Below are 72089 nucleotides of genomic sequence, written 5' to 3' on the forward strand. Positions count from 1 at the left end.
GTGCTGGTCCCGAAAGGTAAGGGGCAGCCCACCCTTCGGGAGTTTCAGGCAATATCGTTGTTATGTGCGGACTATAAGGTTTTTGCAAAAATTATAGGTAATAGGGTTAAATGTGTAGTGGGGAGGGTCGTATCGAAATCGCAGTTTGGGCTGCCCGGAAGGTCGATGATTGAAGGACATGGGATTCTGAGAAGTTTTATGGAGTCAAAAGGGGAGGAGGGGGCGGCTTTACTGGCTTTAGACTGGCAGGCAGCCTATGATAGAGTAGAAAGGTGTGCACTGCAGGTTATACTTAGGAGACAAGGTTATGGGGAAGAAATAGTTGACTGGGTAAATACGCTGTATAAGGGAGCACAAATGAGGGTACAAATAAATGGGTGTATGGGGAGGGAATTTGTGATGGGTAGAGGTCTCAGGCAGGGGTGTCCCATGTCACAGATCTTATTTGGGTGTTTTTAGGACCCCTTTTATAGAATGGTTGAACGTACCATCAGTACCTGGGGTGAGGGTACTGACGGGGTTGAGGGAGGGACGCTTTGGCCGGGATTAATAGGTTACGTAGAATATATGACTGTTCTGGTTCGTGAAAGGATGTCTATGAAAGTATTGGACGATGTTGTGCAAGTGTTCGAACGTGCCACGGGTATGAAGGTAAACAGTGAGGAGTCAATGATCATGGGGTTGGGCACTTGGGAAGGGGGGGTAAGGTGAGTTGTAATGTTGTTAAAAAGTGTACGGTGTTGCTAAAGATTTGTGGTATTATATATAAGGATGACATGGATGTGGCGAGTGAGGAAAACTCGGATAGGTTGTTAGAAAGGATCGTGGGATGTCTGGGTGTTTTGAGGCCCCAACATCTCACTCTGGCCCAACGTGTGATTGTCGTAAATGTTTTATTGTATAGTAAGGTTTGGCATGTTGCGGCTGTGTTCCCGATTACAGGGACGGCGATTGCGGGAATTTTGAGAAGAGTGTTTAAATTTTTGTGGGGATCAAGTTGTGATTGGTTAAGAAGAGATGTTGTTATGTTACTGGTGTGCCAGGGCGGGTTGGGATTGATGGATCTAAGACGGAGGGCTAAATGTGTGTTTCTTAAATGGGAGGTATTGCGTGTGGGCATGATGGCGGGAAATATAGAACAGGTATATATGAGGTTGAAGAAGTGGTATAGAAGCGTTGAATTGAGAGAATGTGAAATTGTTCTACGTGCCTTGTTGTTGGTTAGGGAACGGAGAAACATTCGAATATGGGTTTTGTGTAGGTTACTTGTGGGTAAGTGCGTAGCCCCTGTTTAGGGTTTGTTCCCCATGTACTTGTGGAGAAACATTTGGTATAGATTTAGCAAGCTGAAATTATTGCCTAGGGTGCGTGACATTATGTTTCGTTTTTTGCACTGTATCTTGCCATCAGGGGCCATACTAAGAACTAGGAGGGTAGTAGAGGGATGGGGGTGTGGTTTTTGTGGAGGGGACGACACAGCATTCCATGTAGTTTATTTTTGTGAAGGGTTAGGAGATGTCAGGAGTTGGTTAGGTAGGTTGGTACTGAGGGTGGGAGGGAGGGGGGTGGTGGGTCTGCGTGCTTTAAGTCTTGACATGGGTGGTTTAGAAGAGGAAATCATTTGAGATTTAGATTACATCATGGTGGATTATATCTACATATCATGGGTGATGAGGGGGAAAGGGGTTAGTGAGGTGTGAAGACGCGTTCTTGCGATAACGTTTTATCGTACGATGTGTCGTAATCGGGAGTTGTATGGGAAGAGGTAGGATCAGGTATTTTCGGAAGGATATAGGAGGCTAACGTTAGAAATCCTCGTGAATCTGTGAATGAATATGAATGTACGACGGGTAAGGTTCTTTTTATTTATGGGATTTAAAATGACTGAATGTAAGTCAGTGAGCAATAGCGGGCTCGTCTCCGGAGGGGGGGGGATAATGTGTAGTGAATGTTGGTATGGATTGTGTTTCCTGGTTGTCATGGATGTGTGGCTGTGGAGCTTTGAGAGCTTGACACTTATTGTTACTTTTGTGCAATGAATGAAAGTGCAACCCCGAAGGTTTTGTCATGTATTTGGAGGTGTTCCTGTCTTATAATGACCCGATTCCTGAGTCATATGCATTTAATGGTATATGTAATTGGTTGCGTTTATTATCGGTTATAGGGTCATAATATGTGTTTGATTTTTGTAGATTAAAATATTTTGTATACTGTTTTATTTGTGTAGATGTATGCATATGCATGGGTTTTCTTTTTTGGTGAAAACAGGTTTTTCTTTTGTGTTACTCTTTATATATCATTTTGAGCCTTAGTTAAATGTTAGGCTCCAGTACATTCCTAATATGGGTATATTTATGTTGTTTTAAAGTTATATATGATAGGTTTGTACTCTGTTATTGGTAGTTGTTTTGAGACGTTTTGCTGTAATTTTTTTTTGCTTTATGTATTGCTATTTTTCAGAGAGGTTATAGAGCCATTGGTTCAAAGAATTTTATGTTGTTATCTTTTTATGTCTATTTATATTCTGGCATTATGTACTGCTGTACTGTTTTTTAAATAAAATATAAAAAAAAGAATAAAGGTTACATACTCTTTGCATGCCACAATCACTTAGCTAGCTATTCATTATTCCAGAATAGTAGTTACTGTGCTAGTGCCTCATGAGCCCAGAATAGTAATTACTTTGGTAGCAGGTTAGTAGACCTGTACGCTCACTGTGCTAGCACCTCAGTAGGTTATAGAGCCATTGGCTCAAAGAGAACATACATAGTAGCGAAGGCAATGGGCATCACGGCGATCGGATAAGGATGGAACATTCGCTTCTGCATAGAGGCTCTCGACAAGGGAAGAGAGAAAAGCACCAAGGCATAAACGTAATCCTTGGTGATGAATGGGGTTAAGGGTAGAGAGAATAGCAGGAGATGCCGCTGAATAGATCTGGTCACCATAATCAAGTTTCGATAAAATAAGGGTGGAATGTAGGCGAAGGAGGGTTCGACGATCAGCTCCCCATGAAAGATGAGCAAGGGTTTTAAGAAGGTTCAGCCGGCTGTGACAAGTTGCCTTCAGAGAGGTAATGTGAGGTTTCCAGCATAACCTACGATCAAAGAGAAGGCCCAGAAACTTGACTGTATCACGTTCAGGGATACGGGAGCCATAGAGGTACAAAGGATGATCAGAGATGACAGAGCATCTAGCAAAAGTATTTTGGTGGGTTTTAGTGCTGGAAAATTTAAACCCACGTGTGGTGGCCCAATTGGAAACATGGTCGACTGCATGCTGGAGAGAAACTGTAATAAGGTGACAGTCAGCACCTGCACAGGCAATAGCGAAGTCATCAACATAGAGTGATGACCAAATATTTGATGGAAGACTAGAGGCCAAATCATTAATAGCAAGGAGAAAAAGTGTTGTGCTCAAAACACATCCCTGGGGGACACCTTCAGCTTGGATAAAGTCCGGGGAGAGCACATTATTAACCCGAACATGGAAATGCCTGTCAGTTAAAAAGTTCTTAAGGAAGGATGGCAGATTGCCTCGAAGGCCTAAGGAGTGGGCTTGGGCTAAAATATTATACCTCCAAGTTGTGTCATATGCCTTCTCAAGGTCAAAAAATATGGCAATAACTGAGTGGTTATTCGCAAAGGCATTACAAACATATGTATCCAAGCATCCCTTACGAAAGCCATATTGATGAGTGGAGAGACTGTTGTGTGTCTCTAAATACCACACTAAACGTCTATTTACTAGGCATTCCATCACTTTGCAACTGCACTGGTAAGAGCAATGGGACGATAGTGGGAGGTTTCATGTCCCGTAGTGCCTGGTTTGTGGAAAGGGAGAACAATGGCGGATTTCCACAGCTGTGAAAGAACTCCTTGTGACCAAATAAGATTGTAAAGGCGTAATAGGACTGCAAGGGCTGACTGATGTAAATGTTGTATCATACGAATATGAATGTCGTCAGGCCCAGCTGCTGATGATCGGCAAGCTGAGAGTGTTGCCTCCAGTTCTTGAAGTGTATAAGGCACATTATACTGTTCTTCTCTGAGAGAAGAAAAGTCCAAGGGTGCTAACTCTCTGGCAGACTTTGAGGAAAGAAATGAAAGGTATAGATTGAGTCCCTGAGAAATACAGACCAGATGATTGCCAATTTCATTGGCAACATCTAGTGTGTTTGCTATATCAACACCGGCAACCCGCAGAACAGGAGCCGGGTCAGGAGAATATTTACCACTCAGTTTTCGTACTTTTTTCCAGACTGCACTCATAGAGGAAGCAGAGGTGATGTTTTCTAGTTTAATATGTTTATTATGCACCCCATACCCATCCTGTGGGCGGTAGTCAAAATATTACAGAGGTACATAATTGGTCCAGGGACTGGACTCCAAAGTTTTGATAGCTGAGCAAGTTACAGAGGTAATGAACTCACAATTTACAAAGGTAATGAACTCACAATTTACAAAGGTAATGAGCTCACAATTTACAAAGGTAATGAACTCACAATTTACAAAGGTAATTAACTCCAGGTAAGTCTGGTCACAATCATGACAAGTTACAAAGGTATTTACAGATTACAGAGGTACGTAATGGGTCCAGGGACTGGGCCCCCAAAGTTTTGATAGCTGAACTAGGTACAAAGGTAATGAGCTCACAAGTTACAAAGGCAGAGGTGATGGTGGAGACATAATCTCGCCAGCAAGTGCGTTTAGCGTCACGGATGACACGGCGAGCGATCGCATGCTTCTGCTTAAAATCAAGAAGTCTCTGTGGTTCTATTGTACTGGTACCTGCCCCATGCAGCGCGTTTCAAACGTACTGCACGAGCACAAGCAGGAGACCACCAAGGCACGCATTTCTGAGAATGCCTGCCCGAAGTTTGGGGTATAGAATGGGAAGCTGTGGTTAAAACGGAGGACGAGAAGAAGTGCAAAAGCTCATCGATAGAGGACGAAGAAGGAACCTCTCTAAAAACAGTTAGGTGTGAGTAAAGGTTCCAATTTGCCTGATCAAATTGCCAGCGTGGGATGCGAAGAGGTGGTGAATATGAAGGGGAAGTAAGAATGATTGGGAAATGATTGCTGTCATGTAGGTCCGGGAGAACAGACCAAGTGAAGTCTAATGCAGCAGAGAAAGAGCAGACTGAGAGACCGATGCAAGAGAGAGTGTGAGTCCGAGGATCAAAATGGGTGTGAGTATCTGTATTTAAAACATGGAGGGGGTGGGTGGTAAGAAAAGCCTCTAACTGAATGCCACAGGAATCACAGTGAGACCCCCCACCCCAGAGGAAATGGTGGGCATTAAAATCGCCAACAGAATCGGTCGTGGTAATGATGTAACAAGAAAGGCAATATCCAGAATAGATAATGCCCGAGAAGGAGAGAGATATAAAGAACAGAGCGTATACCACCTATGCAAGTGGATATGAACAAATAGCTGATGGTACGGAATATCAGTGCATAGAAGAAGGGCACTTTCATTAAAGGTCCCATCACGAAAAGGATCTGAAGAATACAATAAATTATAGCCTGAGATGGGAGAGATAACAACAGAGTGTAATTTTGGTTCCTGTAAGGAAACACCAACAGGGGAAAACTGGGAGAGTAACATTTGAAGCTCACCCCGATTACCTCTGAGGCTGCGTATATTCCACTGTAAATAGGCCATGATTGGCAATGATAAAGATACCTGAAATCCGCAGGTGAGGGTTCCTACGGACCAGAGGGGTTAGAAAAGTCCACATGCGGAGGCAGTGGAAAACGTTCAAGCAGTGAAGGAACGGTGCGCTGTGAAGAAAGGAGTTGTTTAGATGGAGCAGAGGAGAGAGAAGGAGCAGAGGGTGGATCAGTGTCCATTGATGGTTTGGTCCCTGCAATATATTCAGAGATTGCTTCAAGTGTTTCGGAATTCAGAGACGTCGTATGGGAGACAATATTGGAAATGGTAGGGGGAGGATGAGTAAAGATTGAAACTGTATTGGACTCTACCAAGGTAGGGGTGGGCGAAAGGGTTGAGGGAACTGGAGAAGCGTGGAAGGGTACAGAAGAGGCAGAAACCTGGGAGGTGGCAGAAGAGGAAGAAACTTGGGAGGCAACAGGGGAGGAAGGTACAGTACGATGAGGAGGGTGAACCTCTACACTTGTAACAGAGCCAGTGAGAGGGGAAGAACCAGGTACGGAGACAGGGAAGGTAAAATGAGTCGGTGAAAGATGGGTAGGAGGTGTTAACGGAGCTTTTTTTGACTTTTGAGAAGTAGAGGGACGATTGGGAGGAGGTGTCATACTAGATCTCGTCGCTATTGAGGCTTGTGAGAGAGAACACAAAGAAGCGAGATCAGACTGAGGCATTGAAGTAGGGACGTCTGAGCTGAGGACAGCAAAAGAATTAGATACAGGAGTGACTATGGGAGAGGTAACCACAGAGGTGGGTGCAGAAGATGGGATACCAGAAGTGGGGGGACGTTTTGAAACACTGGAATAAGAAACACGAGGTAGTCTCCCTTGGAGGCGGAGATGAGAAACTGCCATGGCATAAGGGAGACCTTCTGCCTCTTTGAGGTAACGGATTTCCCGCTCGTTTAAGTAGACTTGACAACGGCGAGAGTACGAAGGGTGAGCCTCATGACAATTAAGGCAAGAGGGAGGTCGATTGCAAGACGTATTAGAATGGTCATCGGCACCACAGACTGGGCATTCGGCGATAGATCTGCAATATTTCGCTGGATGGCCAAATCGCCAGCAATTTCTACACTGTTGCCGTGTAGGGATCACCTTTCGAACTTGTAACCGATGTCCTGCTACATAAACTGAGGATGGGAGTTCACGGCTGTCAAAAGTTAAACGAGCCACATTGCTAGGGTATTGTCTCCGCGCGCGGGCAGGAAGAACGTAAGTGTCTAATTTGAGGATTGGGAGATTTTGGAGTTCAAGCTGTTCAAGAATGTCAGTGCCACATGTCTGGAAATTTTGTTGAACTATGGTAGGGGGCAGAATGAGGGTACCACTACAAGAATTGAGGGAATGATGTTTTTCAAAAGTGACAGGAACAGTATCGATATGGGAAAGACGAGAAAGCTCATGAGCCTGGGTAGCATTCTGTACGGTGATGATGCGCGTACCACTCTTTAAGAGCATGAAAAGAAATATCTTTACCAACATGGCGTAGGAGTGCCTTGCCAATACTGTGGTCAGAAAGATAGGCAGTAGAGGAAGTCGGTCATAAAGTGAAGAATTTAGTCCATTGTGCAGTCTGAAACTGAGCGTGGAAAGGTAGTGAAGGACGTGTCGATCGTTTCTGAGAAGAACGAGAAGGTGGAGAAGTATCATCAGCAGGTAATTGTCATTGGCATTTAGGCGTGGGACCAGAGTTGGTCCGACGTGGAACGGGTCGGCAATTCGAAAATTGCTGCACCGTAGAGGGAGAGGTTGGAAGCATAGTCAGAGTAGAGCGAAGGTCAGATAAATCGAAGGAGTCAGTCGAGGCCTCAGTACCTGAAGCAGGTGAGGAAACAGCACCGGCAAGAGGTACAGAGGCATGAGGAGTGTCCGAAGAGTGGTCCAAAGATGAGGCGGGGTCAGAACAGGGTGCGGTATCAAGAAGGGGCCTGGGGGTAGCAGGTTCATGGACTAGGGCTGCCATGGTTAGGTTACTTCTTTCTTTTTGTTTTTAAGAAAAAAAAAAGAAGAAAATAAAATAAAAATAAAAAATAGAATGAAAAAAGGGAGGACCGGGGAGGAATAGTTCCTAGGAGAAATGAAAGGGCCAGAAATCTCCCTCCGCGCCCAAGAGGACCTCAGCACCGCAAGTAAACCAGCAATCCGGGATAGCAACCTCACATCTGCCGAGCTACCTCGGTGGACAAAAGAGAGGGCGGCCGGAAATCCGCCACAAAGCATACCTCCTTCGGCCACCACCCCCGGAATCTGAAAGGTGGCTTCCAGAGATACACCCGTTGCCCGAGAGACACCCAAAGCCACCCTCCGGGATACCGGAGAGGGATACCTGGAGTTACCTGGAGCGAGTTCCGGGGGTCAATGCCCCCGTGGCCCGGTCTGTGACCAGGCCTCCTGGTGGATCTGAGCCTGATCAACCAGGCTGTTGCTGCTGGCTGCACATAAACCAACGTACGAGCCACAGCCCAGCGGGTCAGGAACTGACTTTAGGTTCTTGTCCAGTGCCAGCTTGAAGACTGCCAGGGGTCTGTTGGTAATCCCCCTTATGTATGCTGGGAGGCAGTTGAACATTCTCGGGCCCCTGACATTTATTGTATGGTCTCTTAACGTGCTAGTGACACCCCTGCTTTTCATTGGGGGGATGTTGCATCGTCTGCCAAGTCTTTTGCTTTCGTAGTGAGTGATTTTCCTGTGCAGGTTCGGTACTAGTCCCTCTAGGATTTTCCAGGTGTATATAATCATGTATCTCTCCCGCCTGCATTCCAGGGAATACAGTTTTAGGAACCTCAAGCGCTCCCAGTAATTGAGGTGTTTTATCACCGTTATGTGCGCTATGAAGGTTCTCTGTACATTTTCTAGGTCAGCAATTTCACCTGCCTTGAAAGGTGCTGTTAGTGTGCAGCAATGTTCCAGCCTAGATAGAACAAGTGACCTGAAGAGTGTCATCATGGGCTTGGCCTCCCTAGTTTTGAAGGTTCTCATTATCCATCTTGTCATTTTTCTAGCAGGTGCGATTGATACAATGTTATGGTCCTTGAAGGTGAGATCCTCCGATATGATCACTCCCAGGTCTTTGACGTTGGTGTTTTGCTCTATTTTGTGGCCGGAATTTGTTTTGTACTCTGAAGAAGATTTAATTTCCTCATGTTTACCATATCTGAGTAATTGAAATTTCTCATCGTTGAACTTCATATTGTTTTCTGCAGCCCACTGAAAGATTCGGTTGATGTCCGCCTGGAGCCTTGCAGTGTCTGCAATGGAAGACACTGTCATGCAGATTCGGGTGTCATCTGCTAAGGAAGACACGGTGCTGTGGCTGACATCCCAAGGCAATCCAGATTCCATGGCAAACTACGCCACCGCCAAGAACCTCAACGGAATGGGATGGACCCCAGTACCCTTTTCCCTACCTAGGAACTAGCGTGCCTGTGGGAAAAGAAAAAAAAAGGTGTTCCAGCCAGAGCTGAGCATGATTGGAGAATGGATCAGTTAAATAGTGTGAGGGAGGCTGCACCTGCTAGGGTGCAATTAATTTCTGTGCAGGAAAATGTCGCTGTTGCTGAGGAAGAGATTTTACGGTTAAATAAGTGTTTTCATTTCTGGGAGGAAACTCTTACAAAGAATTCCCCTCTGTTTGCAGTATCGATGGAAGGAGAACAAGGGTTTTGTCCCCAGGTGGTGATGTCCAAGGTTTCCAGACATTTCTTCTGGTCTCAGCTGTGGGAGACTGTCAGAGAGCATATTGAGACCTATCATGTCTTTCAATTTATAGGGAAACCTAGTCGAAGTATTAAACCTGTTCCCCTTCAGTCTTTTTCAGCACCAGGTGAACCCTTCAGCAAGCTGGTAGTAGATGTACTTGGTCCATTCCCAAAGACCAAACTAGGAAATGATTATTTACTCACAAATATTTGCTCCACTACCAGGTACCTGGAAGCAGTCCCTCTGCATAAGATAACTGCTCATGTATTATTATAATCAAAAAGAAGCGCTAAGCCACAAGGGCTATACAGCACTGCAGGGTAGGGAAGGAAGCGAGGGTATTGGATGGCAGAAGAGGGATGATCAGAAGGTTACAGAAAACAGCGGGGCAGGGGATAGTACCTGGGTAGAGGGTAGCAAAAGATTGAAGTAGAAAGGGCTGAAGGTATCAGAATTTGTGAAGTCAGTTGTTGTCAAAAAGTCAATGAGAGAGTCCGGATGAAAGGTGGGTCCATCAGCGAGAAGGGAAGGTAAAGAGAGAGCAGCGGAGCGAAGACGACGACGGAGGTAAATTCTGCGTGCTCGTTGATAAAGCGGGCAGTCCAACAGAATGTGGCTGACTGATAATGGAACTTGGCAATTCTCACAGAGAGGAGCAGGGCGCCTCTCCATGAGATATCCATGAGTAAGACGAGTATGACCAATGCGAAGACGGGAGAGAGTAGTCTCCCAACCTCGACACTGGTGATAAGAAGATGACCAGTAACCTATACTTGGTTTAATAGATTGAAGTTTGTTGCTGAGCATAGTAGACCAACGTTGTTGCCAACGGGTATGAAGGTGGGAAGATATTGCAGCAAAATAGTCTGTAAATGGAATACCTCTATATTATTATTATTATTATTATTATAATCAAAAAGAAGCGCTAAGCCACAAGGGCTATACAGCGCTGCAGGGTAGGAAAGGAAGCGAGGGTATTGGATCGCAGAAGGGAGGAGGGATGATCAGTAGGTTACAGAAAACAGTGGGGCAGGGGATAGTACGGGGGTAGAGGGTAGCAAGAGATTGAAGTAGAAAGGGCTGAAGGTATCAGAATTTGAGAAGTAAGTCAGTTGTTGTCAAAAAGTCAATGAGAGAGTCTGGATGAAAGGTGGGTCCATCAGCGAGAAGGGAAGGTAAAGAGAGAGCAGCGGAGCGAAGACGACGACGGAGGTAAATTCTGCGTGCTCGTTGATAAAGTGGGCAGTCCAACAGAATGTGGCTGACTGATAATGGAACTTGGCAATTCTCACAGAGAGGAGCAGGGCGCCTCTCCATGAGATATCCATGAGTAAGACGAGTATGGCCAATGCAAAGACGGGAGAGAGTAGTCTCCCAACCTCGACACTGGTGATAAGAAGATGGCCAGTAACCTATACTAGGTTTAATAGATTGAAGTTTGTTGCCGAGCATAGTAGACCAACGTTGTTGCCAACGGGTGTGAAGTTGGGAAGATATTGCAGCAAAATAGTCCGTAAATGGAATACCTCTATATTAAACTGGTAGGTCATGTACTGCTGACCGTGCAGCAGTGTCTGCCTGTTCATTGCTCTGTACGTCAACATGACCAGGGACACAACAAAAAACAATATCTTTATGCTTGGTAAAGATGTGGCATAGCCAAAGTTGGATACGGAGAACTAAGGGGTGAGGTGTATCAAATTTCTGTATAGCCTGTAAAGCACTAAGGGAGTCTGAGACAACCACAAATGATGACACAGGAATAGATGCAATACGGATAAGTGCTGCAAGGATGGCATACAATTCAGCAGTAAAAATACTAGCCGAAGATAATAAATGCCCTCGTACGATGCTGTCCGGAAACACTGCTGCAAATCCTACACCGTCAGAAGACTTAGAGCCATCTGTGTACACAGCAATGGTATGAGAATGAGAGTGAAAGTGGTCAAGAAAAAGAGAGCGGGAAGTGACCGTAGACAGTTGGGCTTTCGAGCAAGGGAGAGAGAAAGAACAGACTCGAACAGCTGGAACTTCCCAGGGGGGTAGGGAAAAGTGAGATGCTACATGAACATAGAAAGGTGGTAATTGAAGAGAAGACAAGAGCGAATGAAGGTGAAGAGAGAAGGGACGGAGTAAACAGGGACGGCGAACAAATAAAGAATGTCTACTAATATCAGTGACCATTCTATAAATGGAAGAATTGCGAAGATCATGAGAGCGTACATAGTAGCGAAGGCAATGGGCATCACGGCGATCGGATAAGGATGGAACGTTCGCTTCTGCATAGAGGCTCTCGACAGGGGAAGAGCGAAAAGCACCAAGGCATAAACGTAATCCTTGGCGATGAATGGTGTTAAGGCTAGAGAGAGTAGCAGGAGATGCCGCTGAATAGATCTGGTCACTATAATCAAGTTTCGATAAAATGAGGGTGGAATGTAGGCGAAGGAGGGTTCGACAATCAGCTCCCCATGAAAGATGAGCAAGGGTTTTAAGAAGGTTCAGCCGGCTGTGACAAGTTGCCTTCAGAGAGGTAATGTGAGGTTTCCAGGATAACCTACGGTAAAAGAGGAGGCCCAGAAACTTGACTGTATCACGATCAGGGATACGGGAGCCATAGAGGCACAAAGGATGATCGGAGATGACAGAGCGTCTAGTGAAAGTAATTTGGTGGATTTTAGTGCGGGAAAATTTAAACCCATGTGTTTTGGCCCAATTGGAAACACGGTCGACTGCATGCTGGAGAGAAACCGTAATGAGGTGACAGTCAGTGCCTGCACAGGCAATAGCGAAGCCATCAACATAGAGTGATGACAAAATATTTGATGGAAGACTAGAGGCCAAATCATTAATAGCAAGGAGAAAAAATGTTGTGCTCAGAATACATCCCTGGGGGACACCTTCAGCTTGGATAAAGTCCGGGGAGAGCACATTATTAACCCGAACACGGAAATGCCTGTCAGTTAAAAAGTTCTTAAGGAAGGATGGTAGATTGCCTCGAAGGCCTAAGGAGTGGGCTTGGGCTAAAATATTATACCTCCAAGTTGTGTCATATGCCTTCTCAAGGTCAAAAAATATGGCAATAACTGAGTGGTTATTCGCAAAGGCATTACGAACATACTTATCCAAGCGTAGTAAGGGGTCTATGGTAGAACGTCCCTTACGAAAGCCATATTGATGAGTGGAGAGACTGTTGTGCGTCTCTAAATACCACACTAAATATCTATTTACTAGGCGTTCCATCACTTTGCAAACTGCACTGGTAAGAGCAATGGGACGATAGTGGGAGGCTTCATGTCCTGTAGTGCCTGGTTTGCGGAAAGGGAGAACAATGGCGGATTTCCACAGCTGTGGAAGAACTCCTTGTGACCAAATAAGAGTGTAAAGGCGTAATAGGACTGCAAGGGCTGACTGATGTAAATGTTGTAGCATACGAATATGAATGTCGTCAGGCCCAGCTGCCGATGATCGGCAAGCTGAGAGTGTTGCCTGGAGTTCTTGAAGTGTAAAAGGCACATTATACTGTTCTTCTCTGAGAGAAGAAAAGTCCAAGGGTGCTAACTCTCTGACAGACTATGAGGAAAGAAATGAGGGACATAGATTGAGTCCCTGAGAAATACGGACCAGATGATTGCCAATTTCATTGGCAACATCTAGTGGGTTTGCTACATCAACACCGGCAACACGCAGAACAGGAGCCGGGTCAGGAGAATATTTACCACTCAGTTTCCGAACTTTTTCCAGACTGCACTCATAGAGGAAGCAGAGGTGATGGTGGAGACATAATCTCGCCAGCAAGTGCGTTTAGCGTCACGGATGACACGGCGAGCGATCGCAAACTTCTGCTTAAAATCAAGAAGTCTCTCCATGGTTCTATTGTACTGGTACCTGCCCCATGCAGCGCGTTTCAAACGTACTGCACGAGCACAAGCAGGAGACCGCCAAGGCATGCATTTCTGAGAATGCCTGCCCGAAGTGTGGGGTATACAATTAGAAGCTGCGGTTGAAACGGAGGACGAGAAGAGGTGTAAAAGCATATCGATGGAGGATGAAGAAGGAACCTCTCTAAAAACAGTGAGGTGTGAGTAAAGGTTCCAATTTGCCTGATCAAATTGCCAGTGTGGGATGCAAAGAGGTGGTGAATATGAAGGGGAAGTAAGAATGATTGGGAAATGATCGCTGTCATGTAAGCCCGGGAGAAAAGACCAAGTGAAGTCTAATGCGGCGGAGGAAGAGCAGACTGAGAGATCGATGCAAGAGAGAGTGTGAGTCCGAGGATCGAAATGGGTGTGAGTACCTGTATTTAAAACATGGAGGGGGTGGGTGGCAAGAAAAGCCTATAACAACAGATGGGAACATAAAAAGTTTGGGCTGAATGGTACTGCCCTTGATACTGGCCATGTAGTCAGAAACTGTAAAGCTGGAGGTGATGTCCTGGTAGTCAGTAAATGTGGGGCTGATAGTGCTGTCCTGGGAGACAGTAATGGTGAAGCTGGAGTTGCTGTCCTGGGAGACAGTAATGGGGAAGCTGGAGGTTCTGTCCTGGGAGACAGTAATGGTGAAGCTGGAGGTGCTGTCCTGGGAGACAGTAATGGTGAAGTTGGAGGTGCTGTCCTGGGAGACAGTAATGGTGAAGCTGGAGATTTTGTCCAGGTAGTCGGGAATTATATGCAGGAAGGAATACATATAAATGACCTCATAGGGGACAGGCGCCGTAGTAGGGAAACAAGTGTAGTCAAAGATAAGATAAAACCAATATTGCAAACTAGAAATACCACAAGAAATAGCAAACAAGAGGACTCCACTAGCAATAGTGAGGATATATTACCAAAAACAACTGGTGGGAGCTCCATTGTTGGTGCTAGGGAGGGTAGGAATAAGACAGGGAAACATGCACCAACAGGGAATACAGTCACAGAAACCCAAGGCAAACGGAAACCAAGCCTGTGCACATACTATGCACTTGGTATCTGCAGGCATGGGATATCTAGAAAAACAGACTGGACGTGCAACTATGACCACCGTAGAAAATGCCATGCCCATTTGACAACAGGAAAATGCAAACTCCCTTCCTGTAAGCTTTTTCACCCTGAACTGTGTACCTCTTCAGTACAGGAAAGACTGTGCTATAATTAAATTGCCAGGCACACCATCTAAAGGGGACAAAAAGATACAAAACATCCAGGCCATGGGAAAACCTGGGTAGCCACAGCCACTCAAGAGGGAGAGGTTTTTTAGTGCCAGGAAGGAAAAAAAACTGGCAGGAAACTGGCAGAAATCGTACACGAAATCCAGTCATTCCTGGAGTGGAACCACAGTCGATGGCCTCCACTCCAAACCAACAGATACAGATGCTAATGCAGGAAAAAAATCCCCCCCCAGTACCAACAATACCACCAGTCCGATGACATTCTTCTTTGCAAATATACAGGGTCTAAAGCCAGCAACAAACAACAAAATACCTTTCATCCGTGGACTGCTTGCAGGGGCAAAGGCAATGTTCGCGGCATTCACTGAGACCCACATAAAGGATCGCTTGGTCAACTTCAATAACAAAAACATAAAGTGGGACCAAGTAAACCAAGTCCTAACCGATATAAGCTGGGAAGATATACTAAGCAAAACAGACCCCAACTTATGCCTAGAACAGATTAACTCGGTGGCACTCGATGTATGCACAAGGCTTATTCCTCTAAGAAAAAGGAGGAGTAGATGTAAAATAGAAAGAGACAGGCGCTCCCTTTACAGGCGACGGAAAAGAATAACAGAGCGGCTAACAGAGGTCAATATATCTGAAATGCGTAGGGAGACACTGGTCAGAGAAATAGCAAGCATCGAACTTAAGCTAAAAGAATCCTTTAGGAGTCAGGAATCGCGGGAAGAGCTAAAAACCATAAATGAAATCGAAAGAAACCCAAAGTATTTCTTCTCCTATGCCAAATCAAAATCGAGAACGTCCAGTATTGGGCCCCTACTTAAACAAGATGGGTCCTACACAGATGACAGCAAGGAAATGAGTGAGCTACTCAAGTCCCAATATGACTCAGTTTTTAGCAAGCCGCTAACCAGACTGAGAGTCGAAGATCAAAATGAATTTTTTATGAGAGAGCCACAAAATTTGATTAACACAAGCCTATCCCATGTTATCCTGATGCCAAATGACTTTGAACAGGCGATAAATGACATGGAGAGGGAGCATGGACACGGGGGTCGTCCCACAGTTACTAAAAACAACAGACATAGCCCCACTCCACAAAGGGGGCAGTAAAGCAACAGCAAAGAACTACAGACCAATAGCACTAACATCCCATATCATAAAAATCTTTGAAAGGGTCCTAAGAAGCAAGATCACCACCCATCTAGAAACCTATCAGTTACACAACCCAGGGCAACATGGGTTTAGAACAGGTCTCTCCTGTCTGTCTCAACTATTGGATCACTACGATAAGGTCCTAAATGCACTAGAAGACAAAAAGAATGCAGATGTAATATATACAGACTTTGCAAAAGCCTTCGACAAGTGTGACCATGGCGTAATAGCGCACAAAATGCGTGCTAAAGAAATAACAGGAAAAGTCGGTCGATGGATCCATAATTTCCTCACTAACAGAACACAGAGAGTAGTCGTCAACAGAGTAAAGTCCGAGGCAGCTACGGTGAGAAGCTCTGTTCCACAAGGCACAGTACTCGCTCCCATCTTGTTCCTCATCCTCATATCCGACATAGACAAGGATGTAAGCTACAGCACCGTGTCTTCCTTTGCAGATGACACCCGAATCTGCATGACAGTGTCTTCCATTGCAGACACTGCAAGGCTCCAGGTGGACATCAACCAAATCTTTCAGTGGGCTGCAGAAAACAATATGAAGTTCAACGATGAGAAATTTCAATTACTCAGATATGGTAAACATGAGGAAATTAAATCTTCATCAGAGTACAAAACAAATTCTGGCCACAAAATAGAGCGAAACACCAACGTCAAAGACCTGGGAGTGTTCATGTCGGAGGATCTCACCTTAACATTGTATCAATCGCATCTGCTAGCAAAAAGACAGCATGGATAATGAGAACCTTCAAAACTAGGGAGGCCAAGCCCATGATGACACTCTTCAGGTCACTTGTTCTATCTAGGCTGGAATATTGCTGCACACTAACAGCACCTTTCAAGGCAGGTGAAATTGCCGACCTAGAAAATGTACAGAGAACTTTCACGGCACGCATAACGGAGATAAAACACCTCAATTACTGGGAGCACTTGAGGTTCCTAAACCTGTATTCCCTGGAACGCAGGAGGGAGAGATACATGATTATATGCACCTGGAAAATCCTAGAGGGACTAGTACCGAACTTGCACACGAAAATCACTCACTACGAAAGCAAAAGACTTGGCAGACGATGCACCATCCCCCCAATGAAAAGCAGGGGTGTCACTAGCACGCTAAGAGACCATACAATAAGTGTCAGGGGCCCGAGACTGTTCAACTGCCTCCCAGCACACATAAAGGGGATTACCAACAGACCCCTGGCAGTCTTCAAGCTGGCACTGGACAAGCACCTAAAGTCAGTTCCTGATCAGCCAGGCTGTGGCTCGTACGTTGGTTTGCGTGCTGCCAGCAGCAACAGCCTGGTTGATCAGGCTCTGATCCACCAGGAGGCCTGGTCACAGACCGGGCCGCGGGGGCGTTGACCCCAGGAACTCTGTCCAGGTAAACTCCAGGTAACATGTATTTATAAGTAACAGTTACTCTGGAATACCTAATTATATTGATTTGATGGGACTCAGTTTTAAATGTCACAAGGGCTAATCAACCTTATGACTTAGAGGCAGCTGGGTCAAGCCTTTTTCTCAACATAATAGGTTATACTATAGACACACACACAATTTAAATAAGTAGTTTATAAAGTTGTATTTCTTATGGTAAAAATAAAATTAAGGTGTGGTAGAATTGTGGTAACTGGAGAATTGTGCTTGGCAACAGTCTTTTGTTTTGGTGGGAGGAGCTTAGCTAGGCTCCTCTCTCTCCCTCTCCCTTTCTCTCTGTCTTCTCTTGTGGACATGGAGGTGGCAAGATCTCTGGGTCCTTCTTTCTATCTTTTGGGGCATTATGTGTGCTCCAGGGGTGAGTTTTTATAATTTAAGTTGTGGCCACTATACCCAGGGTGACTAAAGTGTGTCAAAACACTGGTTAGCCCAGAGTTATGTCAAGAAGAGAGAAGGACAAAAGTTGTTGAGATACACCATGTGGGAGAACACTTATGGAGTGTGAAGATCTTTGTTTTGAAAATGTGAGGCTGTAATTGTATATTCTGTACATATCTATTGAGAATACAGTTATATTTTTATAGCAGTAGTTTACATAACCTGTGAAGAGGGCTGGTGAAAGGATATCAGACACTCAATATGATCAGCCATTATGTATTACCCCTAGACAGATTAGGCCATTAAGTAAAAGCTACCCCACACTAGAACATGTAGTGAGAACCTTACTATCAAAGTAATAAAAGACAAACAAACGTAACACTGACCCTTGTAATATTATTCATGTTACAGTCTGACACTTGTAATATTATTTATGTTACAGTATAACATTTGTAATAATATACATTTTTCAGTCTGACACTTGTAATATACACTTGTTACACTCTGACATTTGTAATATTATACATGTTACTGTCTGACACTTCTAATATTAAACATGTTACAGTCTGGCATTTGTAGTATTATACATGTTACAGTCTGACACTTGTAATATTATTCAAGTTACAGTCTGACATTTGTAATATTATACATGTTACACCCTGACACTTATAATATTATACATGTTAAAGAATGACACGTGTAAAATTATACATGTTAGAGTCTGACACTTGTAATATTGTACATGATACAGTCTGACTCTTGAAGTATTATACATGTTACAGTCTGACACTTGTAATATTATACTTGTTACACTCTGACATTTGTAATATTATACATGATACAGTCTGACATGTGTAATGTTATACAGGTTAGAGTCTGACACTTGAAATCTTATACTCTTTTCAGTCTGACATTTGTAATAATATACATGTTAAAGTCTGGCACTTGTAATATTATACTTGTAACAGTCTTACACTTATAATATTATACTTGTTACAGTCTGATGTTAGTAATATTATACATGTTACAGTCTGATGCTTGTAATATTATACATGGTACAGTCTGACATTTGTAATATTATGCAGGTTACAGTCTGGCACTTGTAATATTATGGATTTTAGAGTCAGACACTTGTAATATTATATATGTTAGTCTGACACTTTTAATTAATGTTATACATGTTGCAGTCTGACATTTGAAATATTATACATGCTACAGTTTGACACTTGTAATATTATTCATGATACACTCTGACACTTGTAACATTAAACATGTTACAGTCTGACACTTGTAAAATTATGCTTGTTACAGTCTGACACTTGTAATACTATACTTGTTACAGTCTGACATTTGTAATATTATACATGTTACAATCTGACACTTGTAATATTATACTTCTTACAGTCGGACATTTGTAATATTATACATGTTATAGACTGACACTTTAAAATTGTTCATGTTAGAGTCTAACACTTGCTATATTATATTATACAGGTTTCAGTCTGACACTTGCAAAATTATGTTTCTTACACTCTGACATTTGTAATATTATTCATGTTACAGTCTGACACTTGAAAAATTATACTTGTTGTAGTCTGACACTTGTAATATTACACATGAGTCAGACTCATATTTTTAATATTTTACTTGTTACACTCTGACACTTGTAGTATTATACGCGTTACAGTCTCATCATGTAATATCATACATGTTGCAGTCCAACACTTGTAATATTATACATGTTACAGTCTGGCACTTGTAATATTATACATGATACAGTCAGACGTTCGTAATATTAGATATGTTACAGTCCGTCCCTTGCAACAATATTCATGAAACTGACTGACACTTGTAATATTAAACATGCTACAGTCTAACATTTGAAATATTATACATGTTAAAGTCTGACACTTGTAATATTATTCATGTTACAGTCTAAGACTTGTAATATTATACATTTTACAGTCTGGCACTTGTAATATTATACATGTTACACTCTGACAATTGTAACATAATACATGTTACAGACTGACACTTGTAATGTTATACAGGTTACAGTCTGACACTTGAAATGTTATACTTGTTACAGTCTGTCATTTTAATAATATACATATTACAATCTGACACTCATAATATTATACATGTTAGAGTCTGACACTTGTAATATTATACATGCTACAGTCTGACTTTAGTAATATTATACTTGTTACAGTCTGACATTTGCAATGTTATACATGTTACAGTCTGAAACTTGTTTTAATATACAGGATACAGTCTGTCATTTGTAACATTATACATGTTACAGTCTGACACTTGTAATATTATGCATGTTATAGTCTGACATTAGTAATATTATATATGTTACAGTCTGACACTTGTAATATTATACTTGTTAGGGTCTGTTATTTGTAATATTATACATGTTAGAGTTTGACACTTGTAAAATTATACATGTTACAATCTGACACTTGCAATATTACACTTGTCTCAGTCTTGCACTAGTAATATTATACTTGTTACAGTCTGACATTTGTAATATTATACAAGTTAAAGTCAGACCCTTGTAAAATTATACATCTTTCACCCTGACAATTGTAATATTATATATGTTACCATCTGACATTTGTAATATTATACATGTTACACTCTGACACTTGTAAAATTAACATGTTACAGACTGACACTTGTAATATTATTCATGTTAGAGTCTGGCACTTGTAATATTATACATGTTACAGATGGAAACTTGCAATAATATAGAAGATACAGTGTGTCATTTGTAACATTATACATGTTACACTCTGACACTTACAGACTGCCACTTGTAATATTATACATGTTATAGTCTGACATTAGTAATATTATACATGTTACAGTCTGAAACTTGTAATATTATGCTTGTTACAGTCTGACATTTGAAATGTTATACATGTTACAATCTGACATTTGTAATATTATATATGTTAAAGTCTGACACTTGTAATATTATACATATTACAGTCTGACACTTGTAACATTATGCATGTTGCAGTTTTACACTTGAAATATTATACTTGTTACATTCTGATACTTGTAATATTATACTTGTTAGGGTCTGTTATTTGTAATATTAAACATGTTACAGTCTGACACTTGTAAAATTATACATGATGCAGTCTGACACTTGTAATATTGTACTTGTCACAGTCCAACATATGTAATATTATACATGTTAAAGCCTGACACATGTAATATTATACATGTTTCAGGTTGATATTTGTAATCTTACACATGTTACAGCCTTACACTTGTAAAATTATTCATCTTATACTCTGACACTTGTAATATTATGCTTGTTACAGTCTAACATTTGTAATATTATACATGTTACACTCTGACACTAGTAATATTATACATGTTGCAGTCTGACACTTGTAATATTATACATGTTTCAGTCTGACATTCGTAATATTATACTTGTTACAGTCTGACATTTGTAATATTATACATGTTACAGTATGACACTTGTAATATTATACATGTTATAGTCTGACAAAAAAAATATTATGCATGTTACACTCTGACACTTGTAACATTAAACATGTTACAGTCTGACAATTGTAATATTATGCTTGTTACAGTCTGATGCTTTAAATATAATACTTTTTACAGTCTGACATTTATAATATCATGCATGTTACAGTCTGACCCTTGTAATATTATACATGTTACAGTCTGACACTTGTTATATTATGCATGTTTCAGACTGATATTTTTAATAATATACATGTCACACTCTGACACTTGAAGTATTATACACATTACAGGCTGACACTTGCAATATCATACATGTTACAGTCAGACACTTGTAATATTATACATGTTACAGTCTGGCACTTGTAATATTACATATGTTACAGTCTGACATTTGTAATATTATACATGTTACAGTCTGACCCTTGTAATATTATACATGTTACAGAATGTCACTTGTAACATAATTCATGTTACAGTCTGGCACTTGTAATATTATACATGTTACAGTCTGACATTTGTAATATTATACATGTTACAGTCTGACACTTGTAATATTATACTTGTTACAGTTGGACATTTGCATTACTATACATGTTACAGTCTGACACTTTAATATTATTTATGTTACAGTCTAACACTTGTTATATTATACAGGTTTCGGTCTGAAACTTGTAATATTATGCTCGTTACACCCTGACATTTTTAATATTATACGTGTTGCAGTCTGACACTTGAAAAATTATACTTGTTACAGGCTGATACTTGTAATATTATACATGTGTCGGTCTGACATTTTTAATATTATACATGTTACACTCTGTCACTTGTAGTAGTATACACGTTACATTCTGACACTTGTAATATCATACATGTTTCACTCTAACACTTGCAATATTATACATATTACATTCAAACACTTGTAATATTATACATGTTACAGTCAGACATTTGCAATATTATGCATGGTACTGTCTGGCCCTTATAATATTATTCATGTTACAGACTAACGCCTGTAATATTATACATGTTACAGTCTAACATTTGTAATATTAAACATGTTACCTGGAGTTTACCTGGAGAGAGTTCCGGGGGTCAACGCCCCCGCGGCCCGGTCTGTGACCAGGCCTCCTGGTGGATCAGAGCCTGATCAACTAGGCTGTTGCTGCTGGCTGCACGCAAACCAACGTACGAGCCACAGCCAGGCTGATCAGGAACTGACTTTAGGTGCTTGTCCAGTGTCAGCTTGAAGACTGCCAGGGGTCTGTTGGTAATCCCCTTATGTGTGCTGGGAGGCAGTTGAACGGTCTCGGGCCCCTGACACTTATTGTATGGTCTCTTAACATGCTAGTGACACCCCTGCTTTTCATTGGGGGGATGGTGCATCGTCTGCCAAGTCTTTTGCTTTCGTAGTGAGTGATTTTCGTGTGCAAGTTCGGTACTAGTCCCTCTAGGATTTTCCAGGTGTATATAATCATGTATCTCTCCCTCCTGCGTTCCAGGGAATTCAGGTTTAGGAACCTCAAGCGCTCCCAGTAATTGAGGTGTTTTATCTCCGTTATGTGCGCCGTGAAAGTTCTCTGTACATTTTCTAGGTCGGCAATTTCACCTGCCTTGAAAGGTGCTGTTAGTATGCAGCAATATTCCAGCCTAGATAGAACAAGTGACCTGAAGAGTGTCATCATGGGCTTGGCCTCCCTAGTTTTGAAGGTTCTCATTATCCATCCTGTCATTTTTCTAGCAGATGCGATTGATACAATGTTATGGTCCTTGAAGGTGAGATCCTCCGACATGATCACTCCCAGGTCTTTGACGTTGGCGTTTCGCTCTATTTTGTGGCCAGAATTTGTTTTGTACTATGATGAAGATTTAATTTCTTCATGTTTACCATATCTGAGTAATTGAAATTTCTCATCGTTGAACTTCATATTGTTTTCTGCAGCCCACTGAAAGATTTGGTTGATGTCCGCCTGGAGCCTTGCAGTGTCTTGCAATGGAAGACACTGACATGCAGATTCGGGTGTAATCTGCAAAGGAAGACACGGTGCTGTGGCTGACATCCTTGTCTATGTCGGATATGAGGATGAGGAACAAGATGGGAGCGAGTACTGTGCCTTGTGGAACAGAGCTTTTCACCGTAGCTGCCTCGGACTTTACTCTGTTGACGACTACTCTCTGTGTTCTGTTAGTGAGGAAATTATAGATCCATCGACCGACTTTTCCTGTTATTCCTTTAGCACGCATTTTGTGCGCTATTACGCCATGGTCACACTTGTCGAAGGCTTTTGCAAAGTCTGTATATATTACATCTGCATTCTTTTTGTCTTCTAGTGCATTTAGGACCTTGTCGTAGTGATCCAATAGTTGAGACAGACAGGAGCGACCTGTTCTAAACCCATGTTGCCGTGGGTTGTGTAACTGATGGGTTTCTAGATGGGTGGTGATCTTGCTTCTTAGGACCCTTTCAAAGATTTTTATGATATGGGATGTTAGTGCTATTGGTCTGTAGTTCTTTGCTGTTGCTTGTCTGTTGCTTGTCTTGTTACAGTCTAACACTTGTAATATTATACATTTTTCAGTCTTACACTTGTAATAATATACTTGTTACTCTATGACATTTGTAATATAATGGATGTTACAGCCTGACACTTGTAATGTTATACAGGTTACAGTCTGACACTTAAAATATTATACTTGTTACAATCTGACACTTGTAATAATATACGTGTTACAGGCTGACACTTGTAATATTATGCATGTTACAGTCTGACACTTGTAATATTATACATGTTACAGTCCGACTTTCATAATATTATACTTGTTACAGTGTGAAACTTGTAATAATATACAGGATACAGTCTGTCATTTGTAACATTATACATGTTACAGTCTGAGAACTGTTATATGATGCATGTTATAATCTGACATTCTTAATATTATACATGTTACAGTCTGACAATTGTAATATTATACATGTTAGAGTATGACACTTGCAAAATTATACATGTTACAGTCTGGCACTTGTAATTTTACATTTGTCAGTGTCTTGCATTTTCAATATTATACTTGTTACAGTCTGACGTTTGTAATATTATACATGTTAAAGTCTGACACTTGTAAAATTATACATCTTTCACTCTGACACTTGCAATGTTATTCATGTTAGAGTCTGACACTTTTAATATTATACATGTACCAGTCCGAAACTTGTAATAATACACAAGATACAGTCTGTCGTTTGTAACATTATACATGTTACACTCTGACACTTGTAACATTACATGTTAAAGTCTGACATTAGTAATATAATTCATGTTACAATCTGACACTTGTAATATTATACACTTTACAGTCTGATACTTGTAATATTACACTTGTTACATACTGACATTTTTAATATACTTGTTACACTCTGATTTTTGTAATATTAAACTTGTTAAAGCCTGACACTTGTAATATTATACATGTTACAGTCTGACACTTGTAACATTATACATGTTAGGGTCTGTTATTTGTAATATGATGCATGTTACAGTCTGACACTTGTATTATTTCACTTGTCACAGTCTTAAACTTGTAATAATATACTTGTTACAGTCTGACATTTGTAATATTATACATGTTAAAGGCTGACGGTTGTAATATTATAAATGTTACAGGCTGACATTTGTGATATTATATATGTTAGACTATAACACTTGTAAAATTATACATCTTATACTTTGACACTTGTAATATTATGGTTGTTACAGTCTAACATTTGTAATATTATACATGTTACACTGTGACACTTTCGATATTATACATGTTACAGACTGGTGGCCTGGTGGCTAAAGCTCCCGCTTCACACACGGAGGGCCCAGGTTCGATTCCCGGCGGGTGGAAACATTTCGACACGTTTCCTTACACCTGTTGTCCTGTTCACCTAGCAGCAAATAGGTACCTGGGTATTAGTCGACTGGTGTGGGTCACATCCTGGGGGACAAGATTAAGGACCCCAATGGAAATAAGTTAGACAGTCCTCGATGACGCACTGACTTTCTTGGGTTATCCTGGGTGGCTAACCCTCCGGGGTTAAAAATCCGAACGAAATCTTATCTTATCTTATCTTATCTTGACACTTGTAATAATATGCATGTTACAGTCTGACACTTGTAACATTATACATGTTACTGTCTGACATTTGTAATATTATTCATATTACAGACTGACACTTGTAATATTATGCATGTTACACTCTGGCACTTTTAGTATTATATATGCTAAAGCTTGACACTTGTACCTCTTCAAGGTTGGCTCCTTGGCGTGGTGAAGAGGCTCTTGGTCTGAGGAATTAGACCTGTCGGTCTTCTTCCTCAGACCGAACCTAATTACCCCCTCCCCTATCCCATCCTCCCCATCCTCCCCTTTTTCCTTTCCTCCTCCTCCTCCCCACCCCTCCCTTTTGCCCTTCCTCTTTTTGGCCTTTGGGATTTCTCCCACAGGTGTGCTAGATCCTGGGTAGGGGAAAGGATACCAGCGTCCATCCCATTCCGTTGAGGTTCTTGGCGGTGGCGTAGTTTGCCGTGGAATCTGGATCTCCTGGGGATGTCCCGATCCCTCTCCGGTATCCCAGAGTAGCTTTGGGTGTCTTTCAGGCGACGGGTATATCTCTGGAAGCCACCTTTCAGATTCCGGGGGTGGTGGCCGAAGGAGGTATGCGTTGTGGCGGATATCCGGCCGCCCTCTCTTTTGTCCACCGAGGTAGCTCTGCAGATGTGAGGTTGCTATCCCAGATTGTTAGTTTACTAGCATGATGGGTAGGGTATGGCATGGGTTCCATGCTGCATCTGCGCTACTTGCGGTGCTGAGGTCCTCTTGGGCGCGGAGGGAGATTTCTGGCCCTTTCATTCCTCCTAGGAACTATCCCTTCCCGGTCCCCCCTTTTTTAGTCTTTTTTTTATTTTTATTTTCTTTACTTCTTTCTTTTTTTATCTTAAAAACAAAAAGAAAGAAGTAACCTAACCATGGCAGCCCTATTCCATGAACCTATTACCCTCGGGCCCCTTCTTGATACTGCACCCCGTTCTGACCCCGCCTCGTCTTTGGACCACTCTTCAGACACTCCTCATGCCTCTGTACCTCTTGTCGATGCTGTTTCCTCACCCGCTTCAGGTACTGAGGCCTCGACTGACTCCTTCGATTTATCGGACCTTCGCTCTTTTCTGACTATGCTTCCGGCCTCTCCCTCTATGGTGCGGCAATTTTCAAATCGCCGACCCGTTCCACGTCGGACCAACTCTGGTCCCACGCCTAAACGCCAACGACAATTACCTGCTGATGATACTTCTCCACCTTCTCGTTCTTCTCAGAACGATCGACACGTCCTTCACTACCTTTCCATGCTCAGTTTCAGATTGAACAATGGACTAAATTCTTCACTTTACGACCGACTTCCTCTACTGCCTATCTTTCTGACCACAGTATTGGCAAGGCACTCCTAGGCCATGTTGGAAAAGATATTTCTTTTCATGCTCTTAAGAGCGGTACGCGCATCATCACTGTACAGAATGCTACCCAGGCTCATGAGCTCTCTTGTCTTTCCCATATCGATAGTGTTCCTGTCACTCTTGAAAAACATTCCCTCAATTCTTGTAGTGGTACCGTCATTCTGCCCCATACCATAGTTCAACAAAATTTCCAGACTTGTGGCACTGACATTCTTGAACAGCTGGAACTCCAAGATCTCCCAATCCTCAAGGTAGACACTTACGTTCTTCCTGCCCGCGGGCAGAGATGATATCCTAGCAATGTGGCTCGTTTAACTTTTGAAAGCCGAGAACTCCCATCCTCAGTTTATGTAGCAGGACATCGGTTACAAGTTCGAAAGGTGATCCCTACACCACAACAGTGTAGAAATTGCTGGCGATTTGGCCATCCAGCGAAATATTGCAGATCTATCGCTGAGTGCCCAGTCTGTGGTGCCGATGACCATTCTAATACGTCTTGCAATCGATCTCCCTCATGCCTTAACTGCCATGAGGCTCACCCTTCATACTCTCGCCGTTGTCAAGTCTATTTAAACGAGTGAGAAATCCGTTACCTCAAAGAGACAGAAGGTCTCCCGTATGCCATGGCAGTTTCTCATCTCCACCTCCAAGGCAGACTCCCATGTGTTTCTTATTCCCGTGTTTCAAAACGTCCCCCCACTTCTGGTATCCCATCTTCTACACCCACCTCTGTGGTTACCTCTCCCATAGTCACTCCTGTATCTAATTCTTTTGCTGTCCTCGGCTCAGACGTCCCTACTTCAACGCCTCAGTCTGATCTCGTTTCTTCGTGTTCTCCCTCACAAGCCTCAGTATCGACGAGACCTCGTACGACACCTCCTCCCAATCGTCCCTCTACTTCTCAAAAGTCAAAAAAAGGTCCGTTAACACCTCCTACCCATCTTCCACCTCCTCATTTTACCCTCCCTGTCTCTGCCCCTGGTTCTCCCCCTCTCACTGGCTCAGTTACAAGTGTAGAGGTTCACACTCCTCCTCGTACTGTACCTTCCTCCCCTGTTCCCTCCCAAGTTTCTTCCTCTTCTGCCACCTCCCAGGTTTCTGCCTCTTCTGTCCCCTGCCATGCTTCTCCAGTTCCCTCCACCCTTTCGCCCCCCCTACCTTGGTACTGTCCAATACAGTTCCAATCTTTACTCATCCTCCCCTTACCATTTCCAATATTGTCTCCCATACGACGTCTCTGAATTCCAAAACACTTGAAGCAATCTCTGAATATATTGCAGAGACCAAACCATCAATTGACACTGATCCACCTTCCACTCTTTCTCTCTCCTCTGCTCCATCTGCGCAACTCCTTTCTTCACAGCACACCATTCCTTTGCTGCTTGAACGTTTTCCACTGCCTCCGCATGTGGACTTTTCTAACCCCTCTAGTCCGTATGAACCCTTACCTGCGGATTTCAAGTATCTTTATCATTGCCAATCATGGCCTATTTACAATGGAATATATGCTGCCTGAGGGGTAATCGGGGTGAGCTTCAGATGTTACTCTCCCAGTTTGCCCCTGTTGGTGTTTGCTTACAGGAACCAAAATTACACTCTGCTGTTATTTCTCCCATCTCAGGCTATAATTTATTGTATTCTTCAGATCCTTTTCCTGATGGGTCCTTTGATGAAAGTGCCCTTCTTCTACGCACTGATATTCCGTAACATCAGCTATTTGTTCATACTTCGCTGCATTACACGGCAGCCCGTATCAACTTACATAGGTGGTATATGCTCTGTTCTTTATATCTCTCTCCTTCTCGGGCATTATCTATACCGGATATTGCCTTTCCTGTTTCGTCATTGCCGCCACCGATTCTGTTGCTTGGTGATTTTAATACCCACCATTTCCTCTGGGGGGGTCTCACTGTGATTCCCGTGGAATTCAGTTAGAGGCTTTTCTTGCCACCCACCCCCTCCATGTTTTAAATACAGGTACTCACACCCATTTTGATCCTCGGACTCATACTCTCTCTTGCATCGATCTCTCAGTCTGCTCTTCCTCCGCCGCATTAGACTTCACTTGGTCTGTTCTCTCGGACTTACATGACAGAGATCATTTCCCAATCATTCTTACTTCCCCTTCATTTTTGCCACCTCTTTGCACCCCACGCTGGCAATTTGATCAGGCAAATTGGAACCTTTACTCACACCTAACTGTTTTTAAAGAGGTTCCTTCTTCGTCCTCCAGATTTTTTTAGATTTTGCCACCGAAGTGGCTAGTTTATTGTGCACCCCATATCCATCCTGTGGACGGTAGCGCGAGAGCATATGGATACACAAAAGGCCTAGGAACTAGGCCCCAAAGGGTTAACAGGAATACATATGGATTTATATCTACATATCTATAGTTCACTTATCTGTTACAAGCAAATTTAGGAAATTTGCTTAGTATATCTGGTATCTTATTTTCATTAATAAGATATCTTGACATGTCACATAGGTTATTATACTGTCTGTCTCTGTATTCCTCAATAAGTGGACAATTAAGCACATAGTGTTCAAGAGAGTGACCATATGCCTGATCACATAATTTACATTTAGTTTGATCATCATCTGTGTGTCTCCCAAACTGCCAGAAGTACTTGTAACCAAGCCTAAGCCTGGCCACTACAACATCAGAAAGTCTGTTCACATTGCAAGTTGCTCCATAAACATACTTATCTACGTTCATGTTATCATAGTGGGTTATAGATCTACTCAGGCTTCTAACTGCATTCCTATAACAATCATCTTCATTATTTACTTCTCTCCTAATATTATTCCTAATGCTAGACACAGTTATACCAAAGTTATATTCTACGTTCTCCTTCTGGATACTCTTCTTGGCTAACATATCAACTTTATCATGAAGGAGTAATCCAATGTGTGATGGGATCCATAGCAATTGTACATTAATTCCTTTGTCCCTAATTTTTGAGTATCTATACCTGGCTTCCCCAATGAGCATGTTGTTGGAGTCATTATATGAGCCAAGAGCCTTCAATGATGACATAGAATCAGTAATGATGATAGAGTCAAGCTCAGTGTCATAGGTTAACTTTAGCTCCATTAGGATTGCAAACAATTCAGTTTGCAGTGTAGACCCCCAGTTGTTAATTCTTATGCCTAACTCAACAAATTTATTATCGTTCTTAACTAGGGAGGTGGCAACAAGAGCAGATGCAGCCCTGCCAGAAGACTCCTGTTTAGATCCATCAGTGTATATAACTTGTGATAACTTATTACTACCAGCTAGGCGAAAAATTTCTTCTTGAGCAGTTGCTCTAACAAGAGATTTAAGGAAGGGATTACTAGCAATGAGCTTCTTGGGAGGGACTTGTAGGTATGTGATATTAAATGAACACATCTTCCATGGAGGGGTGAAATGCTCTTGTTGCCTACAGTGATACAGTTCATGCAGGTTATAAAACTTAATGCAATTGCACGTTTTCACAATCCATTTAGATCTGTGTGTATTTACCTCCAGACACTTGGTAAGATTCACTGTGACAGTGTCTGGTTCGTTTCTCAACATTCTAATACCGAGTACAGTGTTAATTTCAACAATCCTATCACTGATTCTAGAAATACCAAGCTCCTTCCTCATGTTAAGAACTTTTGTAGATCTGGGACAGCCAAGAATAGTCCTGAGAGCTTCATTTTGCATTAACTCCAAGGGTCGGAGGGAACTTTCTCTAGCTAATATCAACATGGGAGCAGCATAATCAATTAAGGACCTAACATAGGCTATGTACATCATTCTCACGATTCTCACATTAGCACCATAGTTGGGATTGTAGCCAGCAACAGCTTTGAGAGCATTTAGCCTAGCTTTGCATTTCTTGTTTAGTTGTGGTATAGTGGATTTGTTAAAGGGTACATCTACACCAAGATATCTGTAAGTTTTAACGTAGCTAATGATTTCACCCTGCAAATAGATGGGTGGGGGATGTCGTTTGCTTGTTAATATCTTTGTTTTAGAGGAAGATATTATGAGGCCTAGTCGATTACAAATTGCTTGAACTTCATTAAGAATGGTATTCATCTTCTTATGCCCTGTTGTATGGATCATGATATCATCAGCATAGCTTATAGCTATATGTTTAGGTGAGGCAGGTAGAGCATTTAGGAGAGCATTAATCAGAATATTAAATAGCATGGGACTAAGAACTCCTCCCTGCGGTGTACCTAAAGACATTTCTTTAGAATCACTTCTGAAGCCTTGGTAAAGGACAGAGGATACTCTATTTGACAGGTATCCTATTATCCAGCAGAGTAAGCTACCACCAATATTCATTTTGGCTAGTTCATGTAGTATAACTGTTCTGTTTGCAATATCAAATGCAGATTTTAGATCAAGAAAAGTGGTAAAACTAGTAGAGGTGTGCGCAGTGAGAAAGGTGGAAATACAGTTCTGCACACTTTTACCTTTCATGAACCCATAGAGGTAGGGGGAAAGTTGATGTCTGATTCTGTAGTAAAATCTGTTAAGCATCATTCTTTCAAAAGTTTTGCAAAGACAACTAGTTAAGGAGATCGGCCTAAATGTATCAGGCTGTTGGGGCTTAGGGATAGGCACAATGAGACTATTGGTCCAGGAAGTAGGAAGAACGCCCTCAATGTAACTGAGATTATACAGTGCCAACAAAGGGTTATCAGGCACGTGCCTTAGAGTTCTGAGAATATCATAGGTTATACCATCCTCTCCAGGAGCAGTTGATCGACCTTTGGTTAATGCATTATCTAATTCATACTCGGTAAAGAGGCAATCACTCTCATCAATATTTTGGCTCATAAAATTAATCAGTTTCAACATTTCTTCAGAAGTACTCTCTAAATTTTTTCTAATATGAGATGGAAGGCTTTCATGCCTGGATGTTTTGGCCCAGTCATTTATGAGGTCATTTGCTTTTTCAAGAGGAAAGGGATGAGCAACATTGCCAGTCTTTTTCCTGGTTATTTTATTTATACCTTTCCAAGCCAAACTCAAAGGGGTGGACCTATTTAATCCACTAACAAACTGTTCCCATTCCTGTTGCCTAAGTTCTTCCTTTCTATTCCTTGCATTTGTTAGTGCAGCTTGGAACGTTCTGAGCAGGTCTGGGGTTCTACATTCACGGTATGCTTTACCAATCCTCCTAGCTGCATGTGTTAGATTGCGCAGCTGTGGATCATTATAGTATTTACATTGGTTTTTATTGTTATTTATAGTGGAGGGTCTTTGTTTCCTATTCCTGCCCACTTGATCTGTGAGAACACTCTCAATAGTGGTAATTAAATCATCATTAAATTTTTGTGTGCCAGTGGGCTCGTAATTCTTATACCATTGATCCAAGTGGTTAATAAAGTTGTCTCTGTGTTCTGGTTTGAGAATAAGTTTCCTCCTTCTGTATTTAGCTCCTTGATTGCTGGAGATGTGATCAAGATTGACAGTTATTAGTCTTGGGAAGTGATCAGATAGAAGATCATCAACTATGACAGAGTCATGCATCGTATATGATGTATTAAATCCAAGACACAGATCTAGTATGCCACCATATATGTGAGTAGGCTCAGTAGTGCCCACAATTCGAACATTATCATGCTCATTCAGCAATCTCACTAGTTTAGTTCCATTGGTGTTTGTAATAGACCCACCAATATTCTTATGTCTGGCATTAAAATCTCCAAGAATGATGGTAGGTTCACTATTGATGCGATCTGGTAAAGCATCAGGTCGAAGCTGGTTCGCTGGGGCATAGAGATTAAAAATGTTTATGGAAAAATCGCCTGCAAATACTTTGACACCATGATACTGCATGTTAACTCGACTCTGCAAGGAAAGGAGTGAATGTGGCAAGCTCTTTCTGACATACATCACACAACAGTTGGTTGACCTTAGGTTATAAGCTGCATATCCAGGCAAGTTTGGTGGAGGTGCTCCATCTTTCAATCTACATTCCTGCAAACAGATGACATCAATATTCTTGGTTGCACTAATATGATGTAAGTCAGGCAACCGCTTCCTGATGGAAGCAATGTTCCATGAAAAGATTTGTAATGTATCCATTGTAGTGAGTTATTACAATCTCTTGCTCATAAGATGGTAAAACTATTATGCTTTGACTGCAGTGTGCAGACACTTAAGAGCAAATAGCATAGTTTGTACGTCTTTATCTTCAGAACCTTTATTTTTAAGCATTTTTCGGCATTTTGGCAGCCAGTTATAAGGCAATTTTTGAAGGCAAGAGTTATGGGCTTCTTTCTCACAAATTGCTGGAAGCTGAACGGAGATTGCTGCACTTTTGACATCATCACCATGCTCAAGAGCATCATCCTGATTACATATATTTATTAAACTTGTCAGGATCTGTTCAAGATGCTCAATTTTTTTCTGGAAATTTGTTATAATATGAGGAAGGTCAGGCAAATCCAATGCCTCTCCGGAGGATGGCACTTCTGGGTCAGTGCTTCCTTTAACACCTATCACCTTAACAGGTACCATGGTTACATTAGTGTTCTCTGTTTCATCATTCATTGCAGGTAGGTCCTGTGCATCTGACTCATCTCCAATTTCCAGGGAGGTTACCTGTGTGGTGTCCGTCTGACTGTTGTAGTTGTGTGTATTGGGAGAAATGACAAACTCATCCCCATATTCAGGTGTAGCCATAGGTATCTGTAGTGGCAGACCAGTAGTTCCATATGTGCTAGCAGGGATGGCTAGCTCCTCCACAGCTGGTGTGTGTGATGGCATTCTGGTATCACCAGAATTGTTTGCAGTGAGGTGGGGTTCTTGCACACTTTGCAGAGGTTCAGTCTCAGATCTGGCTGTGGTAGACTGGATGGCCCCATCCTCAGTTACCATTAAAGGACTGTTATCAGGTTTACCTCGAAGGTTGTTTGGGTTCTGACTGCAGTCCTTGTGGGAAACTGTAACCCCAACTTCTTTACAGTTAATACATTTAAATTTTTGGCTGTCAGGGCCTACTGTGCATTCTCTAGTGGAATGTTTCCCAGCACACTTACCACACCAAGAATGTAGTATTCCACAGTCTACTGCAACATGGCCATAGTGCTGGCATTTGTAACACCTACGTTTAGGGGGTAGGTACACTTCGATGTTTAGGAAACGTAAACCATGCACCCAGATATTCCGGGGGAGGGGCACAGGACCCACCCAACTGGCAATAATTTGGGATTTTCCTTTAAGTCTTTTAGGCTTGATGATATGCTCACTTAGAGTCAGATGGGATGGGTCCATGCAGAGAGGGTATCCAAAGATTATGATACTGACCCATTTTTTAAAGTGGTGAGTGTCTGATTGAGGTCGGAGCAGCTTAATATCCCCATAAGGTGTACTAAGTAGATCATTGATCAGCTCTTCATTCTGTTCCACAAACACAAAGTTGTGTGTGTTTTTCCTAAATTGGATCCTTGAGTTAGGATGCTTGTTTACAGCTTCCATTAGCCATGCACACTTAGCAGGCAGCGGGGTGTTGTCAGGGAAGTTCAGCTTAACACATTCTTCCTTTGAAGAAAGACTTCTTGCAGCCTCTGTGCACCAAGGACGTTTAGTATCACATTGTGTACGAGTCAAGTGAGTCTGACTACGTCGACGCTCTAGCCCTTTCTCACTTTTTCTCTTTTGTTTACTTTTAAAGGTCTGGAAGCTATCATCATTTCCATCACCTGCAGAAATAGGTTTCTCTATGACAGTTGCCATGTTTGCCAGTGATGATATCTGGTGTTCCCTTATAGCTTATGCAAGAGCAAATATTCACTACAAAGTCAGAAGTCCAAAATAGATCACAAGACACAAGTGCTCAAGTTCAATGAACACCTCCAACCATACTCAACCCAGACCACCACCACTCAATACGACACACACCCCACCAAAAACACACTCAGAGACCTCTTGTATGTGTGTTAATAATATGGTACATATAATGATATAATGGATGGTACAGGCGAGGTCTTACACCATATCACAAATTACAAAGATGAACAGAGAGAGAGAGAGAGAGAGAGAGAGAGAGAGAGAGAGAGAGAGAGAAAGTAGGTAATATTGAGCATAAAATTAGAATTCTGACATACATCACATTAAACATGAGGTTCAAATGATAACTTCCACTTGAAATAGTTCAGGCTACTGCCACCTAATGTACCTCACTGAAATAATAATATAGCAGACATCACAATGAATGCTGAAGACAACCTCTTATCCCAACCATAGATTGTAAACAGAATTACTAAAAAAAAAAAAAAAAAAAAAAAAAAAAAAAAACTAGGTCGTCCTCCATCGATTAGCTTTTACACCTCTTCTCGTCCTCCGTTTTCACCGCAGCTTCTCATTCAATATCCCAAACTTCGGGCAGGCATTCTCAGAAATGCGTGCCTTGGTGGTCTCCTGCTTGTGCTCGTGCAGTACGTTTGAAACGCGCTGCATGGGGCAGGTACCGGTACAATAGAACCAAAGAGAGACTCCTTGATTTTAAACAGAAGTGTGCGATAACTCGCCGTGTCATCCGTGATGCTAAACGCATTTGCTGGCGAGATTATGTCTCCACCATCACCTCTGCTTCCTCTATGAGTGCAGTCTGGAAAAAAGTACGAAAACTGAGTGGTAAATATTCTCCTGACCCGGCTCCTGTTCTGCGGGTTGCCGGTGTTGATACAGCAAACCCACTAGATGTTGCCAATGAAATTGGTAATCATCTGGTCCATATTTCTCAGGGACTCCATCTATGCCCCTCATTTCTTTCCTCAAACTCTGCCAGAGAGTTAGCACCCTTGGAATTTTCTTCTCTCAGAGAAGAACAGTATAATGTGCCTTTTACACTTCAAGAACTGTAGGCAACACTCTCAGCTTGTCGATCATCGGCAGCTGGGCCTGACGACATTCATATTCGTATGCTACAACATTTACATCAGTCAGCCCTTGCAGTCCTATTACGCCTTTACAATCTTATTTGGTGACAAGGAGTTCTTCCACAGCTGTGGAAATCCGCCATTGTTCTCCCTTTCCGAAAACCAGGCAATACGGGACATGAAACCTCCCACTATCGTCCCATTGCTCTTACCAGTGCAGTTTGCAAAGTAATGGAACGCCTAGTAAATAGACGTTTAGTGTGGAATTTAGAGACACACAACAGTCTCTCCACTCGTGAATATGGCTTTCGTAAGGGACGTTCTACCATAGACCCCTTACTACGTTTGGATACGTATGTTCGTAATGCATTTGCGAATAACCACTCAGTTATTGCCATATTTTTTGACCTTGAGAAGGCATATGACACAACTTGGAGGTATAATATTTTAGCCCAAGCCCACTCCTTAGGCCTTCGAGGCAATCTACCATCCTTCCTTAAGAACTTTTTAACTGACAGGCATTTCCGTGTTCAGGTTAATAATGTGCTCTCCCCGGACTTTATCCAAGCTGAATGTGTCCCCCAGGGATGTGTTCTGAGCACAACACTTTTTCTCCTTGCTATTAATGATTTGGCCTCTAGTCTTTCATCAAATATTTGGTCATCACTCTGTGTTGATGACTTCGCTATTGCCTGTGCAGGCGCTGACTGTCACCTCATTAGAGTTTCTCTCCAACATGCAGTCGACCGTGTTTCCAATTGGGCCACCACACGTGGGTTTAAATTTTCCAGCACTAAAACCCACCAAATTACTTTCACTAGACGCTCTGTCATCTCCGATCATCCTTTGTACCTCTATGGCTCCCGTATCCCTGAACGTGATACAGTCAAGTTTCTGGGCCTCCTCTTTGATCATAGGTGTGGCATGCAAAGAGTACGTAACCTTTATTCGGCGCATGGACACACCCTCATTTACAGGCTATCTCCCCCAACCAGCGAACCAGGTTGCTAAGAGTTGATGATGGGGCCCCATCGTTCAACTAGTGACCAGGTTCTAGCCAATAAGAAGGTGGGATTGACAATCGCAGAGGTTATGTGGATACCGCTCTCCTGTCTGCCCTTGTCATTCCCACTCTAGAGCTGGTTGAAGCACGGTCTGCTGTCTTGTGGCTTCTATTTCTGCCTTGCTTACCGTGGAGTGCACTATATTTATCACTGTACATAGTGTACATATTGCTGTTATAATTGGTGAAGGATAATATAAGTCTAAACTTTTTCTACTGTGTTTATTTGCTCCCATTACACCTGGGATAACAGGCCATTTGAAATCCTAGGTTGTAATATGGGTAGCCTGTCCGAGAGCTGGACTTAGAGAAACGGTTGAGCTTAGGGTGAAGCTTGTAGCAGGAACATTGTGTAGCTTGCTGTTTCGCTTCGCTTTACAAATTTTGCGTGTCAGTTGCTTATGATCAGCCTTGCTATTGTGTGATCGTTCAACAGCTCGCTACTAGCTTGTTCAGTGTGCTCGCTTCGCTACGGTCAATCTTGTGTGCAGTCGGCTTTGCTTGTATGCGTATTCTGCAATCGTACTGTGCATAGCTAAGCGTGTTCTGCAAATTAACGTGTTACGTTGGGGTATTCGTACTGTGCATAGCGAATAACTTATGCCACCTAGACGAGTCAGACGCCTGGTGTCGGCATATACTTTGCATAACCTACCTAAATTGTCCCTACAGCGTTGCTGGCAAATTGCTCGTTCCATTGGCATTCCCTATAAACGCACTCTCACAGCTGCGCAACTGCGTTCACTTATTGCTGACATACTTATTGAAGAAGAGATGGCACATCAAACTCCTCCCTTTACGGGAGCTAGGGAAAAAACTACTATGTTCTCGCAGGAGGAAGATGATATACCTACGGAGCAAAATGGTCAGTATAGTGCAGCTGGGTTGTCTCAGGGTGAATCAGCGTCGTTGGCACTTGAGCTGGCAAAAATCAATCTTGAGCAAACTAGGGAACAGAGAGCATTCGCAAGGGAAGAATTTGATAGGGAAAGAGAAAGGAGGCAGTTTTCGCATTCTGTAAACGATTTCAGTTTACAAAAAGCAGTACAGCTTGTTCCCCGCTTCAATGAGGCCGAACCAGAGCAATTTTTCGAAAGCTTCGAAAATCAGGCTCGAGCCTTGAGGTGGCCGGAACAGCACTGGGCAGCGTTGGTTCATACAGCATTATTGGGTAAGGCACAGGAATTTACGTCGGTATTAACTGACGCTGAATTCTCTGATTATCAAGTAGTGAAGACCACAGTGTTGGGAGCATATACATGTATCCCAGCTAAATATCGTAAGACCTTCAAATTGAACAGGCGGCAGCTTGGTCAATCCCTGGTGGACTTTGTGAGACAGCAAACCAAAGCTTTTACCAGCTGGTATAAAGCGAGTGGTGTCTCTAACTTTGAGGAGCTGGTGCAGCTTATTCTGATTGATAACCTGCTGGAGTCTGTGGGACCAGAGGTTCGTGTCTTTCTGCAGGATCGTGACTTAACCACTGCATTGGAGGCGGCCAGGTTGGCTGATACCTTCGAAACGAACCGCTCCTTGTCCGAGCGGTCCCGTCTCTCTTTTCAACAGTCTGGCGTGAGCAGAGATCGACAACATTGGAGAATGAAGTGCCAGCCGGAGGGAGAGCGTCTACGACATCCAACCAAGTCACCTGGTGAGCCACGCTTCTCAACATATGGTCCCCCTGCGGAGAGGCAAACTACTTATGGAGCATCTCGACAACAATATCCAGAGAGGCACCAGCCAGAACGACACCACTTGCAACGTCATCAGGGAGTAAAGGGCAAGCCTGTCGTCTGCTTCAGGTGCAATAAAGTAGGTCACATCAGTTCCAACTGCCCCCAAAAACCTCAACCCATCGGGAAAATCTCTAATATCCCTAGTAACATGTCCCCTAGAGAAGTAGAAAAAGGTATGGCCCCTTATTATTGCGAAAGTCTTATTTCCCTTCAGGAAAACTCAGAACCAACTAAAGTAAATACCTTTAGAGATACTGGAGCATATTGCTCACTTGTCAGAGAAGGAATATTACCCCTTTCAGAGAATACTTCCTTGAATTCCTCAGTTTTATTGGAAGCTTACGGAGGAGCTATATATTCAGTTCCTTTGCATAAAATTTATGTACAGTGCAAATATTACACTGGGTACTTGACTGTAGGTATCTCAAAAGGATTTCCCATGAAAAATGCCATGTTATTACTGGGTAATAACATTACTACTGTTACTTCGTGTCCTGAACCTATAATGATTAATGCTTCTCCAGTGTTGGCCATAACTCGGGCAACATCCCAAGGGTTGTCTGGGGAGAATGTTGACCTATCCTTGGACGACTCCGATCTCGGAATAGCCACGTTGTTTTATGAGACACACCGGCCGGAGTCTCGTAAATCAAGTGAACAGACCCCGATCAAGCCTTCCTATTCCCAGGTTGCAGGATTCCCAGATGTCTCTGTTTCCATGCCCGAGGGACTGTCCTTCCGGGAGGAACAACGTAAGGACCCTTCGTTAAAATTCACTTTTGAGGCAGCCATGGGTAAATCCTCTTTGGGTCATCCAGTCAAGTATGAAGTTAAAAATGATTATTTGGTTTGCACTGAGACTGGTAAGGAGATAGAGGGCCGGCAATTATACGACAGGTTAGTGGTTCCAACCAAGTATAGACCTCAGATATTAAATATAGCTCATAATACGTCATCAGGAGGTCACTTAGGAATTACAAAAACCTTGTATAGAATCACAAAAGAATTTTATTGGCCAACATTAAAGAAAGATGTGAAGAATCATATTAGGTGTTGCCGAGAATGTCAGCAAGTTGGAAAACCTGGACATTCTATTAAACCTGCACCTCTCCAACCCATACCTGCTGATGGAGAACCTTTTGCAGATTTAATTATAGATTGTGTAGGTCCACTACCTAAGTCAAAGTCTGGAAATCAGTATTTATTTACAATTATGGATAAAGTAACCAGATATCCTGAAGCGATCCCAATGCGTAGTATCAATACTAAAGCTATTCTCAAAGCTTTAACAAAATTCATTTCTTGTTTTGGCATTCCTAAAACTATACAAAGTGATCAAGGTACTAACTTCACTGCCAAAGCATTTAGGGAAGTATTAACTAGGTTAGGGATAATTCACAACTTATCCACTGCCTATCACCCTCAGTCCCAAGGCGCCTTGGAAAGATTCCACCAAACATTAAAAACAATGATGAGAAGTTTTTGCATGCACTTTCCGACAGATTGGGATGAATCTCTACCGTTGTTGCTATTCTCAGTACGAGAGACGGTGCAAGAGTCTACAGGGTATAGTCCGTTTGAGCTGATCTTTGGGCACAATGTACGAGGTCCTCTTCGGGTGCTCAAAGAAGGATGGATGGCAGAAGACGTAAGCTCAGCACTCTACAACCCGTCTTCAAGGTTGCAGGTGGCACGTGAGTTAGCCACGGCTAACCTAAAGATAGCTCAAAGTAAGATGAAACAGAGGTATGACAAAAGTGCACAATTCCGCTCCTTCCATCCAGGAGACAAGGTGTTGGTGCAGGAACCTATACCTGGCCACACCTTGAAAGCTAGATTTACGGGACCTATGCAGATAGTAAGTAGATTATCTGATTTAAATTATGTGGTAGCTCCCATTGATAAGACCTCAAAAACAAAAACTTACCACATAAATCAAATCAAGGCCTTTCATACACCAGATAAAGTCCCAGTAATGACTCTGTCCTCTACCTCTGAGGACGACTCTGACTCTTTGCACTCTATCTCTGAAATTAATACTAAACTTTCAAATTCTGTCCTCCTCAAGGATCCTAGCCCGTTAATGGATGGATTATCTGAAATACAAGCAACCAATTTAACTGAGCTTCTACAGTCATATCCTAATATTTTTTCGGATGTGCCGAAAAAATGTACGTTAGGTTACCATGATGTAGATGTGGGAAAATCTAAACCAATTAAACTCTCCCCCTACAGAGCTAATCCTGAAAAGCAAAGGTTACTTCAGCAGGAAGTAGACTTCTTGTTAGAACATGGTTTAGTGGAGGAGTCATCTAGTCCATGGGCTTCACCGTGCATCCTAGTAAAGAAGGCTGATGGAGGGTTTCGTATGTGCACAGACTACCGTAAAGTGAACGAGGTCACAATTACAGATGCTTACCCTCTTCCTCGTCTGGATGACGTAATTGACTTTGTGGGTAAGGCTACTTTTGTGTCCAAATTAGATCTCCTTAAAGGTTACTATCAGGTACCTTTGACAGATAAGGCGAAGGAAATCTCTGCCTTCGTAATTCCAGGAGGTCATTATCAGTATACAGTTACCCCCTTCGGAATGAAAAATTCCCCCTCTTCATTCCAGAAACTCATCCATCAGGCTATTAAAGGACTTGAAGGCACGGCAGCATACCTAGATGATATTGTTGTGGTGTCTGATACTTGGGATCAACACCTACTTAGACTTAAAGCTCTGTTTGAGACCTTTAAGAATTCCCAATTAACAGTTAATTTATCTAAATCTTCCTTTGGCCAGGCCACTATCACTTTTCTAGGCCATGAAGTAGGTAGTGGTAATGTTGCACCTAAACTTGCTAAAGTTCTTTCGATTAAAGATTATCCAGTTCCTCATGATAGGAAATCTCTTCAACGTTTCCTAGGCATGATAGGATTTTACAGAAGATTCTGTAAGAATTTCTCAGATATTGTAGCCCCTCTTACCTCTCTTACCAGTCATAAAGTTCCCTTTAATTGGACGTCAGATTGTAACACTGCTTTTAATAAAGCAAAAAGATTATTGTGCTCTGCACCCATTCTCCTGTCTCCAGACTTCTCCAAACCTTTTTCATTACAGGTTGATGCTTGTGAGTCTGGGGTTGGGGCGGTACTATTACAAATCGGGAACAAGGAGTTGCAGCCTGTAGCATACTTTTCAGCTAAGTTCCAGCCACATCAGAGAGCTTACTCTACCATTGAAAAAGAAGCCCTCGCGCTGGTAATGGCTTTGGAGCATTTCGATGTTTATGTGGGCCAGACATCGCAGGTGGTCACAGTCTACAGTGATCACAACCCGTTAGTCTATCTCCAAGCCATGAAGAATCACAACACAAGGCTTATGCGTTGGACGCTCAGGCTGCAGCCCTATAACTTCAAAATTCGTTACATTGCCGGCAAAGAAAATGTGTTGGCAGACTCTTTGTCAAGAGTCTAGTTTAATATTTTATTTAGGTTAGGATGTATTTGTGGTAACCCCCCTTTTCAAGCTCTTTTTTTTATCCCCTGATGTGGGGGTTTTTTTTAGTGAGGGGATACGGGCTACCGTCCGCTTGTATCTTGGACCTATGTTGGCTTATCTGACTGCTGTCTCACTCTGAGTTTAGGGTTTGGCTTTCAGGCACTAGGAAAGCTGAGCTCTATCTAAGAGTTGGATGGTGGAGAGGATAGGCGGTCCCATTATTTTGTGCCATGGCGGCACGGTTACCACTGGGAGGTGGCAGCCTAATCCTGAGCCTTCTCGGGGGTGGGGGTGTGGCATGCAAAGAGTACGTAACCTTTATTCGGCGCATGGACACACCCTCATTTACAGGCTATCTCCCCCAACCAGCGAACCAGGTTGCTAAGAGTTGATGATGGGGCCCCATCGTTCAACTAGTGACCAGGTTCTAGCCAATAAGAAGGTGGGATTGACAATCGCAGAGGTTATGTGGATACCGCTCTCCTGTCTGCCCTTGTCATTCCCACTCTAGAGCTGGTTGAAGCACGGTCTGCTATCTTGTGGCTTCTATTTCTGCCTTGCTTACCGTGGAGTGCACTATATTTATCACTGTACATAGTGTACATATTGCTGTTATAATTGGTGAAGGATAATATAAGTCTAAACTTTTTCTACTGTGTTTATTTGCTCCCATTACACCTGGGATAACAGGCCATTTGAAATCCTAGGTTGTAATAATAGGTTATCCTGGAAACCTCACATTACCTCTCTGAAGGCAACTTGTCACAGCTGGCTGAACCTTCTTAAAACCCTTGCTCATCTTTCATGGGGAGCTGATCATCGAACCCTCCTTCGCCTACATTCCACCCTTATTTTATCGAAACTTGATTATGGTGACCAGATCTATTCAGCGGCATCTCCTGCTACGCTCTCTAGCCTTAACCCCATTCATCATCAAGGATTACGTTTATGCCTTGGTGCTTTTCGCTCTTCCCCTGTCGAGAGCCTCTATGCAGAAGCGAACGTTCCATCCTTATCCGATCGCCGTGATGCCCATTGCCTGCGCTACTATGTACACTCTCATGATCTTCGCAATCCTTCCATTTATAGAATGGTCACTGATATTAGTAGACATTCTTTATTTGTTTGATGCCCCTGTTTACTCCATCCCTTCTCTCTTCACCTTCATTCGCTCTTGTCTTCTGTTCAACTACCACCATTCTATGTACATGTAGCATCTCACTTTTCCCTACCCCCCTGGGAAGTTCCAGCTGTTCGAGTCTGTTCTTTCTCCCTCCCTTGCTCGAAAGCCCAACTGTCTGCGGTCGCTTCCCGCTCTCTTTTTCTTGACCACTTTCACTCTCATTCTCATGCCATTGCTGTGTACACAGATGGCTCTAAGTCTTCTGACAGCGTAGGATTCGCAGCAGTGTTTCTGGACAGCGTCGTACAATGGCATTTACTATCTTCGGCTAGTATTTTTACTGCTGAATTATATGCCATCCTTACAGCACTTATCTGTATTGCATCTATGCCTGTGTCATCATTTGTGGTTGTCTCAGACTCCCTTAGTGCTTTACAGGCTATACAAAAATTTGATACACCTCACCCCTTAGTCCTCTGTATCCAACTTTGGCTATGCCGCATCTTTACCAAGCATAAAGATATTGTTTTTTTGTTGTGTCCCTGGTCATGTTGACGTAGAGGGCAATGAACAGGCAGACACTGCTGCGCTGTCAGCAGTACATGACCTACCAGTTTCTTATGGAGGTATTCCATTTACGGACTATTTTGCTGCCATATCTTCCCACCTTCACACCCGTTGGCAACAACGTTGGTCTACTATGCTCGGCAACAAACTTCAATCTATTAAACCGAGTATAGGTTACTGGCCGTCTTCTTCTCTCCAGTGTAGAGGTTGGGAGACTACTATCTCCGGTCTTCGCATTGGCCATACTCGTCTTACTCATGGATATCTCATGGAGAGGCACCCTGCTCCTCTCTGTGAGAATTGCCAAGCTCCATTATCAGTCAGCCACATTCTGTTGGACTGCCCACTTTATCAACGAGCACGCAGAATTTACCTCTGTCGTCGTCTTTGCTCCGCTGCTCTCTCTTTACCTTCCCTTCTCGCTGATGGACCCACCTTTCATCCGGACTCTCTCATTGACTTTTTGACAACAACTGACTTACTTCACAAATTCTAATACCTTCAGCCCTTTCTACTTCAATCTCTTGCTACCCTCTACCCCCGTACTATCCCCTGCCCCGCTGTTTTCTGTAACCTGCTGATCATCCCTCCTCCCTTCTGCCATCCAATACCCTCGCTTCCTTCCCAACCCTGCAGAGCTGTATAGCTCTTGTGGCTTAGCGCTTCTTTTTGATTATAAGAATAATAATAATAATTGACACTTGTAATATTATTTATGTTACAGTCTAACACTTGTATTATTATAAATTTTTCAGTCTGACACTTGCAATATTATACTTGTTACACTCTGACATTTGTAATATTATACATGTTACATTCTGGCACTTGTAATGTTATTCAGGTTACACTCTGACACTTGAAATATTATTCTTGCTACATTCTGACATTTGTAATAACATACGTGTTACAGTCTGACACTTGTAATATTATACATGTTAAAGTCTGACACTTGTAATATTATACATGTTTCAGACTGACATTCGTAATATTATACTTGTTACTGTCTGACATTTGCAATATTATACATGTTTCAGTCTGACACTTGTAGTAATATACAGGATACAGTCTCTCATTTGTAACATTATAAATGTTACAGTCTGACACTTGTAATATTATACATATTATAATCTGACATTAATAATATTATACATGTTACACTCTGACACTTGTAACATTAAACATGTTACAGTTTGACACTTGTAATATTATGCTTGTTACAGTCTCACACTTGTTATATTATACATGTTACACTCTGACACTTATAACATTAAACATGTTACAGTTTGACACTTGTAATAATATGCTTGTTACAGTCTGACACTTGTTATATTATACATGTTACACTCTGACACTTGTAACATTAAACATGTTACAGTTTGACACTTGTAATATTATACATGTTTCAGTCTGAGACTTGAATTATTATTCTTGCTAAAGTCTGACATTTGTAATATTATGCATGGTACGATCTGACCCTTGTAATATTATACATGTTACAGAATGACACTTGTAATATTATACATGTTACAGTCTAACATTTGTAATATTATACATTTTTCTGTCTGACACTTGTAATAATATACTTGTTACTCTTTGACATTTGTAATATAATACATGTTTCAGTCTGACACTTTAATGTTATACATGTTACAGTCTGACACTTGTAATATTATTTATGTTACAGTTTAACACTTGTAATATTATACATTTTTCTGTCTGACACTTGTAATATTATACTTGTTACACTCTGACATCTGTAATATTATACATATTACAGTGTGAAACTTGTAATATTATAAAGGTTAAAGTTTGACTCTTGAAATATAATACTTGTTAAAGTCTGACATTTGTAATAATATACATGTTACAGTCTGGCCCTTGTAAGGTTATTCTTGATACAGACTGGTGCTTGTAATATTATACATGTTACAGTCTAACACTTGTAATATTATTCATGTTATAGTCTAAGACTTGTAATATCATACATTTTTCAGTCTGACACTTGTAATAATATACTTGTTACACTCTGACATTTGTAATATAATACATGTTACAAACTGGCACTTCTAATGTTATACAGGTTACAGTCTGACACTTGAAATATTACACTTGTTACAGTCTGACATTTTCATAATATATGTGTTATAATCTGACACTTGTAATATTATACATGTTACAATCTGATGCTTGTAATATTATGCTTGTTACAGCCTGACTTTCGTAATATTATACATGTTAGAGTCTGACATTTGCAATATTATACATGTTACAATCTGAAATTTGTTTTAATATGCAGGATACAGTCTGTCATTTGTAACATTGTACATGTTACAGTCTGACACTTGTAATATTATACTTGTTAGGGTCTGTTATTTGTAATATTATACATGTTAGAGTTTTTTTTATTGACCATTTTATTCTATACATTTTTAAACTAGTATTTTCAACTACAACTTTTATATTATCCTGTCTACCATCTTACTAGCATATTATAACCAAGTCATTGCCATTTTTATTTTTATCATTTTTTATTTTTTTTATTATTATTCTTTTGCTACCTTAACTTGTGTATTTTATCCTGTCAATTTAAATCTAGATATACTCTAATTCTTGTAAACAACTTAAATAAGACCTTAGTGCAATTACAATTGAGAGTCTTGTGCCTTTTTTATATTATTAGATTAAACTCAGTTGTACTATAGTCAATACCAAATTCATTATATTAGACCATAGTGCAATTACTAGTGAGAGACTGGTGCTATTTTTAATTTGTATTTTTATATTATTAGATTAAATCTAGTTGTACTTTAGCTCACTCTAGCTCAAAAACAGAGACTCCACAAAAGTCATTATTAGACCTTAGTGCAATTACAAGTGAGAGTCTTGTTCTATTTTAAATTTGTATTTTTATATTACTAGTTTATACCTAGTTGTACTTTAATTCATTCCAGCACAACATATAGAGAACATCAACTTCATTATGTGTAGTAGTGACTATACTCTATATGACCAAAATACTCTAGCTATATACTTATCCAAACTTCCCACCACTACAGATATCAGTACTAGAACTCAACACACAACTCAGGATATAAATAACCATAATTTAAACCTAGAAGATGATTGATCACGTTGACTCGATCTAAACCTCCATAATCTGACACCCAATCAAAACCTATTGGAAAGTATCTGCCTTTATTACACAGCAACACAAGCCAGCACTATCCTAAACAATGCTAAAAGTCTATCAGTACTTAACTACAACATCAGGTCCTTAAGCAAACACTATGATGACCTCCTGGCACTCCTTGAATCACTAAAGACACCCTTCTCCTGCATTATTCTTACTGAGACCTGGCTTAAGCAGGACACAATAGATATCTACCCTCTACCAGGATACACAGCAATTCACAACTGCAGAACAAACCAAGTTGGGAGTGGTATTGCAATCTATTACTCTAACCAGTTATCTTGTATTAGTACCACTTGCTTTAGTGATGAATATGGGGAATACATTTTTGCTAATTTTACTGTAAAAAACCTTAAGGCACCTATAACAATCGGTGCCATTTACAGGATACCTCACACAAACATCCCAAATTTCAGTGAGAAATTAAAGTCACTAATAACAAACAGACAAATGAATAAGCACCACCTTCTCTTAGCTGGAGACTTCAACATCAAGCTTGGCTTACTAGATGATCAGCCTGTAACTAATTTCATCAACAATATGAACAACACACTTCTCTTACCAACAATAACTAAACCAACCAGGCTCACTGAGACAAGTGCAACCATAATAGACCACATATCGACCAATGTACTAGCCCCCCTTAAATCAGAGATAATCACAGATAGCACTACAGACCACTACCCTACCTTCCTCCTGACAAACATTAGTAAACCACCACTTGAATACAACAAAGTCTCATTTAGACTCCATGACGAGGCCTCAATAAGGAAGTTCACAGCTGACCTAGAGATTGTTGACTGGCCTACAGAATTCTCCAAGGCCAATGGTATTGATGACTGGACAGACATTTTTCTTAACAAATTACTTAGACTATACAACAAACATTGTCCTATAAAAACGAAACAGATCGCAAACAAATGGCTTGGTTGCCCATGGCTAACCAGTACCATTCTGAAATCCATTGACAAGAAACACCAATATGAAAAGCAATATAGACAGGGCTTAATACACAAAGATATTCTTAAACACTATTCATCAGTTCTCACCAAAGTAATAAAGAAAGCCAAACAACTATACTACTCCAGTAGATTCACAGACACTAGAGGAGATATAAAAAAAACCTGGAAAACACTCTCTCAGATTCTAGGGACTCACAAACTGAAAAAAAACAAGAATATTGTCCTAACTAAACCTAATGAAACACCACTACATCCCACTGACACAGCTAACAAGATAAACGACTTCTTCTCAACCATAGGATCTAATCTCGCCAATATAATCCCACATACCAATGCCCATGCTGGGGACTACCTAGATGGGAATTTCCCAAATTCCTTCTATCTTGCACCAACTGAGCCCTCAGAAGTCACCGAGATTATAAAGTCACTTAAAAACAACTGAGGGAATCTGTCTAATGTCCCACCATTACTGTACAAGCGAGTGGCCCATATCCTTTCGCATGCTATTTCATTACTTTTTAACAAGTCACTAGAAACTAGCACCTTCCCGAAACTACTCAACATGGCAAGGGTTACACCAATACATAAAGGTGGTGACCCTACAGACTTAAACAACTATAGGCCAATATCAAACTTACCATTGCTATCCAAAATCTTTGAGAAACTCGTGCACAGGAGACTATATTCATTTATAACAACACAAAACATACTCAACCCCTGCCAATTTGGATTCAGGAAAAATAAAAGCACTAATGATGCAATCATAAAAATGCTAGATCTGCTTTACACAGCATTGGAAAATAAGGAATATCCACTAGGAATTTTTATTGACCTAAGAAAAGCTTTTGACACAGTAGACCACGACATCCTACTCCGCAAACTTGACCATTATGGTATCAGAGGCCATGCGCTTGCTTATTTCAAATCTTACCTTACTAATAGGTATCAGTATGTCACCATTAAAGACACAGCATCAACAACACGGCCACTTGATAATGGAGTTCTGCAGGGAAGTGTCCTTGGTCCCCTGCTCTTCCTCATATACATCAATGATCTTCCAAACGTATCCCAACACCTGAAACCCATTCTCTTTGCTGACGACACGACTTATGTCATCTCTCACCCTAATCTTGCCACCCTCAACACCATTGTTAACGAGGAGCTGATCAAAATATCGACTTGGATGACAGCCAATAAACTTACACTTAACACTGACAAAACCTACTATATTATGTTTGGTAGCATAGCAGGAGATGCACAAATTAACATTAAGATCGACAACACTCTAATTACCAGACATAATGAGGGCAAATTCCTAGGCCTATACCTTGACAACAACCTGAATTTCAGCACCCATATCCAACACATAACCAAAAAAGTATCCAAAACGGTTGGGATCCTCTCCAAGATACGGCACCGATACTACGTGCCGTAAAATGCCCTTCTCACACTATACCACTCACTTATTTATCCATACCTCACCTATGCTATTTGTGCTTGGGGATCAACTGCAGCAACACACCTAAAGCCAATAATAACCCAACAAAAAGCTGCAGTAAGAATAATCACTAAATCCCATCCCTGGCAACACACCCCCCCACTCTTCATAGATCTAAACTTACTCCCTGTTCAGTACATCCACATTTACTACTGTGCAATCTACATCTACAGGACCTTAAACTCCAATATCAACCTTGACCTAAAACGCTTTCTTGATAGTTGTGACAGAACCCACAGGCATAACACCAGACACAAACATCTCTACGACATTCCCCGTGTCCGACTAAACCTTTAAAAAAATTCAATGTATGTCAAAGGCCCTAAAATCTGGAACACCCTACCTGAGAACTCTATAACTGCAGACACATTCATCACCTTCAAAACTACCATTAGAAAACATCTTATCTCCCTGATACACCCTATCAACTAACTACACGAATACCACCTGGTCATTCACACTTACACTCACTCACCCATTTGACCATAAACAGAAATATTAATCTCAATCTTAAAATAATGAATCCTATGAGACTCCAATACTGAAGCTATGTACTGTGCCAAAACAAAAGCATTCACAATGCTAAATTCACAAACTAGTATTTAGTCACTTAGCCATAATACCAACTTACCTCATAATTTGTAATATTTTAAAATAAAGAATTAAACTAAGTCTGCCCAAAATGCCTAGCCATGCTAGGCGTTCTAGTGGTACACTCTGTAATACCTAGCCATGTTAGGTGTTCTAGTGGTACACTCTGTAATGCCTAGCCATGCTAGGCGTTCTAGTGGTACACTCTGTAATCATTATTTAACTACATGTAAACCACACAACAACCAAATTCTGTAAATTCAACATTGTAATCTTTATAGAGAATAAACTTTGAATTTGAAATTGAATATTATACTTGTTACAGTCTGACATTTGTAATAATTTCCATGTTAAAGTCAGACACTTGTAAAATTATACATCTTTCACTCTGACAATTGTAATATTATACTTGTTGCAATCTGACATTTGTAATATTATACATGTTACACTCTGACACTTGCAATATTAAACATGTTACAGACTGACACTTGTAATATTATTCATGTTAGAGTCTGACACTTGGAATATTATTTATGTTACAGTCGGAAACTTGTAATAAGATAGAAGGTACAGTGTGTCATTTGAAACATTATTCATGTTACACACTGACACTTGTAATATTACGCTTGAACATAAGAACATAAGAACATAAGAAAGGAGGAACACTGCAGAAGGCCTGCTGGCCCATACTAGGCAGGTCCTTTACAATTCATCCCACTAACAAAACATTTGCCCAACCCAATTTTCAATGCCACCCAAGAAATAAGCTCTGATGTGCAAGTCCCACTCAAATCCAACCCCTCCCACTCATGTACTTATCCAACCTAGATTTGAAACTACCCAAAGTCCCAGCCTCAATAACCCAACTAGGTAGACTGTTCCACTCATCAACTACCCTATTTCCAAACCAATACTTTCCTATGGTGGCCCGGTGGCCTGGTGGCTAAAGCTCCCGCTTCACACACGGAGTGCCCGGGTTCGATTCCCGGCGGGTGGAAACATTTCGACACGTTTCCTTACACCTGTTGTCCTGTTCACCTAGCAGCAAATAGGTACCTGGGTGTTAGTCGACTGGTGTGGGTCGCATCCTGGGGGACAAGATTAAGGACCCCAATGGAAATAAGTTAGACAGTCCTCGATGACGCACTGACTTTCTTGGGTTATCCTGGGTGGCTAACCCTCCGGGGTTAAAAATCCGAACGAAATCTTATCTTATCTTATCTTATCTTATGTTCTTTCTAAATCTAAACTTATCTAATTTAAATCCATTACTGCGGGTTCTCTCTTGGAGAGACATCCTCAAGACCTTATTAATATCCCCTTTATTAATACCTATCTTCCACTTATACACTTCGATCAGGTTTCCCCTCATTCTTCGTCTAACAAGTGAATGTAACTTAAGAGTCTTCAATCTTTCTTCATAAGGAAGATTTCAAACGCTATGTATTAATTTAGTCATCCTACACTGAATGTTTTCTAACGAATTTATGTACATTTTGTAATACGGAGACCAGAACTGAGCTGCATAATCTAGGTGAGGCCTTACTAATGATGTATAAAGCTGCAGTATGACCTCTGGACTTCTGTTGCTTACACTTCTTGATATAAATCCCAGGTACTAGGGTTATGGGCACTCCCAATTATTATTATAATCAAAAAGAAGCGCTAAGCCACAAGGGCTATACAGCGCTGCAGGGTAGGGAAGGAAGCAAGGGAATTGGATGGCAGAAGGGAGGGGGGATGATCAGCAGGTTACAGAAAACAGCGGGGCAGGGGATAGTACGGGGGTAGAGGGTAGCAAGAGATTGAAGTAGAAAGGGCTGAAGGTATCAGAATTTGTGAAGTAAGTCAGTTGTTGTCAAAAAGTCAATGAGAGAGTCCGGATGAAAGGTGGGTCCATCAGCGAGAAGGGAAGGTAAAGAGAGAGCAGCGGAGCGAAGACGACGACAGAGGTAAATTCTGCGTGCTCGTTGATAAAGTGGGCAGTCCAACAGAATGTGGCTGACTGATAATGGAGCTTGGCAATTCTCACAGAGAGGAGCAAGACGCCTCTCCATGAGATATCCATGAGTAAGACGAGTATGGCCAATGCGAAGACGGGAGAGAGTAGTCTCCCAACCTCGACACTGGTGATAAGAAGACGGCCAGTAACCTATACTCGGTTTAATAGATTGAAGTTTGTTGCCGAGCATAGTAGACCAACGTTGTTGCCAACGGGTGTGAAGGTGGGAAGATATTGCAGTAAAATAGTCCGTAAATGGAATACCTCTATAAGAAACTGGTAGGTCATGTACTGCTGACCGCGCAGCAGTGTCTGCCTGTTCATTGCCCTGTACGTCAACATGACCAGGGACCCAACAAAAAACAATATCTTTATGCTTGGTAAAGATGCGGCGTAGCCAAAGTTGGATACGGAGGACTAAGGGGTGAGGTGTATCAAATTTTTGTATAGCCTGTAAAGCACTAAGGGAGTCTGAGACAACCACAAATGATGACACAGGCATAGATGCAATACGGATAAGTGCTGTAAGGATGGCATATAATTCAGCAGTAAAAATACTAGCCGAAGATAGTAAATGCCCTTGTACGATGCTGTCCGGAAACACTGCTGCGAATCCTACACCGTCAGAAGACTTAGAGCCATCTGTGTACACAGCAATGGCATGAGAATGAGAGTGAAAGTGGTCAAGAAAAAGAGAGCGGGAAGCGACCGTAGACAGTTGGGCTTTCGAGCAAGGGAGGGAGAAAGAACAGACTCGAACAGCTGGAACTTCCCAGGGGGGTAGGGAAAAGTGAGATGCTACATGTACATAGAAAGGTGGTAGTTGAAGAGAAGACAAGAGCGAATGAAGGCGAAGAGAGAAGGGACGGAGTAAACAGGGGCGGCGAACAAATAAAGAATGTCTACTAATATCAGTGACCATTCTATAAATGGAAGGATTGCGGAGATCATGAGAGCGTACATAGTAGCGCAGGCAATGGGCATCACGGCGATCGGATAAGGATGGAACGTTCGCTTCTGCATAGAGGCTCTCGACAGGGGAAGAGCGAAAAGCACCAAGGCATAAACGTAATCCTTGGTGATGAATGGGGTTAAGGCTAGAGAGAGTAGCAGGAGATGCCGCTGAATAGATCTGGTCACCATAATCAAGTTTCGATAAAATAAGGGTGGAATGTAGGCGAAGGAGGGTTCGACGATCAGCTCCCCATGAAAGATGAGCAAGGGTTTTAAGAAGGTTCAGCCGGCTGTGACAAGTTGCCTTCAGAGAGGTAATGTGAGGTTTCCAGGATAACCTACGATCAAAGAGGAGGCCCAGAAACTTGACTGTATCACGTTCAGGGATACGGGAGCCATAGAGGTACAAAGGATGATCGGAGATGACAGAGCGTCTAGTGAAAGTGATTTGGTGGGTTTTAGTGCTGGAAAATTTAAACCCACGTGTGGTGGCCCAATTGGAAACACGGTCGACTGCATGTTGGAGAGAAACTGTAATGAGGTGACAGTCAGCGCCTGCACAGGCAATAGCGAAGTCATCAACATAGAGTGATGACCAAATATTTGATGGAAGACTAGAGGCCAAATCATTAATAGCAAGGAGAAAAAGTGTTGTGCTCAGAACACATCCCTGGGGGACACCTTCAGCTTGGATAAAGTCCGGGGAGAGCACATTATTAACCCGAACACGGAAATGCCTGTCAGTTAAAAAGTTCTTAAGGAAGGATGGTAGATTGCCTCGAAGGCCTAAGGAGTGGGCTTGGGCTAAAATATTATACCTCCAAGTTGTGTCATATGCCTTCTCAAGGTCAAAAAATATGGCAATAACTGAGTGGTTATTCGCAAAGGCATTACGAACATACGTATCCAAGCGTAGTAAGGGGTCTATGGTAGAACGTCCCTTACGAAAGCCATATTGACGAGTGGAGAGACTGTTGTGTGTCTCTAAATACCACACTAAACGTCTATTTACTAGGCGTTCCATTACTTTGCAAACTGCACTGGTAAGAGCAATGGGACGATAGTGGGAGGTTTCATGTCCAGTAGTGCCTGGTTTGCGGAAAGGGAGAACAATGGCGGATTTCCACAGCTGTGGAAGAACTCCTTGTGACCAAATAAGATTGTAAAGGCGTAATAGGACTGCAAGGGCTGACTGATGTAAATGTTGTAGCATACGAATATGAATGTCGTCGGGCCCAGCTGCCGATGATCGACAAGCTGAGAGTGTTGCCTCCAGTTCTTGAAGTGTAAAAGGCACATTATACTGTTCTTCTCTGAGAGAAGAAAAGTCCAAGGGTGCTAACTCTCTGGCAGACTTTGAGGAAAGAAATGAGGGGCATAGATGGAGTCCCTGAGAAATACGGACCAGATGATTGCCAATTTCATTGGCAACATCTAGTGGGTTTGCTATATCAACACCGGCAACCCGCAGAACAGGAGCCAGGTCAGGAGAATATTTACCACTCAGTTTTCGTACTTTTTTCCAGACTGCACTCATAGAGGAAGCAGAGGTGATGGTGGAGACATAATCTCGCCAGCAAGTGCGTTTAGCATCACGGATGACACGGCGAGCGATCGCACGCTTCTGTTTAAAATCAAGGAGTCGCTCTGTGGTTCTATTGTACCGGTACCTGCCCCATGCAGCGCGTTTCAAACGTACTGCACGAGCACAAGCAGGAGACCACCAAGGCACGCATTTCTGAGAATGCCTGCCCGAAGTTTGGGGTATAGAATGAGAAGCTGCGGTGAAAACGGAGGACGAGAAGAGGTGTAAAAGCTCATCGATGGAGGACGAAGAAGGAACCTCTTTAAAAACAGTTAGGTGTGAGTAAAGGTTCCAATTTGCCCGATTAAATTGCCAGCGTGGGGTGCGAAGAGGTGGCGAATATGAAGGGGAAGTAAGAATGATTGGGAAATGATCACTGTCATGTAAGTCCGGGAGAACAGACCAAGTGAAGTCTAATGCGGCGGAGGAAGAGCAGACTGAGAGATCGATGCAAGAGAGAGTATGAGTCCGAGGATCAAAATGGGTGTGAGTACCTGTATTTAAAACATGGAGGGGGTGGGTGGCAAGAAAAGCCTCTAACTGAATTCCACGGGAATCACAGTGAGACCCCCCCCAGAGGAAATGGTGGGCATTAAAATCACCAAGTAACAGAATCGGTGGCGGTAATGACGAAACAAGGAAGGCAAAATCCGGAATAGATAATGCCCGAGAAGGAGAGAGATATAAAGAACAGAGCGTATACCACCTATGTAAGTGGATACGGGCTGCTGTGTAATGCAGCGAAGTATGAACAAATAGCTGATGGTACGGAATATCAGTGCAGAGAAGAAGGGCACTTTCATTAAAGGTCCCATCAGGAAAAGGATCTGAAGAATACAATAAATTATAGCCTGAGATGTGAGAAATAACAGCAGAGTGTAATTTTGGTTCCTGTAAGCAAACACCAACAGGGGCAAACTGGGAGAGTAACATCTGAAGCTCACCCCGATTACCCCTGAGGCCGCGTATATTCCACTGTAAATAGGCCATGATTGGCAATGATAAAGATACTTGAAATCCGCAGGTAAGGGTTCCTACGGACTAGAAGGGTTAGAAAAGTCCACATGCGGAGGCAGTGGAAAACGTTCAAGCAGCGAAGGAATGGTGCGCTGTGAAGAAAGGAGTTGCGCAGATGGAGCAGAGGAGAGAGAAAGAGCGGAAGGTGGATCAGTGTCCATTGATGGTTTGGTCTCTGCAATATATTCAGAGATTGCTTCAAGTGTTTCGGAATTCAGAGATGTCGTATGGGAGACAATATTGGGAATGGTAGGGGGAGGATGAGTAAAGATTGGAACTGTATTGGACTGTACCAAGGTAGGGGGGGGGGCGAAAGGGTGGAGGGAACTGGAGAAGTGTGGCAGGGGACAGAAGAGGCAGGAACCTGGGAGGTGGCAGAAGAGGAAGAAACTTGGGAGGGAACAGGGGAGGAAGGTACAGTACGAGGAGGAGGGTGAACCTCTACACTTGTAACTGAGCCAGTGAGAGGGGAAGAACCAGGGACAGAGACAGGGAGGGTAAAATGAGGAGGTGGAAGATGGGTAGGAGGTGTTAACGGACCTTTTTTTGACTTTTGAGAAGTAGAGGGACGATTGGGAGGAGGTGTCGTACGAGGTCTCGTCGATACTGAGGCTTGTGAGAGAGAACTCGAAGAAGCGAGATTAGACTGAGGCGTTGAAGTAGGGACGTCTGAGCCGAGGACAGCAAAAGGATTAGATACAGGAGTGATTATGGGAGAGGTAACCACAGAGGTGGGTGTAGAAGATGGGATACCAGAAGTGGGGGGACGTTTTGAAACACGGGAATAAGAAACACGTGGGAGTCTCCCTTGGAGGCGGAGATGAGAAACTGCCATGGCATAAGGGAGACCTTCTGTCTCTTTGAGGTAACGGATTTCCCGCTCGTTTAAATAGACCTGACAACGGCGAGAGTACGAAGGGTGAGCCTCATGACAGTTAAGGCAAGAGGGAGATCGATTGCAAGACGTATTAGAATGGTCATCGGCACCACAGACTGGGCATTCGGCGATAGATCTGCAATATTTCACTGGATGGCCAAATCGCCAGCAATTTCTACACTGTTGTGGTGTAGGGATCACCTTTCGAACTTGTAACCGATGTCCTGCTATATAAACTGAGGATGGGAGTTCTCGGCTGTCAAAAGTTAAACGAGCCACATTGCTAGGGTATCGTCTCCGCCCACGGGCAGGAAGAACGTAAGTGTCTACCTTGAGGATTGGGAGATCTTGGAGTTCCAGCTGTTCAAGAATGTCAGTGCCACATGTCTGGAAATTTTGTTGAACTATGGTATGGGGCAGAATGATGGTACCACTACAAGAATTGAGGGAATGATGTTTTTCAAGAGTGACAGGAACAGTATCGATATGGGAAAGACGAGAGAGCTCATGAGCCTGGGTAGCATTCTGTATGGTAATGATGCGAGTACCGCTCTTAAGAGCATGAAAAGAAATATCTTTACCAACATGGCGTAGGAGTGCCTTGCCAATACTATGGTCAGAAAGATAGGCAGTAGAGGAAGTTGGTCGTAAAGTGAAGAATTTAGTCCATTGTTCAGTCTGAAACTGAGCGTGGAAAGGTAGTGAAGGACGTGTCGATCGTTTCTGAGAAGAACGAGAAGGTGGAGAAGTATCATCAGCAGGTAATTGTCGTTGGCGTTTAGGCGTGGGACCAGAGTTGGTCCGACGTGGAACGGGTCGGCGATTTGAAAATTGCCGCACCATAGAGGGAGAGGCCGGAAGCATAGTCAGAGGAGAGCGAAGGTCCGATAAATCGAAGGAGTCAGTCGAGGCCTCAGTACCTGAAGCGGGTGAGGAAACAGCACCGGCAATAGGTACAGAGGCATGAGGAATGTCTGAAGAGTGGTCCAAAGACGAGGCGGGGTCAGAACGGGGTGCGGTATCAAGAAGGGGCCCGGGGGTACCAGGTTCATGGACTAGGGCTGCCATGGTTAGGTTACTTCTTTCTTTTTGTTTTTAAGAAAAAAAAAGAAAGAAGAAAAGAAAATAAAAATAAAAAAAAGAATAAAAAAAGGGGGGACCGGGGAGGGATAGTTCCTAGGAGGAATGAAAGGGCCAGAAATCTCCCTCCGCGCCCAAGAGGACCTCAGCACCGCAAGTAGCGCAGATGCAGCATGGAACCCGTGCCATACCCTACCCATCATGCTAGTAAACTAACAATCCGGGATAGCAACCTCACATCTGCCGAGCTACCTCGGTGGACAAAAGAGAGGGCGGCCGGATATCTGCCACAAAGCATACCTCCTTCGGCCACCACCCCCGGAATCCGAAAGGTGGCTTCCAGAGATACACTCGTCGCCCGAAAGACACCCAAAGCTACTCCGGGATACCGGAGAGGGATCGGGACATCCCCAGGCGATCCAGATTCCACGGCAAACTACGCCACCGCTAAGAACCTCAACGGAATGGGATGGACCCCGGTATCCTTTCCCCTACCTAGGAACTAGCGCGCCTGTGGGAGAAATCCCAAAGGACAAAAAGAGGAAGGGCAAAAGGGAGGGGTGGGGAGGAGGAGGAGGAAAGGAAAAAGGGGAGGATGGGGAGGATGGGATAGGGGAGGGGAGATTGGGGGGTAATTAGGTTCGGTCTGAGGAAGAAGACCGATAGGTCTAATTCCTCAGACCAAGAGCCTCTTCACCACGCCAAGGAGCCCCCCTTGAAGAGGAAATAAAAGCCTTACTAAAATCTAAGTAAATAATATCAAACTCTTTATTGTGGTTAACAGCCTCAAAAGCTTTACTGAAGAAAGTTAATAAATTAGTTAGACAAGACCGGCCTCTTGTGAATCCATGCTGAGTATCATTAATCAAGCTATGCTTATCGAGATGGCTTCTTATAATCTCAGCTATAATTGACTCTAGTAATTTGCCTACAATTGAGGTCAGGCTTTTTGGGCGGTAATTTGACGGTAACAACTTGTCCCCTGTTTTAAAAATAGGAGTTACATTAGCCATCTTCCACATATCAGACACTACACCTGTTTGAAGAGGTAAATTAAAAATATTAGTTAATGGTTCACAGAGTTCCATTTTGCATTCCTGAAGAACCCTTGAAAAAACCTCATCAGGACCCGGCGACTTATTTTGCTTCAGTCTGTCTATCTGCTTCACAACCATCTCACTAGTGACTGTGATGTTACATAATTTATCTTCTTCTAGCCCACTGTAAAAATTAATTACTGGAATATTGTTAGTGTCTTCCTGTGTAAAAACTGAGAGAAAATAATTATTTAAAATCAAGCACATTTCATTCTCTTTGTCAGTACGGTGTGACATTTGTAATATTGTACATGTTACAATCTGACATTCGTAATATTATATATGTTAAAGTCTGACACTTGTAATATTATACATGTTACAGTCTGACACTTTTAACTTTATACATGTTGCAGTTTTACACTTGTAATATTATACTTGTTACATTCTGATACTTGTAATATTATACTTGTTAGGGTCTGTTATTTGTAATATTATGTATGTTAAAGTCTGACACTTGTAATATTATACATGTTACAGACTGACACTTGTAATGTTATACATGTTACAGTCTGACTCTTGAAATATTATACATGTTACAGACTGACACTTATAATATTATAAATGTTACAGTCTAACATCTGTAATATTATACATTTAACAGTCTGACACTTGCAATATTATTTATGTTACAGTCTAACACTTGCAATAATTTACATTTATCAGTGTGACACTTTTAATATTATATTTGTTACACTCTGACATTTGTAATATTATACATGTTACAGAGTGACACTTGTAATGTTATACAGGTTAAAGTATGACGCTAGAAATATTATACTTGTTACACTCTGACATTTTTAATAATGTATGCATTACAGTCTGACATTTTTAATAATGTATGCATTACAGTCTGGCACTTGTAATATTATACATGTTACAGTCTGACACGTGTAATATTATACTTGTCACAGTCTTACACTTGTAATATTATACTTGTTACAGGCTAACATTTGTAATATTATACATGTTAAAGTCTGACACTTGTAATATTATTCATGTTACAGACTAACACTTGTAATATTATACATTTTTCAGTCATACACCTGTAATATTATACTTGTTACATTCTGACATTTGTAATATTATATGTGATACAGTCTGACACGTGTAATGTTATACAGGTTACAGTCTGACACATGAAATCTTATACTTATTACTGTCTGACATTTGTAATAATATACATGTTACAGACTGACACTTGTAATATTATACATGTTAGAGTCTGACATTTGTAATATTATTCTTGTTACAATCTGACATTTGTAATATTATACATGTTACAGTCAGACACTTGTAATATTATACATGTTATAGTCTGACATTAATAATATTATACATGTTACAGTAAGACACTTCTAATATTTTACATGTTACAGTCTGATGCTTGCAATATTATACATGTTACAGTCTGACACTTGTAATATTATACTTGTTACAGTCTGACTCTTGTAATAATATGCTTGTTAGGGTCTGTCATTTGTAATATTATACATTTTACAGACTGACACTTGTAAAATTAAACATGTTAAAGTCTGACACTTGTAATATTATACTTGTAACAGTCTTACATTTATAATATTATACTTGTTACAGTCTGACGTTTGTAATATTATACATGTTACAGTCTGGCACTTGTAATATTATACATGGTACAGTCTGACATTTGTAACTTTATGCAGGTTACAGTCTGACACTTGTAATATTATACATGTTAGAGTCTGACACTTGTAATATTATACTTGTTAGTGTCTGAGACTTGTAATATTATATATGTTACAGTCTGACATTCGTAATATTATACATGCTACAGTTTGACACTTCTAATATTATTCATGATACACTCTGACACTTGTAACATTAAATATGTTACAGTCTGACACTTATAAAATTATGCTTGTTACAGTCTGACACTTGGAATACTATACTTTTTACACTCTGATATTTGTAATATTATACATGTTACAGTCTGACCCTTGTAGTATTATACATGTTACAGTCTGACACTTGTAATATCATACATGTTACAGTCAGACACTTGTAATATTATACATGTTACAGTCTGACACTTGTAAAATTATACATGTTTCAGATTGACATTTGTAATATTATACATGTTACAGTCTGACCCTTGTAATATTATACATATTAAAGAATGACACTTGTAATATTATAAGAACATACGAACATAAGAAAGGAGGAACACTGCAGGAGGCCTGCTGTCCCATACTAGGCAGGTCCTTTACAATTCATCCCACTTAAAAAACATTTGTCCATTATGCCTGTTACAATCTAACATTTGTAATATTATACATGTTACAGTCTGACACTTGTAATATTATACTTGTTACAGTCGGACATTTGTAATATTACACAAGTTATAGACTGACACTTTAATATTGTTCATGTTACAGAATAACACTTGCTCTATTATATTATACAGGTTTCAGTCTGACACTTGTAATATTATGCTTGTTACACTCTGACATTTGTAATATTATACATGTTACAATCTGACACTTGAAAAATTATACTTGTTACAGTCTGCCACTTATAATATTACACATGTGTCAGACTCACATTTTTAATTTGATACATGTTACACTCTGACACTTGTAGTATTACGCAAGTTACAGTCTCACCTTGTAATATCATGTATGTTGCAGTCTGACACTTGCAATATTATACATGTTACAGTCTGGCAGTTGTAATATTATACATGTTACAGTCAGACATTTGTAATATTATATATGTTACAGACTGGCCCTTGTAAGATTATTCATGATACTGACTGACGCTTGTAATTTTATACATTTTTCAGCCTGACACTTGTAATAATATACTTGTTGCAGCCGGACATTTGTAATATAATACATGTTACAGACTGGCACTAGTAATGTTAAACAGGTTACAGTCTGTCATTTTAAATATATGTGTGTTACAATCTGACACTCGTAATATTTTACATGTTAGAGTATGACACTTGTAATATTATACATGTTACAATCTGACTTTCTTAATATTATACTTGTTTCAGTCTGACATTTGCAATATTATACATGTTACAGTCTGAAACTTGTTTTAATATTCAGGATACAGTCTGTCATTTGTAACATTATACATGTTACAGTCTGACACTTGTAATATTATGCATGTTATAGTCTGACATTAGTAATATTATACATGTTACAGTCGGACACTTGTAATTTTATACTTGTTAGGGTCTGTTATTTGTAATATTATACATGTTAGAGTTTGACACTTGTAAAATTATACATGTTACAGTCTGACACTTGTAATATTATACATGTTAAAGTCAGACACTTGTAAAATTATACGTCTTTCACTCTGACAATTTTAATTTTATACTTGTCACAATCTGACATCGGTAACATTACATGTTACACTCTGACATTTGTAACGTTATACAGGTTACAGTCTGACACTTAAAATATTATTCTTGTTACAGTCTGACATTTATAATAACATACTTGTTACAGTCTGACATTTGCAATATTATACATGTTACAGTCTGAAACTTGTTTTAATATACAGGATACAACCTGTCATTTGTAACATTATACATGTTAAACTTTGACACTTGAAACGTTATAAAGATTTCAGTCTGACACTTAAAATATTATTCTTTTTGCATACTGACATTTATAATAATATACTTCTTACAGTCTGACACTTGTAATATTATACATGTTACAGTCTGACACTTGTAATAATATTTATGTTACAGTCTAACACTTGTAATATTATACATTTTTCTGTCTGACACTTGTAATATTATACTTGTTACACACTGACATTTGTAAAATTATTCATGTTACATAGTGACACTTGTAATGTTATAAAGGTTAAAGCCTGATGCTTGGAATATAATACTTGTTATTCTGACATTTGTAATAATATACATGTTACAGTCTGACACTTGTAATATTATACATGTTACAGTCAGACATTTGGAATATTATACATGTTACAATCTGGCCCTTGTAAGATTATTCATGATACAGACTGGTGCATGTAATATTATACATGTTACAGTCTAACATTTGTAATATTATACATGTTAAAGTCTGACACTTGTAATATTGTTCATGTTATAGTCCAGTGGTTCCCAAACTGGGGGTAATGGTAGAGTAATGGTAGGTAATGGTAGAGTAATGCTCTCACTTGTAATATTATACATTTTTCAGTCTGGCACTTGTAATAATATACTTGTTACACTCTGACATTTGTAATATAATACTTGTTACAGACTGACACTTGTAATGTTATACAGGTTACAGTCTGACGCTTGAAATGTTACACTTGTTACAGTCTGACATTTTAATAATATACATGTTACAATCTGACACTTGTAATAATATACATGTTACAATCTGACACTTGTAATATTATGCATGTAACAGTCTGACTTTCGTAATAATATACTTGATACAGTCTGACATTTGCAATATTATACATGTTACAGTCTGAAACTTTTTTAATATACTTGATAGAGTCTGTCATTTGTAACATTATACATGTTACAGTCTGTCACTTGTAATATTATGCATGTTATAGTCTGACATTAGTAATATTGCATGTTACAGTCTGACTCTTGTAATATTATACTTGTTAGGGTCTGTTATTTGTAATATTATACATGTTAGAGTTTGACACTTGTAAAATTATACATGTTTCAGTCTGACGCTTGTAATATTACACTCGTCACAGTCCTGCACTAGTAATATTATACTTGTTACAGTCTGGCATTTGTAATATTATACATGTTAAAGTCAGACACTTGTAAAATTATACATGTTACACACTGACACTTGTAATATTAAACATGTTACACACTGACACTTGTAATATTATTCATGTTAGAGTCTGACACTTGTAATATTATACATGTTATAGTCTGACATTACCTGGAGTTTACCTGGAGAGAGTTCCGGGGGTCAACGCCCCTGCGGCCTGGTCTGTGACCAGGCCTCCTGGTGGATCAGAGCCTGATCAACCAGGCTGTTGCTGCTGGCTGCACGCAAACCAACGTACGAGCCACAGCACGGCTGATCCGGAACTGACTTAGGTGCTTGTCCAGTGCCAGCTTGAAGACTGCCAGGGATCTGTTGGTAATCCCCCTTATGTGTGCTGGGAGGCAGTTGAACAGTCTTGGGCCCCTGACACTTATTGTATGGTCTCTTAACGTGCTAGTGATACCCCTGCTTTTCATTGGGGGGATGGTGCATCGTCTGCCAAGTCTTTTGCTTTCGTAGTGAGTGATTTTCGTGTGCAAGTTCGGTACTAGTCCCTCTAGGATTTTCCAGGTGTATATAATCATGTATCTCTCCCTCCTGCGTTCCAGGGAATACAGGTTTAGGAACCTCAAGCACTCCCAATAATTGAGGTGTTTTATCTCCGTTATGCGTGCCGTGAAAGTTCTCTGTACTTTTTCTATTATTATTATTATAATCAAAAAGAAGCGCTAAGCCACAAGGGCTGTGTACATTTTCTAGGTCGGCAATTTCACCTGCCTTGAAAGGTGCTGTTAGTGTGCAGCAATATTCCAGCCTAGATAGAACAAGTGACCTGAAGAGTGTCATCATGGGCTTGGCCTCCCTAGTTTTGAAGGTTCTCATTATCCATCCTGTCATTTTTCTAGCAGATGCGATTGATACAATGTTATGGTCCTTGAAGGTGAGATCCTCCGACATGATCACTCCCAGGTCTTTGACGTTGGTGTTTCGCTCTATTTTGTGGCCAGAATTTGTTTTGTAATCTGATGAAGATTTAATTTCCTCATGTTTACCATATCTGAGTAATTGAAATTTCTCATCGTTGAACTTCATATTGTTTTCTGCAGCCCACTGAAAGATTTGGTTGATGTCCGCCTGGAGCTTTGCAGTGTCTGCAATGGAAGACATTGTCATGCAGATTCGGGTGTCATCTGCAAAGGAAGACACGGTGCTGTGGCTGACATCCTTGTCTATGTCGGATATGAGGATGAGGAACAAGATGGGAGCGAGTACTGTGCCTTGTGGAACAGAGCTTTTCACCGTAGCTGCCTCGGACTTTACTCTGTTGACGACTACTCTCTGTGTTCTGTTAGTGAGGAAATTATAGATCCATCGACCGACTTTTCCTGTTATTCCTTTAGCACGCATTTTGTGCGCTATTACGCTATGGTCACACTTGTCGAAGGCTTTTGCTAAGTCTGTGTATATTACATCTGCATTCTTTTTGTCTTCTAGTGCATTTAGGACCTTGTCGTAGTGATCCAATAGTTGAGACAGACAGGAGCGACCTGTTCTAAACCCATGTTGCCCTGGGTTGTGTATTATTATTATTATAATCAAAAAGAAGCGCTAAGCCACAAGGGCTATACAGCGCTGCAGGGTAGGGAAGGAAGCAAGGGAATTGGATGGCAGAAGGGAGGGGGGATGATCAGCAGGTTACAGAAAACAGCGGGGCAGGGGATAGTACGGGGTAGAAGGTAGCAAGAGATTGAAGTAGAAAGGGCTGAAGGTATCAGAATTTGTGAAGTAAGTCAGTCGTTGTCAAAAAGTCAAGGAGAGAGTCCGGATGAAAGGTGGGTCCATCAGCGAGAAGGGAAGGTAAAGAGAGAGCAGCGGAGCGAAGACGACGACAGAGGTAAATTCTGCGTGCTCGTTGATAAAGTGGGCAGTCCAACAGAATGTGGCTGACTGATAATGGAGCTTGGCAATTCTCACAGAGAGGAGCAAGACGCCTCTCCATGAGATATCCATGAGTAAGACGAGTATGGCCAATGCGAAGACGGGAGAGAGTAGTCTCCCAACCTCGACGTTGGTGATAAGAAGACGGCCAGTGACCTATACTCGGTTTAATAGACTGAAGTTTGTTGTCGAGCATAGTAGACCAACGTTGTTGCCAACGGGTGTGAAGGTGGGAAGATATTGCAGCAAAATAGTCCGTAAATGGAATACCTCTATAAGAAACTGGTAGGTCATGTACTGCTGACCGCGCAGCAGTGTCTGCCTGTTCATTGCCCTGTACGTCAATATGACCAGGGACCCAACAAAAAACAATATCTTTATGCTTGGTAAAGATGCGGCGTAGCCAAAGTTGGATACGGAGGACTAAGGGGTGAGGTGTATCAAATTTTTGTATAGCCTGTAAAGCACTAAGGGAGTCTGAGACAACCACAAAAGATGACACAGGCATAGATGCAATACGGATAAGTGCTGTAAGGATGGCATATAATTCAGCAGTAAAAATACTAGCCGAAGATAGTAAATGCCCTCGTACGACGCTGTCCGGAAACACTGCTGCGAATCCTACGCCGTCAGAAGACTTAGAGCCATCTGTGTACACAGCAATGGCATGAGAATGAGAGTGAAAGTGGTCAAGAAAAAGAGAGCGGGAAGCGACCGTAGACAGTTGGGCTTTCGAGCAAGGGAGGGAGAAAGAACAGACTCGAACAGCTGGAACTTCCCAGGGGGGTAGGGAAAAGTGAGATGCTACATGTACATAGAAAGGTGGTAGTTGAAGAGAAGACAAGAGCGAATGAAGGCGAAGAGAGAAGGGACGGAGTAAACAGGGGCGTCGAACAAATAAAGAATGTCTACTAATATCAGTGACCATTCTATAAATGGAAGGATTGCGGAGATCATGAGAGCGTACATAGTAGCGCAGGCAATGGGCATCACGGCGATCAGATAAGGATGGAACGTTCGCTTCTGCATAGAGGCTCTCGACAGGGGAAGAGCGGAAAGCACCAAGGCATAAACGTAATCCTTGGTGATGAATGGGGTTAAGGCTAGAGAGAGTAGCAGGAGATGCCGCTGAATAGATCTGGTCACCATAATCAAGTTTCGATAAAATAAGGGTGGAATGTAGGCGAAGGAGGGTTCGACGATCAGCTCCCCACGAAAGATGAGCAAGGGTTTTAAGAAGGTTCAGCCGGCTGTGACAAGTTGCCTTCAGAGAGGTAATGTGAGGTTTCCAGGATAACCTACGATCAAATTATTATTATAATAAAAAAAAAGAAGCGCTAAGCCACAAGGGCTATACAGCGCTGCAGGGTAGGGAAGGAAGCAAGGGAATTGGATGGCAGGAGGGAGGGGGGATGATCAGCAGGTTACAGAAAACAGCGGGGCAGGGGATAGTACGGGGGTAGAGGGTAGCAAGAGATACAAGTAGAAAGGGCTGAAAGTATCAGAATTTGTGAAGTAAGTCAGTCGTTGTCAAAAAGTCAATAAGAGAGTCCGGATGAAAGGTGGGTCCATCAGCGAGAAGGGAAGGTAAAGAGAGAGCAGCGGGGCGAAGACGACGACAGAGGTAAATTCTGCGTGCTCGTTGATAAAGTGGGCAGTCCAACAGAATGTGGCTGACTGATAATGGAGCTTGGCAATTCTCACAGAGAGGAGCAAGACGCCTCTCCATGAGATATCCATGAGTAAGACGAGTATGGCCAATGCGAAGACGGGAGAGAGTAGTCTCCCAACCTCGACACTGGTGATAAGAAGACGGCCAGTAACCTATACTCGGTTTAATAGACTGAAGTTTGTTGCCGAGCATAGTAGACCAACGTTGTTGCCAACGGGTGTGAAGGTGGGAAGATATTACAGCAAAATAGTCCGTACATGGAATACCTCTATAAGAAACTGGTAGGTCATGTACTGCTGACCGCGCAGCAGTGTCTGCCTGTTCATTGCCCTGTACGTCAACATGACCAGGGACCCAACAAAAAACAATATCTTTATGCTTAGTAAAGATGCGGCGTAGCCAAAGTTGGATACGGAGGACTAAGGGGTGAGGTGTATCAAATTTTTGTATAGCCTGTAAAGCACTAAGGGAGTCTGAGACAACCACAAATGATGACACAGGCATAGATGCAATACGGATAAGTGCTGTAAGGATGGCATATAATTCAGCAGTAAAAATACTAGCTGAAGATAGTAAATGCCCTTGTACGACGCTGTCCGGAAACACTGCTGCGAATCCTACGCCGTCAGAAGACTTAGAGCCATCTGTGTACACAGCAATGGCATGAGAATGAGAGTGAAAGTGGTCAAGAAAAAGAGAGCGGGAAGCGACCGTAGACAGTTGGGCTTTCGAGCAAGGGAGGGAGAAAGAACAGACTCGAACAGCTGGAACTTCCCAGGGGGGTAGGGAAAAGTGAGATGCTACATGTACATAGAAAGGTGGTAGTTGAAGAGAAGACAAGAGCGAATGAAGGCGAAGAGAGAAGGGACGGAGTAAGCAGGGGCGGCGAACAAATAAAGAATGTCTACTAATATCAGTGACCATTCTATAAATGGAAGGATTGCGGAGATCATGAGAGCGTACATAGTAGCGCAGGCAATGGGCATCACGGCGATCTGATAAGGATGGAACGTTCGCTTCTGCATAGAGGCTTTCGACAGGGGAAGAGCGAAAAGCACCAAGGCATAAACGTAATCCTTGGTGATGAATGGGGTTAAGGCTAGAGAGAGTAGCAGGAGATGCCGCTGAATAGATCTGGTCACCATAATCAAGTTTCGATAAAATAAGGGTGGAATGTAGGTGAAGGAGGGTTCGACGATCAGCTCCCCACGAAAGATGAGCAAGGGTTTTAAGAAGGTTCAGCCGGCTGTGACAAGTTGCCTTCAGAGAGGTAATGTGAGGTTTCCAGGATAACCTACGATCAAAGAGGAGGCCCAGAAACTTGACTGTATCACGTTCAGGGATACGTGAGCCATAGAGGTACAAAGGATGATCAGAGATGACAGAGCGTCTAGTGAAAGTGATTTGGTGGGTTTTAGTGCTGGAAAATTTAAACCCATGTGTGGTGGCCCAATTGGAAACATGGTCGACTGCATGCTGGAGAGAAACTGTAAGGAGGTGACAGTCAGCGCCTGCACAGGCAATAGCGAAGTCATCAACATAGAGTGATGACCAAATATTTGATGGAAGACTAGAGGCCAAATCATTAATAGCAAGGAGAAAAAGTGTTGTGCTCAGAACACATCCCTGGGGGACACCTTCAGCTTGGACAAAGTCCGGGGAGAGCACATTATTAACCCGAACACGGAAATGCCTGTCAGTTAAAAAGTTCTTAAGGAAGGATGGTAGATTGCCTCGAAGGCCTAAGGAGTGGGCTTGGGCTAAAATATTATACCTCCAAGTTGTGTCATATGCCTTCTCAAGGTCAAAAAATATGGCAATAACTGAGTGGTTATTCGCAAAGGCATTACGAACATACGTATCCAAGCGCAGTAAGGGGTCTATGGTAGAACGTCCCTTACGAAAGCCATATTGACGAGTGGAGAGACTGTTGTGTGTCTCTAAATACCACACTAAACGTCTATTTACTAGACGTTCCATTACTTTGCAAACTGCACTGGTAAGAGCAATGGGACGATAGTGGGAGGTTTCATGTCCCGTAGTGCCTGGTTTGCGGAAAGGGAGAACAATGGCGGATTTCCACAGCTGTGGAAGAACTCCTTGTGACCAAATAAGATTGTAAAGGCGTAATAGGACTGTAAGGGCTGACTGATGTAAATGTTGTAGCATACGAATATGAATGTCGTCGGGCCCAGCTGCCGATGATCGACAAGCTGAGAGTGTTGCCTCCAGTTCTTGAAGTGTAAAAGGCACATTATACTGTTCTTCTCTGAGAGAAGAAAAGTCCAAGGGTGCTAACTCTCTGGCAGACTTTGAGGAAAGAAATGAGGGGCACAGATGGAGTCCCTGAGAAATACGGACCAGATGATTGCCAATTTCATTGGCAACATCTAGTGGGTTTGCTATATCAACACCGGCAACTCGCAGAACAGGAGCCGAGTCAGGAGAATATTTACCACTCAGTTTTCGTACTTTTTTCCAGACTGCACTCATAGAGGAAGCAGAGGTGATGGTGGAGACATAATCTCGCCAGCAAGTGCGTTTAGCGTCACGGATGACACGGCGAGCGATCGCACGCTTCTGTTTAAAATCAAGGAGTCGCTCTGTGGTTCTATTGTACCGGTACCTGCCCCATGCAGCGCGTTTCAAACGTACTGCACGAGCACAAGCAGGAGACCACCAAGGCACGCATTTCTGAGAATGCCTGCCTGAAGTTTGGGGTATAGAATGAGAAGCTGCGGTGAAAACGGAGGACGAGAAGAGGTGTAAAAGCTCATCGATGGAGGACGAAGAAGGAACCTCTTTAAAAACAGTCAGGTGTGAGTAAAGGTTCCAATTTGCCCGATTAAATTGCCAGCGTGGGGTGCGAAGAGGTGGCGAATATGAAGGGGAAGTAAGAATGATTGGGAAATGATCACTGTCATGTAAGTCCGGGAGAACAGACCAAGTAAAGTCTAATGCGGCGGAGGAAGAGCAAACTGAGAGATCGATGCAAGAGAGAGTATGAGTCCGAGGATCAAAATGGGTGTGAGTACCTGTATTTAAAACATGGAGGGGGTGGGTGGCAAGAAAAGCCTCTAACTGAATTCCACGGGAATCACAGTGAGACCCTCCCCAGAGGAAATGGTGGGCATTAAAATCACCAAGTAACAGAATCGGTGGCGGTAATGACGAAACAAGGAAGGCAAAATCCGGAATAGATAATGCCCGAGAAGGAGAGAGATATAAAGAACAGAGCGTATACCACCTATGTAAGTGGATACGGGCTGCTGTGTAATGCAGCGAAGTATGAATAAATAGCTGATGGTACGGAATATCAGTGCGGAGAAGAAGGGCACTTTCATTAAAGGTCCCATCAGGAAAAGGATCTGAAGAATACAATAAATTATAGCCTGAGATGTGAGAAATAACAGCAGAGTGTAATTTTGGTTCCTGTAAGCAAACACCAACAGGGGCAAACTGGGAGAGTAACATCTGAAGCTCACCCCGATTACCCCTGAGGCCGCGTATATTCCACTGTAAAAAGGCCATGATTGGCAATGATAAAGATACTTGAAATCCGCAGGTAAGGGTTCCTACGGACTAGAAGGGTTAGAAAAGTCCACATGCGGAGGCAGTGGAAAATGTTCAAGCAGCGAAGGAACGGTGCGCTGTGAAGAAAGGAGTTGCACAGATGGAGCAGAGGAGAGAGAAAGAGCGGAAGGTGGATCAGTGTCCATTGATGGTTTGGTCTCTGCAATATATTCAGAGATTGCTTCAAGTGTTTCGGAATTCAGAGATGTCGTATGGGAGACAATATTGGGAATGGTAGGGGGAGGATGAGTAAAGATTGGAACTGTATTGGACTGTACCAAGGTAGGGGGGGGCGAAAGGGTGGAGGGAACTGGAGAAGCGTGGCAGGGGACAGAAGAGACAGGAACCTGGGAGGTGGCAGAAGAGGAAGAAACTTGGGAGGGAACAGGGGAGGAAGGTACATTATGAGGAGGAGGGTGAACCTCTGCACTTGTAACTGAGCCAGTGAGAGGGGAAGAACTAGGGACAGAGACAGGGAGGGTAAAATGAGGAGGTGGAAGATGGGTAGGAGGTGTTACCGGATCTTTTTTTGACTTTTGAGAAGTAGAGGGACGATTGGGAAGAGGTGTCGTACGAGGTCTCGTCGATACTGAGGCTTGTAAGAGAGAACTCGAAGAAGCGAGATTAGACTGAGGCGTTGAAGTAGGGACGTCTGAGCCGAGGACAGCAAAAGGATTAGATACAGGAGTGATTATGGGAGAGGTAACCACAGAGGTGGGTGTAGAAGATGGGATACCAGAAGTGGGGGGACGTTTTGAAACACGGGAATAAGAAACACGTGGGAGTCTCCCTTGGAGGCGGAGATGAGAAACTGCCATGGCATAAGGGAGACCTTCTGTCTCTTTGAGGTAACGGATTTCCCGCTCGTTTAAATAGACCTGACAACGGCGAGAGTACGAAGGGTGAGCCTCATGACAGTTAAGGCAAGAGGGAGATCGATTGCAAGACGTATTAGAATGGTCATCGGCACCACAGACTGGGCATTCGGCGATAGATCTGCAATATTTCGCTGGATGGCCAAATCGCCAGCAATTTCTACACTGTTGTGGTGTAGGGATCACCTTTCGAACTTGTAACCGATGTCCTGCTATATAAACGGAGGATGGGAGTTCTTGGCTGTCAAAAGTTAAACGAGCCACATTGCTAGGGTATCGTCTCCGCCCACGGGCAGGAAGAACGTAAGTGTCTTCCTTGAGGATTGGGAGATCTTGGAGTTCCAGCTGTTCTAGAATGTCGGTGCCACATGTCTGGAAATTTTGTTGAACTATGGTATGGGGCAGAATAACGGTACCACTACAAGAATTGAGGGAATGATGTTTTTCAAGGGTGACAGGAACAGTATCTATATGGGAAAGACGAGAGAGCTCACGAGCCTGGGTAGCATTCTGTACGGTAATGATGTGCGTACCGCTCTTAAGAGCATGAAAAGAAATATCTTTACCAACATGGCGTAGGAGTGCCTTGCCAATACTATCGTCAGAAAGATAGGCAGTAGAGGAAGTTGGTCGTAAAGTGAAGAATTTAGTCCACTGTTCAGTCTGAAACTGAGCGTGGAAAGGTAGTGAAGGACGTGTCGATCGTTTCTGAGAAGAACGAGAAGGTGAAGGTGGAGAAGTATCATCAGCAGGTAATTGTCATTGACGTTTAGGCGTGGGGCCAGAGTTGGTCCGACGTGGAACGGGTCGGCGATTTGAAAATTGCCGCACCGTAGAGGGAGAGGCCGGAAGCATAGTCAGAGGAGAGCGAAGGTCTGATAAATCGAAGGAGTCAGTCGAGGCCTCAGTACCTGAAGCGGGTGAGGAAACAGCACCGGCAATAGGTACAGAGGCATGAGGAATGTCTGAAGAGTGGTCCAAAGACGAGGCGGGGTCAGAACGGGGTGCGGTATCAAGAAGGGGCCCGGGGGTACTAGGTTCATGGACTAGGGCTGCCATGGTTA

At 42.0% G+C, this 72089-nt stretch overlaps 1 protein-coding gene across 2 annotated transcripts; it reads right to left on the bottom strand.

Moving 5' to 3' along the window:
• Positions 1-25760: 25760 nt before the first annotated feature.
• Positions 25761-57270, bottom strand: LOC138851118 (uncharacterized). 2 transcript variants are annotated; one of them, XM_070079657.1, is made up of 2 exons: positions 56367-57270; positions 25761-26783 (listed from the first exon to the last, which is right to left on the bottom strand). In XM_070079657.1, the coding sequence occupies exons 1-2, from the start codon at positions 57102-57104 to the stop codon at positions 26760-26762; spliced, it is 762 nt and encodes a 253-aa protein (XP_069935758.1). In that variant the 5' UTR covers positions 57105-57270; the 3' UTR covers positions 25761-26759. The 2 variants fall into 2 exon arrangements, with proteins under 2 accessions (XP_069935758.1, XP_069935757.1); XM_070079656.1 differs by lacking the exon at positions 25761-26783 and adding an exon at positions 26794-27024 and having other exon boundaries at positions 56085-57270.
• Between the last annotated feature and the right edge of the window lie 14819 nt (positions 57271-72089).

This window comes from Cherax quadricarinatus, chromosome 100 (genome assembly GCF_038502225.1).
Source record: "Cherax quadricarinatus isolate ZL_2023a chromosome 100, ASM3850222v1, whole genome shotgun sequence".
NCBI classification, from domain to species: domain Eukaryota; kingdom Metazoa; phylum Arthropoda; class Malacostraca; order Decapoda; family Parastacidae; genus Cherax; species Cherax quadricarinatus.

Excerpts from the sequence above, each read along its gene's own strand:
- LOC138851118 (XM_070079656.1), bottom strand. The coding sequence starts at position 57,104 with ATGGCAGCCCTAGTCCATGAACCTGGTACCCCCGGGCCCCTTCTTGAT. Across the intron at positions 27,025-56,084 it reads CTTGCCTTAACTGTCATGAG|GGAGATCGATTGCAAGACGT; the intron begins GCTCACCCTTCG and ends TTAAGGCATGAG.